Genomic DNA, 65,865 nt, shown 5'->3' on the forward strand with positions numbered 1-65,865 from the left:
TAGGGGATGTTAGGTGATCTAGTGTAAAAAACACCAAGCCTGGAGTCAGTAAGACCTGAATTCAAATGTAACTTCAGACACTTACTAGCTGTGCAATCTTAAGCAGGTCACTTAATCCAGTTTGCCTCGGTTTCCTCATTTGTAAAATGAGTTGGAAAAGAAAATGGCAAACTACTCTAGTATCACTGTCAAAAAAAAAAAAAAAAAAAAAAAAAAAAAAAAAAAAAACAGAACCCAACCCTAAAGAGATCACTGAAGAGGAGAAAACAATAATATTACAGGTGTCAATGACTGCTAGCAGCATTATATAACATCCTCCCCTCCCCCCCTTCTCTCTCCCTTCCTTCCCTCTATCATGCCCACGGCCTAATTTGAACAAACTCAGTTCAATAGAGTTTCAGAACTATAAAGCAATGCTAGAAGGGACTTCAAAAACTGCCTAGTCCAGGTCTGTCATTTTCCTAAGGAGGAAAAAAACTTGAAAGGGACACATGGAAACCTATAGTCGGCTGCTAATGGCAAAGTCAAGGCTAGAAGATAAATCGGGCCCCAAGTCATCCATTGCCTGAACACCGGTGCCATCCATAGTCATTCTGCTGCCCAGCTAGTGGGTGGCCCTGAGGGCTAGGCTGCTTTAAGAGTCCTTATGGAAGAGGGCACCTGGGGACTCCAAGTGAAAATCAGAGTAAAAACTCAGGACCCGAATTTCTCTCCTCCGATAGGAAAACCAGTGTTGTATCTAGCAGTGATTCCCCAAAGGACCTTTCTAAGAAAAATGAAACCTTTTCTGCCCCGAAAACCCACCCCTTATTCTATAGGATCTCTCTACAAGTCCTTGAAACGTTTTACTTGGCTTCTAAAATGTTCATTTCAACTGGGACATTGATTCATTGTTGGTGTAGTTGTGAACGAATCCAACCATTTTGGAGAGTAGTTTGGAACTATGCTCAAAAAGTTATCAAACTGTGCATACCCTTTGATCCAGCAGTGTTACTACTGGGATTATATCCCAAAGAGATTATAAAGAAGGGAAAGGGACCTGTATGTGCACGAATGTTTGTGGCAGCCCTTTTTGTAGTGGCTAGAAACTGGAAACTGAATGGATGTCCATCAGTTGGAGAATGGCTGAATAAATTGTGGTATATGAAAATTATGGAATATTACTGTTCTGTAAGAAATGACCAACAGGATGATTTCAGAAAGGCCTGGAGAGACTTACACGAACTGATGCTGAGTGAAATGAGCAGGACCAGGAGATCATTATATACTTCAACAACAATACTAGATGATGACCAGTTCTGATGGATCAGGCCATCCTCAGCAACGAGATCAACCAAATCATTTCTAATGGAGCAGTAATGAACTGAACTAGCTATACCCAGAAAAAGAACTCTGGGAGATGACTAAAAACCATTACATTGAATTCCCAATCCCTATATTTATGCACACCTGCATCTTTGATTTCCTTCACAAGCTAATTGTACAATAATTCAGAGTCTGATTCTTTTTGTACAGCAAAATAATGTTTTGGTCATGTATACTTATTGTGTATCTAAGTTATATTTTAATATATTTAACATCTACTGGTCATCCTGCCATCTAGGGGAGGGGGTGGGGGGGGGGGTAAGAGGTGAAAAATTGGAACAAGAAGGTTTGGCAATTGTTAATGCTGTAAAGTTACCCATGTATATATCCTGTAAATAAAAGGCTATTAAATAAAATAAAAAAAAAAAAAGAAAAAAAAAAAGAAAATGTTCATTTCAGCATGTGCTGTCCAGGGAAGGAGGGGGGGAGGGAGGAAAAATGCAGCACAAAGGTTACAAGGGTGAATGTTGTGAATTTTCTTTGCGTGCATTTCGAAAAATAAAAGCTATTATAAAATTTTTTAAGCCACATCTGCATTTACTGGCTGGTCCTGTTGCTATTGCCGGCCGTTCCACAAATCACTGATATCGTGAACAGATCTTCGTGCGCGGAAACAAAGCTATGGCTGGCGATGACTAATCGCGAATTATTCGGATAAAGGGCCCTGTCTTCAGTCCCAGGCCGCCGGAGCCGGGCAACATTCGCCAGCCTCGCTTTCGGGGGCAACCCAGCGGGCCAGAAAAGGCAAAGGAACCGGGCCTCCTGGCCCAAAGCCCTGGGCTTTCTCTGGGGCTCTCCAAGGTGTCTTGACCACCGCCCCGACTAACGCTTCATTTGACAGAGGAGGACGGAAGCGGCCGCCTCAAAGCCATAACGCGGCGTTTTTTCCCGTGGCCGCAGGGTCTCACCAGCCCCATCCTCCACGGAAGCCCCCAGTCTGAGCCCATCCCAGGCTGCTCCGGGCCCCAGAAGCCGCCCTCTCGCTCTCTCCAGCGGCCCGCTCGGTTCCCATGGCAACCCCGCCGCCTACCGCGTCGCTCTTCCGGGGGGTGGCGCGGCGCGAAGCAGTGACGTCCGACGGACTCGTTTCCGGCCGGTGGCTGAGGGGCTGGGCTGGACCCCGGGCAGTATCTGGGAGAGCGGCTGGCTTGGCGGCGGCGGCCCGGCCGGGCGCGGGAAGGAGGGACGATGGGGGCCACTCGGGATCCGGAGCAGCCGCGGGGTCCCAGTGGAGCGGAGCGGGGCGCTCCCGAGCCGGGGGACGAGGGCTCGGCGGGGCAGCTGGTGGTCACGGTGAGAATGGGACTCCTGGGAAGGGGGGCACTGCCCCTCGGGCTGGGCCAGAGCGGGGGGGCCGGGACCGAGAAGAGACCCTTGCCCGGCCCCACCCTCTGCTCTGTCGCCTGGGATCGGGGGCTCAAGGGGCTCACCAGCGCCTTGGTCCCCGCAGAACCCCTGGAACATCATGATCAAACACCGGCAGGTACAGCGCAGGGGCCGCCGCTCCCAGATGACTACAAGGTGAGCCTGCCGGGCCCGGGGCCTCCTGCTGGGGTGAGGGGAGAGGAGTGGGGGTCTGGAGAGTGACCCTCGAAGAAGTCCGGAGGGCGGACCCGAGTCCTTGTATCGCGTCAAAAAAAAGAGCGCTGGTTTAGAATGAGAAGATCCAGAAAACAAACTGCCTCCGTTTCTAAAAATGTAAAATAGAAGGGATTCCCCTCCCCCGGCGTAACCCCCGAAAATCCTTCTGACGCTAAATTATATAACGCTGTCTGTGTCGTCGGACAAGTCACTTATATTCTCTGCACCTCGGGGCTTTTCCTCTGTAAAATGGAATATTTGGAATAAGGTACATATCAGTTCTACAGCCCCTGACTTTAGGCAAGTCAGTTCCCTTACCTAGACCTCTATGTCTTCCTGTGTGAATTGAGAATGACATCTAGGGGCGTTAGATGGATTCTAAGGACATTTTCTACTCTAACAAGTCCGTCTGTCCCCTTTCCCCTACCCCCCAAGCAATGTTCCAAGAATGGAAGATTATAAGGGCAGCAAGGGTTAGTTGTTGGCTTGCTGGTGAGTTAGCCAGGTTAGTCTTGGTCTTCCCCATAAACCTCCCGGATGCTTCTGAGCTGTTTGTGGTCATGATTGACTAGTCTTAGAACTTCACTTGTATATTTGAGGAGTTTGGGAGAAATCAGAGCCGAACTAGGCTGTAAGGCATAGTTTATTTATATTTTAATATCACTTCCCTTCCAAGATAGATTCCAGTAACGCTAATGAGTTGATAGTTGGATATAAACCCTAGACTAATATAATACATCTGTTTTTTATCTCATGAACCAGATTTTAATTTATTTCAGAGCAAGCACTGTGTCTTAAACTAAAAGTGCCTTGAATGTTCTCTAAATGTTTCTTGATTGAGTTTTTAAATGACAGTTTTGGAAGTGTGAAAGGACCTGCTTCCTTTAAGGTTAGGTACTTATTTAAGGAATATTTAATGTAAGGAAAGCCACGACAAGAGTCATTGACCCTGTTAAGACAAAGATGAATCAAGCATTTGGAATCGGGGTTACATTTTCCCCTTTTAAAAATTCAGCTTCACAGACCCTGCCATCTCTATGGACCTGCTTCGAGCTGTCCTACAACCTAGCATCAATGAGGAGATTCAGACAGTCTTCAACAAGTACATGAAAGTAAGTGGTGTTGGAGGGAAAACAGGCCGAGAAATCCTAACAGATTTACCCTGTTTGTTTGGATCTAGTCTTCTACATTACAATTATGGAATCTTGGTACCCCCAAATCCGTCTAATCCAATCCATATAGGTAAAAAAAATTTCTCTACCAACAATCCCAGTAAGTGATTATCAGAAAACATGTGCTGAGGATATTAAACACTCTCTCACTGGATTAGATTCAAAGTCTGATCCTGCTATTACACTATTATACTATATCCTACTATTCTGTTCCTAAAAGCCTTAATGTTCCATGGGAAGCTTTGGTTGCCTTCTCTGACAACAATCTTAAAGAGTATCAAATAAAGGTGATGGACCATACCCTTCTTAGACGATATGTGGAGTACCTCATTCAGTTCTAAGTGGGTCACATTTGAAGAAGGATATCAACAAATTGGACCACATTCAAATGAGAACAGTCAATGTGATAAAAGGACTGGGATTGTTATTCATTCATTTCAGTCTTCCCTGACTCTTCGTGTCCCTGTTGATGTTTTCTTGGCAAAGATACTGGAGTGGTTTCCCATTTTCTGCTCCAAAGGGACTGGGGACTATGCCATAAAAGAAAAGATTAAAAATCCTGCAATTTTTAGCTTGAAGAAAAGAACACTTTAAAAAAAAAAATTTAATAGCTTTTTATTTACAAGTTATATGCATGGGTAATTTTACAGCATTGACAATTGCCAAACCTTTTGTTCCAATTTTTCCCCTCCTTCCCTCCATCCCCTCCCCTAGATAGCAGGATGACCAATACTTGTTAAATATATTAGAGTATAAATTAAATACAAAATAAGTATACATGTCCAAACTGTTTTTTTGCTATACTAAAAGAATCAGACTCCAAAGTATTGTACAGTTAGCCTGTGAAGGAAATCAAAAATGCAGGCGGGCAAGAATATAGGGATTGGGAATTCTATGTAATGGTTCTTAGTCATCTCCCAGAGTTCTTTTGCTGGGTCCTAGCTGGTTCAGTTCATTACTGCTGCATTAGAACTGATTTGGTTCATCTTACTGCTGAGGATGGCCACGTCCATCAGAATTGATCATCATATAATATTGTTGTTGAAGTATGTAATGATCTCCTGGTCCTGCTCATTTCACTAAGCGTCAGTTCGTGTAAGTCTCTCCAGGCCTTTCTGAAATCATCCTGTTGGTCATTTCTTACTGAACAATAATATTCCATATTATTCATACACCACAATTTATTCGGCCATTCTCCAATTGATGGGCATCTACTCAGTTTCCAGTTTCTCGCCACTACAAAGAGGGCTGCCGCAAACATGAAGAAAACTCTTTTGAGTTGATAGATAGATAGATAAATAGATGTCTTTAATTGTTTGAAGAGTAATTATGTAGAAAAGTTACATGTTTGATTAACCCCAGATGGCAGAACTAGTAACATCATAGAAACTGTAAAAGCAAATTTGGGCTTAATATAAGGGAAAAGTTCATAACAATTAGAGCATTCCAGATATACAGTAGACTTCATTAGAAGGTATATAGTGAAATTCGTGTCACTGGAAATCTTGGGGCTATCATAGTGAAGATTCTTATTCAGGAAGAGGTTATTGTGTGAAATGGGATTTAGGATTAGAGAATCTCAGATTTTAGAAATTACTGAATCTCAGAATTGAAAGAGACTCAAACTGTCTAGTCTATCTCTGAGAAAGAATTTACTCCCTAGCTCTCATTTAAGATCTCCATGAAAGAGGAAGCCAATCCCTCCAAGACAGCCATCTTCATTTTTTTTTTTTTTTTTTTTTTTTTGAGAACTTGAAGACCACTATCACAGCTACCTAAATCTTGGCTTTTTCAAACTATCCCCAGTTCCCTCAATGAGTCTTCATGTGGCATGAACTTGAGGTTTTTCACTGTTCTGGTTGCCCTTCTTTGGCAATATCTAGCTAATTAAATGTCTTTTCTAAAATACAGTACTCAGAATTATACATAGTATTCCAAATAATATCTGACAAGGATATAGTACGTATATATATAAACTCTCTCTTCCTTTGTTCTTTGCCTTTGCCCTTTATCTTTCCATCTGGTGTCACCCCCTTGCCCAATGCATAAGTTCCTTCTATGATATCTCTAACCATTCAGTCTCAGCCTGAAGACTTCCAATTTGCTTTATCATTATTCCATATTCATGCCATTTCTAACTTAAAGAGGGCTCCAAAATGACATAACTTCTCATACCTTCTGACATGTTTCTCTATGTCAAAACAATTTGAAATTACATTTCTAGGAATCTTGAACAAGGAAAAGATTAAAGTATGATTTGGAGTTAACCTTCCAAAATAGTCAACACTCAGTTCCTTTTTTGATCATTGCCCTTAAATACTAAAAGGACTTCCTTCCTAGGATCAGTATCTTAATTCCTGAATGAAAAAAATTATCACAGCTTTTAAGTGATTATAAGATTAGCTTTCCACCTTGAAATAATTGCTAGAACCTTTCCCTGCTTTCTTTACCTGTTTTTCTAAAGGGAAAGTCTGGAAAGGGTTTTTGGCTGAAAAAAATATTATTTCTTAATATTTTCAGTTGAAATATAAAAAAAAAATTTTAATATGTGTCCACACTAATAAGGCAACTGGTTCTACTGTTAGCTCATTATCTGAGGGTTATTCAACAAATATTTATAAAGCATCTGATTTGTTCTAGGCTCTGTGCTAAAAACTAGAAATATAATGATAAATCTGGTTTAATTATGGTGACAGTCTGGGCCCTGAAGGAGCTTGCAGTCTAGCTGTGAGACGCAACATGCACATTAATAAATTACAAAATAATTTGAGGGACAGAAAATAGCAGCTAGAGATTTCAGGGAAGGCCTCCTTTAGGAGGTAGTGTATGGACAGAACTTTGAAAGAAACTAAGGATTCTGAGAAGTAAAGCTAGGAAGAGGGCATATTCTAAACTTGGGGAATAGTTTATGCAAATGCATAAAAAGATTTGGGAGTGTTATGTGTGAAAAACAACAAAACTAGTCTGGCTGGATTGTGGAGTCTGAGGTGGAATAACATGTGCTAGGCCTGGAAAAATTCATTGGGAATTGGTTGTGAGGGCTTTAACAAAATTACTAAGAAGTTTGTATTTGGTCATAGTTGGAAGTAGCTAGAATTTACGTGTTCAGGTCTGTGCTTTAGGAAAAAATCCCTTTCGTAGCTCCATGGATGATGGATTCAAAAGGAGAGAGACTGAAGTAGGGAGAATAAGTAGGCTATTGCAAGAGGCCAGGTGATGGCCTTGAGTAGTGAGACTCAACTTGAGTCTTGAACTAGGGTGATAGCCATAAGAGTAGTGAGAAGGGAATGGATGCAAGAGATGATACAGAGCAAGAGATGATACAAGGTTTGGCAACCGATTAGATATGTGAGGTGAAGAAGAGTGAGAAGCCAAGGAGGACTCCAAGGTTTCAAATCCAGGTGACTAGAAGTATAGTGCAACCCTCAACGGTAATAGGGAAATTTGAAAGAGAGGTAAGTTTGAGAGGAAAGATAATGACTTGTATTTTAGATATACTGAGTTTCAGGACTACCCTACATCTGGCCAAAACCCCACCTTATTAATATTTCCAGGCACTGGTTCTAGTTGCACATTTAGAGCTGTACAGAATGGCAGTTTCCTTTTCCCCTTGATAGCCTATTAGGTATTTGAAAAGTTGTCATATACCATCTCACACCTTTCCCTCCCTATGCTTTTTTTTTTTAATATTCAGTTCCAAATTCTCTCCCTCCATCAAATTGAGAAGGCAAGAAATATGTCCATTATACATATGAAGTCATGCAAAATATATTTCCACATTAGCCACATTGTAGGGGGCGAAACGTAAGAAAAATAAACAGAGCAAAATATATATTTCAGTTTCTATCCAGAGTCCACTGGAGTTGGATGTGCACTTTTCATTATGAGTCCTTTGGAATCGTCATGAATGATTGTTGATCAGAATGGCTAAATCTTTCATAGTTGATTATTGTTATAATATTGCTCTTACTATGTCCATGTTCCTGTTTTACTCATTTTACTTTGCATCCCTAATTCTAAAACTTCACAAATCTTTCTGAAATCATCAGCAAAATAGTATTCCATCATAATCACATACCACAACTTGTTCAGTCATTCCCCAATTAGTGGATATCTCTTCCATTTCCAGTTCTTTGCCACAACAAAAAAAAAGCTGCTATATATATATATATATATATAGCAACCCTGGAAAGGGTTTTTGGCTGAAAAAAATATTATTTCTTAATATTTTCAGTTGAAATATAAAAAAAAATTTTTTTACCTCCTTTAGGAGGTAGTGTATGGACAGAACTTTGAAAGAAACTAAGGATTCTGAGAAGTAAAGATAGGAAGAGGGCATATTCTAAACTTGGGGAATAGTTTATGCAAATGCATAAAAAGATTTGGGAGTGTTATGTGTGAAAAACAACAAAACTAGTCTGGCTGGATTGTGGAGTCTGAGGTGGAATAACATGTGCTAGGCCTGGAAAAATTCATTGGGAATTGGTTGTGAGGGCTTTAACAAAATTACTAAGAAGTTTGTATTTGGTCATAGTTGGAAGTAGCTAGAATTTACGTGTTCAGGTCTGTGCTTTAGGAAAAAATCCCTTTCGTAGCTCCATGGATAGATATATATATATATATATATATATATATATATATATATATATATATATATATGTACAAATAGATCTTTATCTCTCCCCCTCCCCCCTTTTTTAAAATCTCTTTGGGACACAGATCTGGTAGTGGTATTGCTGGATCAAAAGATAATACATAGTTTTATAGGCCTGTCAGCCTAGTTACAAATCGATTTCCAGAATGATTGGGCCACTTCAAAGCTCTGTCAATAGTGCATTAGTGTCCCTGTTTTTCCATACCTTTTCCAACATTTGTATTGCCAATATCAAAAATGAAAAAAGAGAATTTGCTTTAAATGAACAGGAAATAAAATTATTTAAAAGTTTTTAACAAAAAAAAATTTAATCATTTAAATAGCTCAATCTCAGATAATGAAATTGAACAATTCATAAAGGAACTCCTAAAAGAAAAAAACCCAAAGTCTACTCCACTGTATCTCTCACAATCTCTGCCTTCTGTCTTCTCATTTTGCTACCAATTTTGGTTCAAGATCTCATCATTTCTTATTAATTGTAATCTCCTGGCTCATCTTTCTGCCTCCAGTGTCTCCCTTCTCCTTCATCCTCCATGTAGATGCCAAAATCATCTAGTCTGACTGTATCATTTCTCTACTCAGGAATCTTCGTTCAACATTGAGTATGAAATACCAGTTCCCTTCACACTTTGACCCCAACATCATTCTGTAGTCTTTCTCAGAACTGGATGTGTCATTTTCCACTTCCTAGCATTCAGCCAGATCAGTCAGTCAATAGACATTTGTTAAACGTTTACAGTGTGTTAGGTAGTATGCTGGAAATTAGGGACAAAAAAGACAAAAGATAACCCCAGTTCTCAAGGAGCTTACAATATAATGAGGGAGAAAACATGTAAACAAAGCTATGTAAAAGATAAATAGGTAATTAATAGAAAGAGAGAAGGCTCTGCAATTAAGAGTGGTTGGGAAAGCTTCCCGTAGAAGTCAATGAAGGCAATAAGTAGAAATGAGGAAGTGTATTTTAAGCAAGGGGGACAGCCAGAGAAAGTGCCCTGAGCTCTTTTCAGAAGAGCCAAGAGGTCAGTATGGAAGAGTATGTGGGAAGTAAAATATAACAACACTGGTAAAGTAGGAGGAGGTTCGGTTATGAAAATCTCTGAATGCCAAATAGCACTTGTATTTGCTCCTGGGTGCAGTTTATTGAGTAGGGCAGTGCTTCAGGTAAATCACTTTTTTTTTTTTTTTTTTTTTTTGGCTGAGGCAATTGGAGTTAAGTGACTTGCCCAGAGTCACACAGCTAGGAAATATTAAGTGTCTGAGACCAGATTTGAACTTGGGTCCTCCTGATTTCAGGGCTGGTACTGTATCCACTGCAGCCCTCGGTAAATCATTTTTGTGGTTGAACCAACCAATATCGCACATCTTTGTTTGAACAACTTTAAGGCTGATTACAAATAAACTTATTTTTACCAAAATTCCCAGTAAATCAGAAAAACCCAAAATCACAAATAAAATTATAAGTTTGAATAAGTAGTTTAGGAAGATTTTGATAACATTGGTTAGTCTAAGTACCAGCTGACCATCTATCTCTCCTTTATGCCTGTATCCTTTTCTTTTTTTGTGTTATGCTGTAACTCAGTTTTCTTTTCTTTTTTTTTTTTTTAAATAACTTTTTATTGACAGAACCCATGCCAGGGTAATTTTTTACAGCATTATCCCTTGCACTCACTTCTGTTCCGATTTTTCCCCTTCCTCCCTCCACCCCCTCCCCCAGATGGCAAGCAGTCCTATACATGTTAAATAGGCTACAGTATATCCTAGATACAATATATGTGTGCAGAACCAAACACTTCTCTTGTTGCACAGGGAGAATTGGATTCAGAAGGTAGAAATAACCCGGGAAGAAAAACAAAAATGCAAACAATTTACATTCATTTCCCAGTGTTCTTTCTTTGGGTGTAGCTGCTTCTGTCCATCCTTGATCAATTGAAACTGAGTTAGATCTTCTCTTTGTTGAAGAAATCCACTTCCATCAGAATACATCCTCATACAGTATCGTTGTTGAGGTGTATAATGATCTCCTGGTTCTGCTCATTTCACTTAGCAATAGTTCATGTAAGTCTCTCTAATCCTCTCTGTATTCATCCTGCTGATCATTTCTTACAGAACAATAATATTCCATAACATTCATATACTACAATTTACTCAACCATTCTCCAATTGATGGGCATCCATTTATTTTCTAGCGTCTAGCCACTACAAACAGGACTGCCATAACATTTTAGCACATACAGGTCCCTTTCCCCTCTTTAGTATCTCTTTGGGATATAAGCCCAGTAGAAACACTGCTGGATCAAAGGGTATGCACAGTTTGATAACTTTTTGAGCATAGTTCCAAATTGCTCTCCAGAATGGCTGGATGTGTTCACAATTCCACCAACAATATATCAGTGTCCCTGTTGTCCCACATCCCCTCCAACATTCCGCATTATCTTTCCCTGTCATTCTAGCCAATCTGACAGGTGTGTAGTGGTATCTCAGAGTTGTCTTAATTTGCATTTCTCTGATTAATAATGATTTGGAGCATATTTTCATATGGCTAGAAATAGTATAACTCAGTTTTCAAGGGTGTTAGTGGACATCACAGATAAAGTTTATTTAAATCTTACTATAGAACATCATCATCATATTTATAATCACATTTGGAATTTCATACTAATGGAATCATGTTCTCCCTTTTACTGAAATATTCATGTTCTCTTTACATATGAAAATGGATATAAACAGATTCTTATCCCACCTTTTACTTTATAGTAGAAGCTGCTTTTGGCAGCACAAACATTAAAACTGGAAGTATAGAAAATGATTAAATTTGTCTGGAATGCCCACATCACAATAGGTCACAATTCAATGTTGTGCAAGGTCTCATCTTGTTAGTAAATATGAAGAAGATAATGAAAAGTCTAAGATGACCCCCAGGTTGTAAGTATTAATAGGAAAGCTAGGAGTTAGGGGAAAGATAATGACTTGTATTTTGAATAAACTGAATTTAAGATTTCCAGTGGACATTCATTTCAGATGTCTGAAAGCAGTAGGAGATGTGAGATTGAAGCTCAGCAAAGAGTTTGGGACAGAAAAGGTAAATTTAATAATCATCAGTATAGAGGTGGTAATTAAATCCATGGGAGCGAATAATAATACAGAAGGGAAATTGAAAAAAAGGCCCATGACAGAATCCTGAGGGACATCCACAGTTAGAAAGTATGATCCGGAAGAGGATGCAGTAGAGGAGTCTGAGAAAAGTAATCAGATAGAAGGAAAATGACCAGGAGAGAAAGCAGTGTCCTGAAAAGCTAGAGATCTAGGAGATCAACCACTGAGAGTTTAAGGAGAATGAGGATTGAGAAAATGTCATTGGATTTGGCTACTATAGAAGATCATTAATAACTTTGGAGGGAGCAATTTCAGTGGAATGATGAAGTTAGAAGGCATATTGTAAAGGATTAAGAAGACATTGAGAGAAGAGAAAGTGGAGGCACCCACTGTAGAGGGTCTTTTTGAGGAATTTAACCACAAAGAGCAGGAGAGATAAAAGACTGATAGCAGGAATGGAAGGATCAAAGGAGGGATTTTTGAGAATGGGGGAGACTTGTGTGTGTATGTAAGCAGTAGGGAATGAGCCAGTATGAGAGGGAGAGATTGAAAATAAGTGAAAGATTGGGTATAACAGAAGGAGGCAATCTGTTGGAGTATATGGGTTGGAATGGGATCGCTTGAACCAGCAGAAAGGTTGTGTTTGGTTAAGGAGTAAGGCCATTTCATCATGTGAAACAGGTAAAGGAAAAGAAAGTGGCAGAAGTCATCTGAATGATGGAAAATGACAAAGAGTGGAGAATAGGGAATTCACTGCGAGGCTTCAATGTTTTCTGTAAAATATAGAAGGCAAGATTCTCAGCTGAAAGAATGGTGAGAAGAGGTGCCATAGAAGCCCCAAGGAGAGATAAAAAGATTTGGGAGAGCCACTGTAGAGATAATGAGTTGATAAAGTGAGGTGTGTAGTAGGATTGCCTAGCAGTACTGAGGGCCCAGTTGATTTTGTGTAACATAAATTTGTAGTGAATCCAGACAGAATGGTTGCATGATTTTCTCTACCTTCATTCAACAGCATGTGTGTAGAAGTGAAGGCAACAAGTGGTAGGAGTGGTCTAAGGCTAGGGCTTTGCTGTGCTAAATAATTAGTCTTAAGATCAGGGGACTACAGAAACTTTATGAGCAAAATTACAGACCATTTTTCACACAAATTAAGTCTGATCTAACCAATTGGAAAAATATTAAATGCTCTTGGATAGGGCGAGAAAATATAATAAAGATGACAATATTACCTAAACTAATCTATTTATTTAGCGCTATACCAATCAGAGTCCCAAAAAACTATTTTAATGACCTAGAAAAAATAACAACAAAGTTCATATGGAAAAACAAAAGGTCAAGAATTTCAAGGGAATTAATGAAAAAAAAATCAAATGAAGGTGGCTTAGCTGTACCAGATCTAAAATTATATTATAGAGCAGCAGTTACCAAAACTATTTGGTATTGGCTAAGGAATAGATTAGTTGATCAGTGGAATAGATTAGGTTCAAGGGATAAAACAGAACAAATATAGCAACCTAGTCTTTGACAAACCCAAAGATCCCAGCTTTTGGGATAAGAACTTACTGTTTGATAAAAATTGCTGGGAAAATTGGAAACTAATATGGCAGAAACTAGGCATTGATCCATACTTAACGCCGTACACCAAGATAAGGTCAAAATGGGTTCATGACCTAGGCATAAAGAATGAAATTATTAATAAATTAGAGGAACATAGGATAGTTTACCTCTCAGACCTGTGGAAGGGGAAGGTCTTTATGACCAAAGCAGAACTAGAGATCATTACTGATCACAAAATAGAAAATTTCGATTATACCAAACTGAAAAGTTTTTGTACAAACAAAACTAATGCAGACAAGATTAGAAGGGAAGCAATAAACTGGGAAAATATTTTTACAGTCAAAGGTTCTGATAAAGGCCTCATTTCCAAAATATATAGAGAATTAACTCTAATTTATAAAAAATCAAGCCATTCTCCAATTGAAAAATGGTCAAAGGATATGAACAGACAATTCTCAGATGAAGAAATTGAAACTATTTCTAGTCATATGAAAAGATGCTCCAAGTCATTATTAATCAGAGAAATGCAAATTAAGACAACTCTAAGATACCACTACACACCTGTCAGATTGGCTAAGATGACAGGAAAAAATAATGATGATTGTTGGAGGGGATGCGGGAAAACTGGGACATTGATGCATTGTTGGTGGAGTTGTGAACGAATCCAACCATTTTGGAGAGTAGTTTGGAACTATGCTCAAAAAGTTATCAAACTGTGCATACCCTTTGATCCAGCAGTGTTACTACTGGGATTATATCCCAAAGAGATTATAAAGAAGGGAAAGGGACCTGTATGTGCACGAATGTTTGTGGCAGCCCTTTTTGTAGTGGCTAAAAACTGGAAACTGAATGGATGTCCATCAGTTGGAGAATGGCTGAATAAATTGTGGTATATGAATATTATGGAATATTACTGTTCTGTAAGAAATGACCAACAGGATGATTTCAGAAAGGCCTGGAGAGACTTACACGAACTGATGCTGAGTGAAATGAGCAGGACCAGGAGATCATTATATACTTCAACAACAATACTAGATGATGACCAGTTCTGATGGATCAGGCCATCCTCAGCAACGAGATCAACCAAATCATTTCTAATGGAGCAGTAATGAACTGAACTAGCTATGCCCAGAAAAAGAACTCTGGGAGATGACTAAAAACCATTACATTGAATTCCCAATCCCTATATTTATGCACCACCTGCATTTTTGATTTCCTTCACAAGCTAATTGTACAATATTTCAGAGTCTGATTCTTTTTGTACAGCAAAATAACGTTTTGGTCATGTATACTTATTGTGTATCTAAGTTATATTTTAATATATTTAACATCTACTGGTCATCCTGCCATCTAGGGGAGGGGCTGGGGGGGTAAGAGGTGAAAAATTGGAACAAGAGGTTTGGCAATTGTTAATGCTGTAAAGTTACCCATGTATATATCCTGTAAATAAAAGGCTATTAAATAAAAAAAAAAGAAAAAAAAAGATCAGGGGACTAGAGAGTCAAAAAAGGAAGCTTGTGCATTGTGCAGAGTTGAATTGGTTCACCCAAATGTCAAGAAAGAGTGGCTAATGTAGGGGAAAAGGCTTAGGAGAAAATTGAGGAGTAAAAGGATTCTAGGTCACAGTACAGACAAAGAATAGGATTTTTTTAAGGAAAGGCAGATTATTTCACAGTTCATTAGCATAGTGGCAGTACATTTGTAGATGATGACAAGCCCGAGGATATGACTATCTTTGTATATGATTGAAGTTGTGTGGAGGAGTAGCTCCTGGGAGATGAGCAAGTTGAAGAACTAAGTATTTAGGATATTTTAGGGAAAATCAGTATGTATGTTGAAGTCCCTTGTATGAAGACAGGAGTTGGGAGAAGAGAAAATTTATAAGGTTAGGTCAAACTCATAGAGGAAAGAAAGGCAAGGGGGTGTATGTCTGTAAGATGGTAGCTACCAGAATTTTGATTGGGTGGATGGAAGGATGAACCTCAAAGGAAAAGAGATTACAGAGTGATGGAAATGTCTGGGGGGGAGGAGGGACCTGAAAATGGTAGGGAGAACAAGGAGAATTCCAATGCCCCTTCCTCTATTAGTGAGACAGAGAGAATGAGTGAAGGTTCAGTTAGTATTGGAAAGAATGTGTCATCTGGGAAAAGTTAGCTTTCAGTAAGAACTAGTAGTTAGAGTGAGAGAAGAAAAGATTTAAGATGAAGAAAAGATTGTTGCTTAAGGAAAGGCCATTCCTGAGGGAATAGGGGAAGAATTGAATGGAGTTAGGATGATAGTTGGGAGTAAAAGTGTTGAGAGAAATGAGAATGATGAATCAAGAGGTGTGAAATGGGGTTTGGGTAATAATCTACAGGAATTCAAAGTCACTGAGATGTGAAGAATGTGACCAAGTATGAAAATATTCAAAGGACAATTGAATTAGGAGATGGGAAGGCTGCTTTTCCCTGCAATAGATTCTTCATATTCCTCTTGGAATATTGGGATATTGATTACCCCTTATGCCTTTAATGTGCTACTTGATTTTATAATCTTTCTCTTACTTAAGGGCCAGGTCAGGTGCCACTTCTTCCATAAAGCCTTCTTTGATTCCTGAAGCTAAAAGTTCCTTCTAAGATTTTCTTAGTTTAGATTTTTCCTTTATCTCCATTATATTCCACCTAGTATTAAATTAAAATCTCTCTGTGTGTGTCACATCTGTATCACTATTTCTATAATCACAATGTGTAATACTATAACTTGATTATAATAATCACTTTAGGGGCAGCTAGGTGGGACAGTGGATAGAACACCAGCTCTGAAGTCAGGAGGACCTGAGTTCAAATATGGCCTCAGACACTTGACACCTCTTAGCTGTGTGATCCTGGGCAAGTCACTTAACCCCAATTGCCTCAGCAAAAAAAAAAAAAAAAAAAAAAAAAATTCAGAGAATATTCACTTTAAAAATGTCTTTTGAAATTTGAAGAATCCCAATTTCAATTTGACTTTATAGAAAACCAAACTTCTTCTGATGTCATATCACCATTCATGACCTTGTTATGTTCTTGAAATAGTTGAACAGAACTGCTCCATCATTTACTGTTGTTAATAACTGATGCTAGGCAACAAGGTACATAGGCATGGCCTTTGACCTTTACTTCGGTATTCTCCCTAGTTCTTTCAGAAAGCAGCATTTAATGTCAGAGACAATGTCGGGGAAGATGTTGATGCAGAGCAACTGATCCAGGAAGCCTGCCGAAGTTGTCTGGAACAGGTAAGAGCCTAAGGAGGCAGTGGCTATATGGTCTGAAACCAAAGCTGTCTAGAGACTTTCTGAGTATTGAAATTTCATCTGAGAACTTTGTTAATACCTACCAAAACTTTAATCCAATTAAGAGTTTAAATATTCTGAAACAGCCATCAAAGTACTAAACTTCAACTCAGAATAGCTGAAATCTCTATCATCTTTGCTATCGCTTAGTGAATAATATTGAGATGGTCACCTACCCTGTCATTGCCTCAATTTCTGCCATGCTTTCATAAAACATTGAGTTAAGACCCCTTGGAAATCATAAGCCAAAATTTTGAAACTAATGTGGGCACCACTAATGTGGAATTGAAAATGTTGAAAAACCAATTTGGGCATGCTAGAGGTGTAGAATACTCCTGAAATAAAATTAAGCCAAACTTCATACTGAGAAATTGCCATACAGAATAAATACTTTTGATTTGTAAATAATTTAATTTTAATATATTAAAGAAGAAAATAGTGTCATAAAATTTTCAGTAAAGCACTTGTTCAGTGTTCTTTTTCTTTCATTTAAATTTAGTTGTTTTTGTTTTTGTTTTGTTTTTCAACTTAATAGCATTTGTTGTTCTTTCCTTCTTCTTTAACTGGAAGAGAAAAATAAAACCCATGTAACAAATATACGGTCAAACATAACAAATGTTTACACTGGCCATCTACAAAAAAATGTATGTTTCATTTTGTATTTTGAGTTGGGAGGAGAGAAGAGCATGCTTTCTCATCAATTCTCATTGGAATTGTGATTGTTTACTACATTGATCGGTTTTTTTTAAATAACAATAGCTTTTATTTTTTTAAAATACATGAAAAGATATTTTGCAAAACCTTGTGTTCCAAATTTTTCTCCCTAGATGGCAAGTAATCCAGTACAAGTTAAACATGTGCAAGTCTTCTAAACATATTTCCACAATTATCATGCTGCAAAAGAAAAATCAGATCAAAAGGAGGAAAAAGTAAGGGGGGTGGGGGGTGGGAAGCAAGCAAACAATAGCAACAACAAAAGGAGAAAATACTATACTATGTTGTGCTCCTCATTCTGTCCCCATCGTCCTCACTCTGGATTCAGGCAGCTCTGTCCATCACAAATCTATTGGAATTATCCTGAATCACCTCATTGTTGAAAAAAGCCCAGTCTATCACAATTATTGATCAGGGTTCTTAGTTCTTAAATGTTTGTTTGATTTTCTAGTGTGATGAAGGTGATGATGATGTAAGTTTTTCTTCTGGTTCTATTCACTTTATTTTGTATGATTTTATACAAGTCAATCTAGCTTTTTCTGAAATTGTTCCTTTCATTTCTTATGGTGAGATAGTATTCCATTACAATCATAAATCATAATTTTTTCATCATTTCCCAATTATTGAGTACTCTTTTAGTTTCTAGTTCTCTGTCAGAACAAAAAGCTGATATAAATATTTTTGTATATATCAGTGCTTTTCCTGTTTTTGATTTCTTTGAGACAGTGCCCTAATATATTGCAAAGAGAGAATGCATAATAGTTACTTTCCAGAATGGCTGGATCATTTTCATAGCTACACAGTGTACTAATGTTCCTTTTTTCTTGTAGTCCTTCCAACAGCTGTTATTTCTCTAATGTTGGTGATTTTAGAACACTTTTTAATATGGTTGTTGATAGGTTGGAATTTTTTCCTTTGAAAATTGCCTATTTGTATTCTCTGACCATTCATTTATTGAGGAATGGCTTTTGTTCCTATAAATTTGAATCCATTCTTTATGTATGCTGGAAATGAAAATCATTGCCCTTTAGAAGAACCCTTTAATACACAGTTTAAAAAATACTGAAATGGGCCAGTCTGTTTATTTTACAGATGGAGAAACTGAGGCACAGATAAAGAAAATGGTTTTCACAAGCCACACAGGTCATGAAACGCAGTATAAGGAAGAAGCTAGATTTAGAATCAGGAATTTGATTAAAGGATTTTAGTCCTGATTTTTTTCCCCACTCACTATTTCACATTAGGCAAATTATTTAATCTCATTGAGTTTTTTTATCTGTAAAATAGAATGATAATACTTGAACTACCTACCTACTTCACACGGTTGTTATGGAGAAAATATCTTCAAAATAGTAAGTTGCTATAAAATATGGAATGTTCACAGCAACAAGATTATGTGATAATCAACTGTTAGGATTTAGCTCTTTTCAACAATGAGATGATTCGGGACAATTCCAATAGTTTTGTGATGAAGTGAGCCAGCCATCTATCTACATTCAGAGAGAGGGCTATGGGGACTGAGTGTGGATCACAACATAATATTTCACCTTTGTTGTTGTTGTTTGCTTGCTTGTTTTTTTTTCTTTCTCATTTTTTCCCCTTTTGATCTGATTTTTCTTGTGTGACATGACAAATGTGGGAATCTGTTTAAAAGAATTGCACATCTGGGGCAGCTAGGTGGCACAGTGGATAGAGTACCAGCTCTGATATCAGAAGGACCTGAGTTCAAATCTGGCCTTAGACACTTAACACTTCCTAGCTGTGTGACCTGGATAAGTCACTTAACCCCAATTGCTTCAGCAAAAAAAAAAAAAAAAAAAAGAATAATTGCACGTCCTATATTGGATTATTTGCTGTGTAGGGGAAGGGAGAAAAATTTGGAATGCAAATCTTTTTTGCAAGGGTGAATGTTGAAAACTATCTTTTCATGTATTTTGAAAAACAAAAAGATATTTTTTAAAAACCTACAAAAGCAAAACAAAGAACAACAAAAATGCAAAGACCTCAAACACGTCCTTTTTATTCGACTGTGGTATGAAAATCTTTCAGAGATTTTACACTAACTGTACTATTTGGATACTATTTGGCATAAGGTAACAAGTACAGTCATAATGAATCATGGCAGGAGGAAGAATATGTATTGTTGTTATTAATAACAGAATTGAAACTAGAACTATAGGTCTCCTAATTCTAGTCCAAGAACCTGTTATGCTGAATTTCTTAAGGCCTTGTAGTTCCCTCCCTTTTCCTCTCTTTGGAGTAAAAGATGACATCATGTCTACAAATCCTTTCATGTTCTTCAGAGAATATTTAATCCTGGTATTGTTATTAATAGTAATCAAAGCATCACCTATTTTAAGACATTAACAGTCAAAAGTAGAGAGTTCCAAAGAGATGAATGTTAACACCCAAATGCTACAGCATTAGTATAAATCAGACAAGGAGCCAGCTTCCCCCTACCACTTATCTGCTAGATTTTTTTTTTTTTTTAACTTTTGCCATCTCCCTCTTAGGCTAAGCTGCTGTTTTCAGATGGTGAGAAAGTGATACCCAGACTGACTCATGAACTTCCTGGGATGAAGGTCAGAGCTGTTTTATCCTAGGAGCATAAATGGGTTAGGGTGGTCTAATTTGAGGCATAGTTAAGTATCTGGGAATTCAATCTGACCACTCTTTAGAAGCTCTGAAGCTGAGTAGCATAAGATAGACGAGTGAGTGGGTCTCTTTCTGGGGCCTAAGAAAGATGCCATCCTACTCCTAAAAGAGAAGATCTTGATCATTGATCTATCCTTATGAGATAAATCCTCTGCAACATTATCCAAAATTCTAGTGGTGTCCTCTGAGACTTCATGCCTCCCTGACTTTTCTCTCTTTTTTCCCAGCGTGGTCGACAAGCAGATGAGGAATGTGCTCATCGTGGAAGCCCTATCCCAAAAAAGGTGAAAAAGAAAATACATACATACACACACATATATTCATAGATTGTGTATATCTCTATTCTGGTGGCCAGGAAGAAATCAGTTAGGCCTAAATGGGAGGTACTAGGCTTCCCAGAAAATCTGGATCTCCTCCCTTTGCTCCACCCTTTTCCCAGTCCTAATAATGTAGTCAGACCTTTAGAGATATGACTTCTACCCAACTCATCACAAACGCCATCTAGTTTTTGAAGTTTTAGTTTCTTTTAAAAACAAAACAAATAAATAACTCTAGTATTAGTAGATGGCTCAGAGTATGATACTGGGCAAAGGAAATCCCAACTGGCTCAAACTTTAGAGCCAACATCCCCTTCTGACAAGCCATTTTCTCTGCAGAGGAAAGGACGGCCTCCAGGACACATCCTTTCAAATGACAGATCAACCTCAGGCATGGTGTAAGTAGTGACTGGGGTCTGGGGCTTTTGGAGATGAGATTAGTGAACAAGAAGGAGCTTACTGCATAAATGAAGGAGAAGGAAACTGTTGTATTCTTAAAAGAGCAGTGGATTTGTTTGTGTTTAGGTTCCACCTTTGTCATATACTAGCTGTGTGACCTTGGGCAGATCATTTTATCTGAACTTCAGCTTTCTCTGTTTTCTTTGCCTCACAACATAACTTTGGTGATCGATTCAGATTATGGATATAAGCCACCTTGCAAATATGAGTGCCTTAAAAATATTAATCATCAATAGTAATCACAATCTGAAGCAAATGAGGGAGATGAGGTGAAAGTTTTTACACAATCGAATTGGATTCGAGGGGCAGTACTGGTGAGAATCCCAAATGTTTTAATTAGCTGGGGAGGAGAGATAGTCAAGAAAATTGATATTCACCTTTGACTTTGTGTGATACATTATTTCAAATAACAAAAAAAAAAATGCAGTATACAAAAACCACTAAACAGAATTAACCTTTGATCCCCCAGTCCCTGAAAAGTTATGAAAAACATAATTAAAAAAGAGAGAGAGATTATTAGTAGTGGTACAAATTATGTTACACTTGAATAATCTTCTGTTTGTTAAAAGAAAGGAAAAATAAATACTTAACTTGAAAAGATTAATAGCAACATTGTCAATTATGTTAGGTGTACATTTTGTACTGGGATTATACCTCATTTTAAAGATGGGGAAACTGATTGTATACAGCAGTTCAGCCAAGGCAACATGGCTAGATAAGTGACATTGTAACCAGTGGCAGCTAATCTAATTGCTCTGAGCAAAAATGAAGTCTTGACCACTATCTTGCAACTTCTCTGAACAGTCACTTCTATCTATTCTCTATCAGGTGGAAACCAAAATCCTGTGAACCAATTCGGAGGGAGGGTCCTAAGGTATAGTATTTGACTATGACAGTGATGGTTGACCCCCAACGACTCTGAAGAGTTACTTTCTGTCTGCTATACATTAGGAAAAGGGAAGGATCTTGTCTTCCTCTGTGGGTATCCCAATTTCTGAGGTGAATCAACAGTTTGTGTTTTTATTACAAATTGCTTTTTCAGAAGAAATTTGAGGTATAGGGAGCAGGGGTATTGGTGTAATCATTTTGTAAGTTAGATAGTAAAATCATGAAAGGAGAAGTCAGTTGACTTTCTGTGATTTATTTCAATTCTCATTGATATTCTTTACTTCTGAAGAGGAATATTATCTCTTACCTTTATCTATAAACTAGGAGTCTTTACATTTAGCTACAAGCTGCCTGCTATTGTTCATCTTTTGTCCACAGAAACTAAATTCCTTGAGGACAAGAAACCTCATCAACAAAATGTGGACAGTGAACCCTTATACCTTCCTGCTTCACAAACATGTGATAAAAGCAGGGGGTGTTGTAATTAATTAATTAGAGGTCAAGGTGGCATTTGTCCTGCCCAGACTGTTTACCTTCTACTTCTCTGCTCTTTACACAGTGGGACCCAGCTCGCCTGAATGAATCCACTACCTTTGTGCTGGGCTCTAGGGCCAACAAGTAAGAAGTTGGACCTTGACACTCATGGGAGGCGGGGCAGCACAAGGGTCCCATGACTGTCATCCTACTGGGAAAACCTGACTCGGTCCTCTATTGATTATTGTTTCAGGGCCCTTGGCATGGGAGGCACCAGAGGGAGGATCTATATCAAGCACCCACATCTTTTTAAGGTAAGTGGCATAACTGCCCCGGAACATTCCCTTCTGGAGTAGCAGGGAACAGCTGTCAGGAAAGGTAGCCTAAAGGAGCTGCCCATGGAATGACTGTCCTGTCCTGGTTGTGCAGGGGAGAGAAAACTGAGGTCTCAGCATGGGATCTTGGGCAAGCTGCTTCATACTCTGGGCCTCTTGTTTCCTTATTTGTGAAATTCAGCATTGGACCTCCAAGGTCTTAGCTCAGATATGCTAGGATTTCTATGAAAATGTGAAGAGTCAGAGCCAACTTTTTCAGTCCACCACGTGCCACAGTGGGACACATAGTGCATGCACTTCTCTACTACATTTCTGCCTAGCCTCCCTTCATTAAAAGTTCATTCTCAGCCAGATCTCATTGTTATCATCTGTTCTCCTCTTTTCCTCCTTTCCTTCCCTCCATCCTCCCAATCCTATCTACAATCTAGAAAACTAGAATTCAGGTGAGAATCTGATGCCATCAGAAATATGGGACAAAGGAAGAACTTAATTGTTTAGAAAATCTTTATTATTTTGCTTTACTCTAATTGGGTTTTGTTTTGTTGTGAGTGGGATTATAAAAGGCTGAGGGGATCCTAGGGAAAAAATGAAAAAGATCAAGAGCTACAGGGTTGGCACTAGCATCACCTCATAGGAGATACACTCACCAATACATGGTAAGTTCATGCTCCCATAGAAACCTAGCAAAAATGGATGAAAAGGCAGCCTAGCCTGATGGTGTAAAAAGAAAAATGTGGAATTAAGAGATGAGTTCAGATCCTACTTCCCACCTTAGCCATGTGGCTCTTTTATTTTTGAACATCAGTTTCCTTATCACTAAAAATAGATTAATCATACCTACTCCAGCCATGTCATAGAGTTGTAAGCTTTTTATGAAACTTAATACTATGGAAATAAGAATTTTTAAAAGCTAAGCATATTCCCCTTTTTAACCCTCTCTCCCAAACTATTTTTCCTCTAAATTTATTTCAAAGTTTCCTGTTTGGCCAAATGACTTTAGAAGAACACTTTACAAAGATAACAGTAAGGATTTGTTTGGACTTGGCATTGCTTAAGCATGGCAATCCAACCAACCTAGCCCTGACCACACCCTCAAACAGACAAAGCCCATGATTTACCCTACTCCAGAGGGTAGCCTGGTGTTGAGACCCTGTGCTTTAAAAAGTTAGGAGGGCTGAGGTAATGATGTAGCCTTGCCCCTGGGAGATTCTCTGCTTAAGAGGAGTTGATGGGAACTATTGATGTAAAAGACCCAAGGATTGCCTGTGGCTACCTGAGACCAGGACAAGACTATCTTTCTCCATGTGATCTGCCAGAGAAAAAATGGCTTGGGGACATGGATCAGGAAAAGGGAAGACCAGGCTGATCTCTCTATCCTGTGGTTCCCTTCCCTACAGTATGCCGCTGACCCACAGGACAAGCACTGGCTAGCAGAACAGCATCACATGAGGGCCACTGGTGGCAAAATGGTGAGTATCCTCTCCATGGGCAGCTGAGAAAAAGGGTCCCTTGTGATCAGGGGTCAGGCTTTGGGGTGTTGAAAGAAAAGCTCATTTGTCAGGTATGGTATGGAGGATGGCAGGGAAGGGCTTCTGACCCTGACAAAGAAATATACATGTCTTCAGCTTCCATACTGTAAGTCTGCAGGTCATCAATCTAGTACTAAAATAAGACCTAAGAAGTGATCTTATCTCATCCCCTCCTTTTACAGTTTATTAAAGCACAAAATAATCAGAAGTGGGATTGGAACCCAGATCTTTTGTCTCTAGAGTTAGTGTTCTTTTAACTATTGCATAAATGGTTTAAATCCACTCTTAAATTGTGGCTCTTTGTTGCTGGGAAATTTTGGACCAGGTCACTTAACTACCTAGAACCTCAGTTTCTTCAACTATTAAATATACTTCCTATTTCATAAAACTATTAGAAGGAAAGCTCGTTAAACATCTTAAAATACTAAAGACCTACTTCATACTATCTGTTTCATAAGGTTGTTAGGAAGAAAGCTCTTTGAAAACCTCAAAATACTAAAGAAATGAGAGCAGGAACACCTGCTATTTTCCTGATATTGTGTTCAAGATTGAGACAGAAAATGAAAGTACCTTTGCCATTGAGGAATTTAAATTCTTTTGAGGAAAATATCCTTATATAAGAGAATAGCAATAAAAATAATGATAGTACCAGGCACTGTGCTGAGTGTTTTACCAATATAATCTCATTTGGTCTTCACAACAATCCTTCTAAGATGCTATTATTACCTCCATTTTACAATTAAGGAAATCAAGTCAGAAGGTAAATGAGCTGTCCAAGATCATTCAGCTAGTAAGTTATCTGAGGCTAGATTTGAACTCAGGTCTTTCTGACTATAGATTCATTGTCCTATTTCCCACACCTAGCTGCCCTTAATACAGAAAATGCAGGTTGTATACCCGAAATATCAGAAGAGAATTCACGTAGGAATAGTAGCACATGACATTCATGTTGAAGGGTGCTAGGAATTCTAAGGGACTCATAGGAGGGGGAATGTTTTAGCCATTGGTACCTAGCTACTTGTGTAAAGACATAGAGACTGGAGATAGAATGTTATGTGGAGCATAACAAGCAAGTCAATTTGGTTGAAGTTTCAGGTGTGTCAGCACAAACCCAGAAACAGTAAAATCAGACCGTAAAAGGGTCTGAATGCTGGATGGAGGGGTTTGTGTTTGATCCTAGGGATAAGGAGGAATCACTAGTGCATGTTCAACAAAAATCTGTGCTTTGGCACCCGTAAGAAAGGAATAATTTTAGATGAGAGGTAATGGAGATCCAAAATAGGGTAATAGAGATAAGAGAATGAGTGTGCAAGACTTGGAACGAAAATTAAGACTACTAACTGGATATGGGGTCTAAAGAAAAGTGAACTGTCAAGGGTGATTCTAAAGTTGTGAGTCCAGGAGATTAGAAGAATGACACTACTCTTTTGGAAAATTGAAAAGTGAGAAAGAGGCGGTTTGGGATGGGGAAAATACTGAGTTTTCTTTTATATCTGTTGAATTTAAAATGCTTATAACCAGGGCAAATAGTCAGGACTAGAATTCAAGAAAGATACTAGGGCTAGATATTTCCATCTGGGAGTCATCTGCATCACAATAATATTGGAAACCAGAGAAGCTGTTAAGATCACTTAGAGAGCAGGGAGCATAGAGAGACTAAGAAAAGGCCTAGCTTGTGATGGAGAAAGCTGTCTGCACTCAGAGAGAGGACTATGGGGACTGAATGTGGATCACAACATTGTATTTTCACCTTTATTGTTGTTTGCTTGCTTGTTTTTTTCTTTCTCAATTTTTTTCCTTTTTGATTTGATTTTTCTTTTGTAGCATGATTTATGTGGAGATATGTATAGAATAATCACACATATTAAACCTATATTGGATTACTTATTGTCTTAGGGGAAGGAGAGAGAAAAATATGGAGGTTTGGCAAAGGTATATGTTGAAAACTATTTTTGCGTGTGTTTTGAAAAATAAAAATCTAAGGGGAGGAGGGGAAGGTCAAGGACTGAGTGTTGAGCTACACATACTGTTAAGGGGTGAGATATGGGTGATGATCCAATAAAGGAGACTGAGAAGAGGTAACTGAGAAGTGTCAAGAAAATTCAGAAATGGGGCAGCTGGGTGGTGCAGTGGATAGAGCACCAGCCCTAAAGTCAGAAGGACCTGAGTTCAAATCTGGCCTCAGACACTTAACACTTCCTAGTTGTGTGACCCTGGGCAAGTCACTTAATCCCAATTGCCTCAGCAAAAAACCCAAAAAAAAAACTCAGGAAGGAGGGAAGAGTGGTCAGTGTTACATTTTCAAAGAGATCAAGTTGGATGAATACTGAGGAAAGACCATCAGATTGCTGGTGAAGAGATATTTTGTAAGTTTGGAGAGAGTAGTTTCAGTTGGTTGATGTCATAAGCCAGATTGCAAATAGTTAAGTGAATGAGGAGAGGAAATGAAGTTAGCAAGTATAACTAACTTGATCTAGGAGTTAAGCTGTGGGAGAATGGAGAAAAATAAGATCATAGCTTGAGCAGGTGGCAGAGTCAGGTAAGGACATGTTATAGTTTGGAGAGAAGAATTTGATAAATAGGGAAAGACTTGAAAATTAGAGAAAGGGGGATACCCTAGTTCTCTTAGTTTTTCCTAATTCTTCCAGACTCTTAGGTTAGAAGGGATCTTAGAATTCCAGCCCCTCTCTGAAGCACATCCTGAACAAATAATAGCTTAAAATCCCTCTAATTGCAGGAAAGTTGCTACCTTCGGGAGAAACACATTTCACTTTCAAATAGCTACAGTATGTTAGAAAATATTCTTTATATTGAACCAACATGGACCTCTAATACCCCACATTGATATTATTGTTCCTTCTGGGGTCAAGAAGAATAAATCTAATTCCTCTTCCATGTAACAGCTCATGTGATCTTTCTGTCCCCCAGTCTACCTGCTTTTGAGATTGGGCACATCACTGGACTAAAGTTTCTCCCAAGCCTCCCTCACCCATTCTGGAAGCACTGAAGGAAGCCCAAGACCCCTGGTAGCTTTGACCATTCTCCTTTCTTCTGTATCTATAGGCCTATCTCCTCATTGAAGAGGACATTCGAGACCTAGCTGCTAGTGATGACTACAGGTGAGAAACCCCTAGTTCCAGCCACAGAATCTCTTGTGTTGTTCCCAGTGGCAAATCCCCTCTAAGCATGGTCCCTCATCTTTATTATCCTGTTCTTTTATCCCTTTCCCTCTCACTCCCAACCCTTTCTTCCCCAGGGGCTGCCTGGATCTGAAAATGGAAGAATTAAAGCCCTTTGTCCCTCCTTCCTGGATGGCAGAAAAGATGAGGAAATACATGGAAACACTCAGGACTGAGAATGAACAGCGTCCTAATGAAGTGCCTCCTGAGACATGATGCCTAGCTCCTTGGTTGTCCCTGAAACCTTCAAGTGTCCCTCAGACAGGACTCAAGGCCAGGTGCCCCCTCTTCTGACTTTTGGCACCTGTCTGGGGGAAGCTACACTGCTGCTCCTAAGCCTGTTCTCCAAGAACATCTTTTACACAGGGCCCAAACTGGTTTGCAGCTGGTCACTGTTCAGCGCCCCTTAAGAGGCATACTTGGTTTTGTGTTTTTGTGAATTTATTGGGTTGGAAAGCAGTTTAATGCTTTGTAATAAATACAGATGGTAGAACCTGCTGTGGAGACTAGTATGTCTAAATGAGAGCAGCCAGATGCTCTGGAGAAAAGGTGGGTGTTGAAAGGAAGGCTGGTGGAGGCCCTAAGCTCTTGAGACTGATACTAGTAACAATAATAATAACAACTTACATTTCTATATTGCTTTACATTCACTCAAATATATTTGCAGAGCACTGTGTAAGAGCTAGGGAAGATATATTTTTAAAATGCTCATTCTTTATAATCTTTATCTTACTTATCACCTTATCCATAGAGCCTTCCTTGATCCCCACCCTAAATCCCCCAGTTAATTTAGTGTTTTTTCCCTCCTCAAATTATATGCTTTTCTATATAGGTAACATGATACAATGAAGTGACTACTGGATTTGGAATCAAGAACTAGGACTTAATACTTTACTAAATCATAGATAGGTCTCAGCACTCACCCACACTGTATTGATATCAAAGATCCATCATTATTCATGTGTATCTCCCCGTAGAGTGTATAAAATCCATTAAGGCAGGGGTTTGGGTTTTTTGGTCTTTGTACCCCAGCATATTTCCTCAACCATAATTGTTTAATTAATACACAGATAAAATCAAATCAAATTAAGACATAGAAAAGTCAAGAGCTGTGTCAGGTTGAATATCCTTTGTGCAGTAGATAGTACAAGTAGCATGTATTTCCATTTTACAGATGAGGAAACAGGCTTGGAAAAACAACTTGAAAGTGCTAAATGGGGCTCACACATCCTGGCTCAGATATCTTATGCTTTTTGCACTGTTCCAAACTGCAATAAGGCATGGCCTACTTTGTCTCTTCTCACTTCTATAAGAATTCAGGCTCAAGAGGGAGGGCAAATGGTGTGCTTTCTTACCTCGGCAACCCTTTGTAACCTATATACCCCAGACATTGGACAAACAGTTGATTTCTAAATCTTCCAATAGAGGACAGACATAGGACATCCAGATGCAGGAACTTGATGGGCTGCCCCACATTCTAACAAGAGGGAGATTCTGTGTTTTAGAAGTGGTAAATGAAGATGAGATGTTCCCTTTATAAAGAGGTATGAGCCCCTTTTCTATCACCATCCTTTTTCCTTCCTCACTCTGTGGCCTAGACAGTGCAGTGATGGAGGCAGCCAAGGAGGCCATGGACATGACTGTGCCAAGAGATGTTCTCCCAAATGGCCACATGGCTAACAGCCACCAGTGAAGACACAAAACTTTTGGGAAATATGAACAATCTAACACCTGAAATATCTAGAACTGAAAGATATTGCATTAGACATAAGTAGAAACCTAAAGGACTTAAACCAGAAATAGCACTTCAGCCTGATCAGCAGATCACTTTGAGGAGTAAGCAGCCTACAAATTGGATGCATGTTAAAAAAAAATTAGCAAAGTACAAGAAATTAGAGGCAATGAATTCTTTAGCACAGACTTAACTACAAGAATATTTCATAAGAGGTGAAATGCATGGGATGGAATTTATCAAACTCTATGCAGTCCTAAAAGGATGTGCCACTAATCTAAGGGGAATCCCAGCCCCCAACTTTGGTTGGATGTGTAACTTGGGTCACCTCATGATGCTTTGCTAAAACTATCTCCTGTAACTTCATTTTAGTATGTGTCTTGAACCAAGGCTCAGAAAACAAGATCAACCCTGTCTAGAGCAGACACAGGTGACAGGCTCTGTTCTTCCTGCCTCCCCCAGGGCTCCATCTTTGACTCTCTGTTCTAAATGTGCCTCACCCCCTTCATAACCTCTTCTTGAACTTGTGTAATAAAGGCTGGTTTGTGCCCAAAAAGAAGCTCTGAAAAAGAGTCCGGGAACTAGAAAGACAAAACCTGATCTTATCCTTATTTCTGGAAACCTAGTTCAAAGTAAATTTTCTGTTTACTAAATCAGCTTCAGAGAATCACCACAGAAGGACACCCAGATTCCATTCTTGGCAGTTTATTGTGTATGTGTGTCATTTGACAAGTCACTTGTTCCCATCTATATGCGATTAGTTTGGATGATAAGTCCCTTTTAAGTATGATGTTCAGTGCTTCTACAGGATGACCCTAAATATACTGAATATAGATAGTAGATGAGAAACAGTTTACTCCTGCCATTAACTGACTATATAACTGGATAAGTTATCTTCCTTTTGGACTTCATTTAGTGTTCTCATCTGTAAGATGAGTTACCTACCTATCACTAGAATTCTTCAAAAGGAATTCAAATGAGCAAAAGATAGTTTTGTTTTTTTGTTTTGTTTTGTTTTGTTTTTGGCTACGCAGTGAGTTGATGAGTGGTCCCTTACAACTACCCTTCTGCAATGGTCGGGGATCCGTAAAATCTCAATGCGTATTTACATAATTCTTTTTTAAGATTTGTAAGGCACTTTTCTCACAACTCCTGTGAAGTAGTGTGATTGACAGTTTACAGATGAGAAAAATTCAGACATATCACGGATTACATAGCTTGTGAGTAAATAAGGCAGAATAGGAAGCCGAGTCTTCCGACTCCAGTTTCAGCATTATCCAGTATCATGCAGTGCTCTCCAGCGTAAACTCTAGGAATCACAACTCTGGCAAATGGAAGTGTTGGGACTTTTCCAAATGTTAAGAATGCCACTCGATCTAAAGGGAGAGACCCCTTGCAAACAGCTATGTGCAAATAAACTATAAGTACCGGATAAAGTGTAGGTAATCAGAGAGAAGGCACTACTACAGAGGGATTTGGAAACGCCTCCCGTAGAAGGTGAGACTTAAAGGAAGCCTGGGGGCCTTGACGAGGAGGGAGAGAGAATTTCACGAATAACGGGACAGCCAAAAAAAAAAAAATCCGGAGCCGACATGGACCGCCTTCTCCGGAGAACAGCAAGGAGGCCAGTGTCTCCCATGGAACAGGTGGGACATGATACAAGACGCCCCGTTCTGTTGGGAGTTCCAGGCTCTGGCGCTGCCGAGTGAGCATACCTAGAACGGGGAGGGCTGAGCCGGGCTTTCTTCCTCCCCCACCCCCGCAACCCCCCGGGGGCCCCGGCCCTCTCCAGAATTAGTAGCGATTTCGGGTGGACGGTGGTCTGCGCCCGCTGAGCACGCAGCCTTGGATGACCACTTAGGCCTTGGAACGGATCTTCCCAGTTCCTTTACTCCAGCTTCTCGCGGTAGACTTGGGAGCCCAACCCCAGGAAGCGTCCCGGCTGGACTTGTTTGAATTCACAGCTTTCCCACGTGTACTTTTCAGTAGCCCTTTAAGGATCGCGTTCCCCGAAGGCCACCAATCATCTACAAATTCGTTACTTAATGGGCAGTTCCAGCAACCAATCGTCTTCTCAGGAACGAGCCTCTGCCGGCCAGTCCTGTTGTTCTAGTTGGGTGGGTTTACGAGTTTCTAGGTTACGAGGCCCGTCGGCGTGATCCATTGGCTGGATCAAACCCAAGCGTGCCCCCGATTGGTTGATACCGCGGGAGGGTTACAATTCAAACGCGGGCGGCGGGCCTGGAGCCCCGCAGTTGCCGCCCGGGAGTTTCTTCCTTTATCTCCGGTCCCCCATGGCTTCTCAGAACCGCGACCCCGCCGCTGCCAGCGCCGCCGCCGCCTCCCGTAAGGGGACCGAGCCCGGGGCGGGCGCGGCTCGCGGGTCTGTGGGCAAGAGGTGAGAGCGCCCGGAGCTCGGGGCCGGGGAGCCGGGGGAGCCGGGGAAGCCGGGGGGCCGGGGAGCCCTGCGGCGGGAGGGGGGCAGCTGGGGACGGAGTCGGGGGAGGGGCGGGGGGAGGGCCGGCTGCCCCTAACCCGCAGTAACCGACCCCCCCGCCCCTTCTCTGCAGGCTACAGCAGGAGCTGATGACCCTGATGGTGAGTAGGCGCTCGGGTCTCACGGGGTCAGCCCCGGCCGCCGGCCCCCCGCCGGCAGCTCAGCCCTTCTCCCTCCCTCGAGGCAGGGACTGGGCGGAAAAGCCAGCTCGGGTCCCAGAGCCCCGCGTTGTGCCTCTTACAGAGGGCGCCCGGAAAGAGTGGGAGTTCTACTGCTCCGCCTCCAACCATTAGCCTCCCCCAGAGCACCGGTTGCCGGACCTCGCCCCCCCAGCGCCGCGTCCCCTCTCCCTCCCCCAGAAAGCCAAACCCGAATGGCCAGGTTGTGTTTTATTGGGGTCGGTTATAATCAAAACAGTACGGCCTTGGGCTGCGGCCCTCTTCCCCCGCGTATTCCCCCTCCCGGGCAGAGATGCAAGGTCAGGGAGCTTAGGGGTCACCTAAGGCCACACACTCGGCCCCCACCCCAGAAAACGCTCATTCTTCCTCTGCAGATGTCGGGGGACAAAGGAATCTCTGCCTTCCCAGAGTCGGACAATCTCTTCAAATGGGTCGGGACTATCCATGGGGCGGCTGGGACGGTGAGCATCTAGGATGGAAATGGGTGCGACCTGCGGGGTCTGCTTTGTACAGCTGAACTAAGGGATTGGGGAGAGGAAAACCTTAAGGGGCAGAGGGAAAAACCCCACTCCCCAAAATCGATGATCTTATATTGGCAATTCTAGGCTTTCACATCTTTTGACTAGATTGATCATCTCTAACGTCCAGTGAACCAGGTAGGGCAAATGGTGATAACACTACGTTGTGTAGATAAAGAACTGAAGTACAGACTTGCCTGTATACCAGGGCAAAAGAGAGACTAAAATTCAGGCACTTTGACTCTTCTCTTTTTTCCCTTTGAACCAAAGTGCCTTATGTAGCTTAGATGTCCCCTCAAGCTCAATCGTGTTCCACTCACTGATTTATTCGGGGGTTTCTTCCTCAGGTATATGAAGACCTAAGGTACAAGCTGTCCTTGGAGTTTCCCAGCGGTTACCCATATAATGCTCCCACTGTGAAATTTGTCACACCTTGTTACCATCCTAATGTGGACACCCAAGGCAATATCTGTTTGGACATCCTCAAGGACAAGTGGTCAGCTCTGTATGATGTCAGGACGATCCTGCTATCCATCCAGAGCCTGCTGGGAGGTAATGCCTATTGTCTCTTTAGGATTTCTTCTCTTTCCCAGTTCACCCCTCATCTTCCCTCTGAGGTTTAAGATTATTACCCTTTACTCTCCTTTCACCCTCTTTTAACTTGCAGAATGTCGAGTCCAGAAAGGACTGTAGCACGCAGATTGTAGGAAGCCATCTAGCTTAACCATTACTACACTTCTGAACTTGATTTTTACAGAGCTTCAATTTCCTAGACAGTTGTTTTTCTGGACTTCCTTCCTAACATGTTGTCTCCACCTACAGAACCCAACATTGATAGCCCGTTGAACACACATGCTGCTGAACTTTGGACAAACCCCACAGGTAAATCCTCTGCTAAAACAAGAACAACAAATTTTTCCTTAGATGATTTAAAATGAAAAATTCTGTCCTGTACAGATTAAACTCTTTGTCCTTGAGAACATTTAGGCAAATAGTGCCTTGGGTAAAATGATAAATCTCACCATAGTGATATTCAAAGAGTAGTTATTGTAAAAGTCCCAAGAGAGCTTTTAACTAAAATATGTTCTTAAGTGAATGGAATAGAAGGAACCTTAGCAGAGGGAGCTTTCTGTGTATGGGAACAAATATTGGAGTTTAGTTAGGAAGAGAATGAATTCTGCTAGCTTCTATTTTGCCAGATTTGGAGCAAAAGCACTTCCCCTAGAGATGATTAGAGGGAAAAGGGGTGATCTAGGATCAAAGAAGAAATGGGAGAAAAAAAGTTAAAGGCAGGCTATCTCATTTTCTAAAATTATTAGACTTAATGTTAACCCTTTGGGGTTTTGCCAAAACACTGGCATGTCCCTGGAAACCCCCAGGCCAGTTGCTTACCTATTTATCTTCTCTTCCCAGCCTTTAAAAAGTACCTGCTGGAAACCTACATGAAGCAGGTGACTAGCCAAGAGCCCTGACCCTGGCTGCCCAGTCTGCCTTCCCTTCTTCTTGTGTGTATGTGTGTGTGTGTATATCTTTTTCCTTTCCTCTTAATGTCTTCTATCTCTTTTCTTCTGTACAGGACTCTGTATCATAGACTCTTCTTTTTTTTCCTCTTAAAACTCTAAACTAGCCCTCAACATTAATGTATAAATAAATTTTGGGTTGTTGTTGTTGGTTTTTTTTTTTTTTTTTAAAGCTGTTGCTGTGTTGTTTGGCTCTCTGGAGGAAGGATGGGGAACTGATGAGCTGTAAGCTGAGCCTCATTCTAGCGGAAACAATTCCCTGGGGTCTGAGCTAGTCTCTCTAGCAAGCATTGTACAATGTTAGAGCTAGATAGGACATTAGAACATAGGCCATGGAATGTTTTGAATTAGAAGCAATCCTGGAACTGGATCCAAACCACTCTTCTGTCACAGATGGGAAAATGGAGAGCTAGACATAGCTAAATCAGTAGGCCCAGAAATTGGGCCTTTTTCAATGTAGTTTTGTTTCTTCATTATTATCCTACCTTCCAGCTGTTTTATATTTGTAGTTGCACTTGAGCCTTATTTTGAGACTTAGTTCTCTCTTATAATGTCCCCTGCTTTGCCTTCCTGGAATTTGAACTGGGAAAGAACATGACTTAGGTTACATTGAAGTGGTTCCCTGGTGTAGAAGACTGACATCTGCTGACCTCTCAAGGGGAAAGGGGAGAGATGTCCCTGTAGTAGGCCTACATTCAGCTTCATGCTACTATACAGTGAGATTGAAGCCTGTCGGGACCCCGGGCACAGCATCCCCGAGGACTCCTCCCAGCTGAGCTCTCAGGGCTGTGCTCTAATGCTTCAGGATCTCCCACTGTGGCCTCCACACTCCACACAGGTACATTGACCTTGGTCTCCATCTCCAAAAGCATCTCTTCCAGGCGTTGTCCCCATTGGGCCAGTTCTTCAGGTAGCTCCCCAGCTCTTTCAGAGGTCTTCCCACTGGGCCGTCTCAGACTCCAGCCCTTGGGCCCAAAGGATATAACCCCAGTATTGACCAACTGGGTCCCTGAGGTTGGAGATGGCAGGGGAAAAATCCTGCTGAGGTCATGGGCCCGACCCAGATCCTGCAGGAAAATTTCCAGGGCAGATAAACAGAGCACCCAGATCCGCTCCAGCTCCATCTTCACCTCTTCCTCCTGTCTGCCCCCTGGTTCTGTGAGTTCAGCCAAAAGCTGGTTCCGAAGGCCTATTGGGGGTAGGGAAAGAAGGCAAAGAACAGGGGCAGCCACAGGGGAGAACAAACGGGGCATTAGATCTCAGTGGCTACAGTGAGAACTAAGAGCTCCGGGCCCCACTTTGATAGGTTGAAATAATTCCTTAGGTCCTGGAATCTAGAGCAAATGTGACCAGATAGCCTCAGAGGGCCACTTGCCCACCTCCCTTTACAGAAAGGAATGCCGGGCAATAAAGCAGAAGCGGAATTCGAACTCGGTGTCTGCTCCAAACGCAGTGCTCTTCCCACTCTGCGGCTTGGAAGCCCCCGGCCTTCCCCCGCCTAGCGGACTCCTGCCCCTTCCATAAGCACCGCCTCCGGTCCCCGGCCCCCCTCTCCCCTCCCCTCCACTCGGTACCCTGTCTGCTCACCCAGACTCAACTCGAAGCCCCGGCGGCCGCTCTCCTCCAGAGCCCGGCGCAGCCTCCTCCCGTCGGCCGAGCTGCCCACTCCAAGCACCAACTGCCTGTAGCTGGCAGTGAACCTGTTGAGCGCTTCGTACGCCGCCCGGCACTCAGCCACAGCCTCCCGGGCTTCCCGGGCCCTCTCCCCCGGCCCCGCGCCCCGCATGCCTCCCTCGGTTTGGGCGATCTCGGCCCTGGCCGCAGCCTGGAGTAGCAGAGCTCCGGCTCTTTCTCTTCCAGCCTCCGCCCTTGCCAGCGGCCACCCCCCTCCCCACCCCTCCGGGACCCGGAGAAGGCGGAGACAGCCCGAAAGCTCCGGCCCACCAGCTCCCTCTACGCTAGCTGCGTGGTCTGACTAGCCAGCTTTGCCCTTTTTCCACCTTCCCGCTACCCCAGCCCTCTTGGGTTTGATCCTCGCCTCTCACACCAACTGTATGACCACCAGAGAAGCACAGACATAACCCTCGCTGTATGAGCAATCCGCCCCCCTTCCCCAATCGGAACTAGACTGCCCTCCACAAGCTCCTACAGATAAGATTATCTCGGTCTTATATGAAGACTTTAAAGAAGAGAACCCCTGATCTCCTGAAATGGCCCTTCCACTTTGGAATGCCCAAGGTCAGACTTTGAGATGGCTTAAATCACTAAGGTTTTTTTCCTTCGCACCAAACCTAAGTTGCAGTACTATTTAGAAACAAAGCTTTTAGGGTTTGCAAAGGACTTTACATTATCCTCACAACAACCTTTCAAGACTAAAGATTGTCATATAAGCCCAGTGCTCTACATCTAGATGATCGAGCAGCCCAGACACTGAGGCCCAGTTCATTTGAGTTTTTTTTTTTTTCCTTTATTAGTGACATTTACACATTCCTGGCCCAGGAAAAGGAGAGAGGGGGAGGGAGAAGAGGGGTAATATTACAATTAGGGAGGGATGGGGCAGCAGAGGGCAGAACAGGGTGACAATCCTGGATGGTTTCAGGGGGACAGAAGCCAGTTGAATTTCAAAGTGAACCCTTGGGTGTGAAGAGTAGGGTGGGGCAATACAAGACTGAGCTGTGCTGGATTCTTACTGCACACCCTCCATCATCTTCAGGAACTCTGCAAGGATAAAGGGAGGAGAGGAATCAGAAAAGAGATAGGGAGATGGGGACCACATCTGGACCCCACGTCCCACACAGGCCTGGCTTATTCAGGCTTATTGATCCATGGAATTAAGACCTGGAAAGGAATTCCGAGACCGAGGTCCTTCAATTGATAGAAAAATTAAGTTATTTGCTAACTTAGGGTGCTTAGCTAGTAAGTGGCAGTGACCAGCTCAAGGCTCACATTAGCTTCAGATACCTTGACACAACACCCTCTGGCACCCATTTCTACACTGGAAGCTCCTTGGAACAGGAACAAGATTATTTACATTTTTGCATCTCTACATCAGGACAAAGTGCCACCTCTGCTTTAGTGCTTAGTGAAAAAGTTTGTTTATATATGTTACAGTATATCACATCTGGAAGGGACCTTAGAAATAAAGTCAAACTTCTCACTTTGCAAAAAAAGAAAAGGACTCATCCAACGCCATATAGCAAGTTGGGAGGCTGGACTAGGATCGGTAGCAGGGTCTCGGAGCTCCCCATCCCTTGCCAAGGCTCCTCCAAAAGCCCCTTCCCACAGAGCGTGCCTATTCATGCCCCCCTCCCCAACTTCTCCTCTCCCCAAGGCCCACCCACTCTTCCAGCAGCATCTTCCGCACTCACCGTCAAAGTCAATTCGTCCATCATTGTTTTTGTCTCCATCCTTCATTAAGGACTCAATCTCTTCGTCAGTCACGTGCTCTCCTGAAGCCCGGAAGATCTCCACTAGCTCTTCAGCATCAATATAGCCATCAGCATTCCTGGGGAGAGGGGAAGGGAAGAGACTAGGCACTTTTCAGGTAGCCCCTCAAGAAAAGACTGCCCCACATAGGCGCTGCAATGAGCCTAAGGAACCAGTGTGGAAAGGGTCCTTACAGATCCTTTAGCTCACATCCCCCAAGACCGGAGAACAGGGGCCGATCACGGGGCCCAGTCGGGATTACTTCCTCTCCAACCCTTCTCCCCAGCCCCTCGCCACACCCACACACGCAAAGCTTCCCAGCCCCCCTGGGGCCGAGTCCGAACTCCGAGATTGCTGGAGCAGCTCATCGCCGCCCCCCACACACACACTTTCCCGGGAATCAGCCCCGCGGGCACCAGGACTGACTTGTCAAAGATACGGAAACACTCGGCCAGCTCCTCCTCACTCTTTCCCTTCGCATCCTCCTTCATCTGCCGCACCATCATGACCAAGAACTCTTCAAAGTCGATGGTGCCGCTGCCTGGGTGGGGAGAGGGAGCCTTAGAGGCCCTGCCCAGAAGCGGCCGCCCTCCCCTCCCAGCTGGCCGCAACTCCCAGCTCACCATCTTCATCCACCTCCTCTATGATGGCGTCCAACTCCTCCTTGGTGGGGGTCTGGCCCAGCATCCGCATCACTGTGCCCAGCTCCTTGGTGCTGATGTCACCGCCACCATCAGCATCAAACATGTCGAAGGCGGCTTTGAACTCTGAGAGGGAGAGGCAGAGGAATGACAAGGATGACTTGCCAAGAGCCCTAAGTCCACTCCCCTGCCCCTGCCCACAAAAATACATACTCACCAGCGATCATTTCCTCGCTGAGGAAGGACCGGGCTTCTGCCTGCTGGTCCGTCTGCAACACATAAGAGAAGTCAGGTACGGTACCAGGTCTCAGGGAAGGGAAAGGGAAAGAGAAGAGGGGAAAGGGGACCCCCAGGAGGGGGCTAAGCTTGGAGAGAGCCAAGCGCTCCCCCGCTGTTAAACAGCGGTTGGGTTCCTATTTTACTATTCACATAATCTTGGACAGGTCGTTCACTTTCAGGGTCCCTAATGAGGAGACTGGTCCAGATAGTCTCTGAGGTTCCTTCTAAATCTAAGCTCTAGGACTCTCTCTCTGTCTCTCTCTCTTGTCTCTGTCTCTCTCTCTGTCTCTGTCTCTGTCTGTCTGTCTGTCTCTCTCCCTCACACACACACACACACACACACACACATCACATCACATCACACACTCCCCAAAGCACCATCTGGTGGCCAATCTTTTGATGATAAATTTCTTCTTAGTAGTTAGACCAAGTCTTTGGACAACAGGTATACAATCTCTCTCTATGCTCAAACTCTTCTTGATTAGGTAGCATTTGACATGCTGTTCTGCCATGTCTTTGAAGTTCAAGGAGTAGAGAATCTGTATAAAAATTCACCACCACTACTATTTCCCCATGACTAATGCCATTTAAAAACTAAGACGACTTAGTTGAAGAAAGGGTACATAGGGTATTATCATGGGGCCATCCTTATTCCTTAACATAGCAAACAATAGAAAGGGAACTAACTGATGTTCTCATCCCTACCATTCCTCCTTCATCAGGCTGAGGGCCCCAATATAGATTAGAACTGATAGTGAAGATAAGAGACCTCAGCCACCAACTGTTGGACAAAATATTAGAGATGAAAGGAGCCTTAGAGATCATTTGATCCAACTCCCTTATTTTATTGAAAAGGAAACTGAGGACCTGAAGGATTAAGTGATTTGAACAAAGCCATAGAGAAGCGTATGGAAGAGTTGGAATTTGAGCCCAGGACTTTGGACTGCAGTACACCATCAACTACCCCATCTTGCCTTAGTGGAATATATGAAACTGCTTACAATGCTTAACATTTCTGAACCTCAGACAATTCCTCTGCCAAATGAGGGTGATCCCATATCCCTGCCAGGTTTTTGTGAGGTAGTGTAATCCAGTGGGGAAAGTCCCAGGTTAGCTGTGTCCAGACTTCTCCAGTCCCACAGTCTGGAATCTGGAGTCCAGTCTGGAGAAGTCTGGAGACAGATGACCCAGGACTTTCCACACTGGACTATCCTGCCATTGACTTTATGTGGTACTGTAGGCAAATTACTTCCCTTCTCTGACCTCAGTTCCTTCATCTGTAAAAATGAAGGAAATGAACTAGATGATCTTCAAAGTCCTTTCTGGCTCTAGGAATTTTTAAATATATTCCTCTTGCTTATGAAAGGGATTTGAAAAGTCCAACCTTATGGCCCAAACCCAGAATCTCCACGGGCTCCTTTCCAGCATGAGAGAACATAGGACCTCTTCCCATCTCTCCACATCCCCTCCCCCCTGCCATGTCCCACCTCAGGCCAGAGGACTTGGCTATTCTTAGGCCGAGGCTGTGAGAACAGCTGGACCCAGGCTCTAGTTACTCCTCAAAGAAGGGATAGCGGAACAAGAAGGGAGGGGCTGGGAGTAGTGATGGGGGTGGAGATACTGAAAACTAAAGAATGCCTCTTTCACAGGCTTGTAGAGTGTAAAACTGAACATAACCTTAAAGACTAACTGAGTCCACTACTTTAGTCCCCTGTTTTGTAGATTAGGGAAATAGAATAATAAGAATAAGCAGCGATGAAATTTGATCCTAGTGCCCTTCATCCAAGTCTTCCCTCTCTAGCAAAAACCCCAGAACCCTCGTCCAAAGGTCAGAGAAGGTGCTCTGGCTCTGGCTCCTTCTTCCTATTCCTTGGCAGTCTCTCTGCTCTCTAGCTTCAGTTGTAAGATGACCCAAAGTCTTTGGGATTCCTTGAATAAAAATAGTAAAAGCTAAAAGGGAGGCAATTGGGACAGAGAGATCCATGCTGCCTGATGCCCCAAAAAGGTAGAAGATGGGAGGTGGCAGATGCTCCAGGATCCTCTCTTTTCTGTGGTCAAAGGAGACCACTAACCCCTCATTCCAAGAAAACTTCCAGAGAAAGAAGGAAGAAAGGAAGGAAGTCACTCATGTTGTAGATGCCAAAGCTGAAGGATGAACTTATATCCCTCATTTCCAATTCCAACACTTCTCATGACTTGGGTTGGGGAAGAAGAGGTAGAGGCAAAGTAAGTTGGTGGCTGAGTCAAGACTTGTACCGAGGATTCTAAATCTGTGCTTTCCTCTACCTCATATTGCCTCTCATATCTGGGCCAGCAGCCTTGGGTTGCCTGGGCTTCCTGGCCTCTTGTGGGGACATGTTTTCTCAAAGTCCAAGGAGAAGGGGATGAGGGTTGGTTCTCCCTTCAGGAGGGTGATAGGGGATGGGGAAGAGAGGCCTACTTACCATGGTGACTGGTCACGCACACTGCCCTACTGCTGCTCAGTCCAAATTCCTCTGCACTCCACACCCAAAGGCTCACCACAACCCCAGTCCCCAATATTTGTAGGGGCTCCTGCTTTTCCTCCCTCCCCCACTCCCTGGGATTGGACAACCTTGTACCCCAGCCTTCCCAAATCCAATTAGCTTCCAGAGTTTAGTTACACCCGCTCCTCCCCAAGTCTGATCCCATTACCTAATTTAGCCAAGGCGCCCTGGGTAAACTTAAACCTTCAAGCAGGTGCCTGCCTTGATGTTCCAAGACCCTTATGGGGAGGTCCCACCCCTCCTCCCATTCCAAGAGCTTTACACTGGACCCTTGATCTGTCCCAAGCTGGGCCATAACAAGCAATGAGAAGAATAACTGTGGCTAGACAGGAATAAAGCAATGACAAAAAGAACTTTGTCCTAGAGAGAGAAAGAAGAAGACACTAGAAGTAAGGGATCCCTCTCTTTTGCCTGAATAGAAGTCTGTTGTTGGCTTCCCGGACACTAGTAATGGCTGGTAGTTTTTAAGGAGGAGTTAGGGAGGGAGAATGATAGAGATAAAAGTGAACTTCAGCACATCAGAAATGGAAAGCACTACAAAGAACAGAGCAAAGAATGTGAGAGTTGAGAGGGATTTTAGAGATCATTTGGTTCAACCCTCCTTATTCTATAGTAGAGAAAATGAAAACCCCAAGAGGGGTTTTCTTCTCCCAGATCACACTGGAGCTATGGGGTATCAGAAATCAGTCCTCCCCTAGGCTGAGAGCCAGAGAGCAGCCCTAACAATTTCACGATCATCCCTACACCGCCATAGGAGACTGGAACATGACAAGCCTCTGATTTGAGAAAACGTGTCCCCACCCAAGCTGGGAACAAGACAGTTGGAAAGAAAAATGAAGAGGGTTAAGAGAGCCCCTTACAGCAGCTGATCGGAGGGTAAGGGGAGATGGGGGTGGGGAAGGGACCAGGGGATTCAAATGCCAAGGAGAGGGCAGGATGGACAGCAGCAAATGGCACCAGCTTCTTCCCCTATATATAGACATTCCCAAGAAAAGCATGAGCAGTCCAGCCAGACTAAATAAGGTATCAGCCAGGCTGGAGCATAGGAAAGGGGCCTGGATAAGTTCTCTTGGAACTATTTACACCTTGGAAAAGCCAAGGCCCAGAAAAGATTTTAAAATTACCTACAAGGACAAGGGCAGTGGTCCTGAGGCACAAAGACAATCATCTCATTTTTGCATTTTTACAATATTCCCTAGCTTATGTTGGGCTTTTCTCATAACAACCATATGAAACAGGTTAAGTATATAATATCCCCATTTTGTAGATGAGGAAACAGGCTCAGAGATAGAAACAGCTTGCCTCTGGTCCCATAGCAGTTTTTGGTCATGTCCCACTCTGTGACCCCATTTGGTGTTATCTTGGCAAAAATACTAGAGTGGTCCTCCATTTCCTTCTCCAGACCATTTTACAGATGAGGAAACTGAGGCAAACAGGATTGACTTGCCCAAAATCACACAGCTAGGAAGTGTCTGAGGCCAGACTCCAATTCTTCCTGATTTCAGGACTAGTGCTCTATCCACTGTGCACATAGCTACCCAAGGAACTGGATTCCAAGGCCAGTCTTCATTTATTCATTCAATAGGTTATTTCTTGGATACTATTATATGCTCAGCCCAGTCTTGAATGCTCAACTGTTCTACAGTAACAGGGGATGACAAAGTATAAGATATGGTACCCTTCCCCTTCAGGGAGCTCACATTCTAGATTGAAAGAAAACCATATTAATGAGGATGAGGATGAAGATGACATCTTAGTATCCTTGTAAAGACTGATATTTATGTGTTTTTTAATGAATAACAAAGCATTTAAAAATTTAATAATAGCTTTTTATTTTCAAAATGCATGCAAAGATAGTTTTCAACATTTACACCTGTAAAACCTCACATTACAAATTCCTCTCCTTCCTTTTCCCCTTTCCCCTCCCATAAACGTCAAATAATCCAATATATGTTAAACATGTGAAATTCCTCCATATATATTTCCACATTTATCATGCTGCACAAGAAAAATCAGAACAAAAAGGGGGGAAAAGAAAAAAGAAAGCAAACAACAAAAAAGGTGAAAATACTATGTGGTGATCCATGTTCTATCCCCATAGCCCTCTCTTTGAATACAGATGGCTTTCTCCATCACAAGTCTATTGGAATTGGCCTGAACTACCTCATAATTCATCATCTTATTTGATAACAAGGCATTTCATTTTTATTTAAGAAATGAGAAAACTAAGACCCAGAGAGATAAGTACTAATCCGTGGCATTAATATCACTCTTTACAAGCATCACATCTGATTCTTACCTATGACATAGCTACTACAGATTTTGTAACCTTCAATGTACAGATAAAGAAACACACAAATGGAGAGGTAAAATGACTTGCCCATGGTCATAAAGCAAAGATGTGTTAAGGGTCAGATTTAAATACAGGTCTTCCAGATTCCAAGTTTAGTATTCCAAATCCCACAAGGAGAAGGGCAATGATCCTGAGATACAAAGACAATCATTATCAGTCTCCCATGAAATGACTTGTTACAAGTCACAAAACACTCATATTAAAAGATAATTTGATGGTGGAGTTGTGAACTGATCCAACCATTCTGGAAAGCATTTTGGAACTATTCCCAAAGGACAAGTTAATCATGAATGTCCTTGGATTCAGCAATCTCACTACTGTATCTGTATTTCAAAGAGATTGCAAAAGACAGAAAAGGATTCAAATGTGCAAAAATGTTTGCAGCAGCCCTTTTTATAGTGGCAAGGAACTAGAAATTGAGGGGATGACCATCAATTGGGGAATGGCTGAATAAATTAAGGTATATGAAAGTAATGGAACATTATTATTCGATAAGAAATGAAGAGTAAGCTGATTTCAGAATAGCCTGTTTTGAACCAATGTTGAATGAAGTGACCAGAACCAGGAGAACATTGTACACAGTAACAAAAAGGTTATGTAACAATCAATTGTGAAGGATTTGGCTCTTTTCAGCAATACAGTGATTAAAGATGATTCCAATAGACTTGGGATAGAAAATGCCAGTTATAACTAGAGAGAGAACTGTGGAGTATGAGGGCAGATTGAAGCATTCTATTTTCACCTTTTAAAAAAAAAAAACTTGTTTTTTTCTTTCTCATTGTTTTCCCTTTAATTCTGATTCTTCCACAACACAAATATGTTTAATATCCATGTATACCTCATATGAGATTGCTTGCTGTCTTGGGGATAGAGGAGGGAAGAAAGGAAGAGAAAAAAATTAGAATTCAAAATCTCACAAAAATGAATGTTGAAAAATATCTTTACATGTAATTGGAAAAAAATACTACTAAGTACAAAAAATAATAATTCGACACCTTTGAGCTTTCTGTCCCTTTTTAAATCATCTCATACTTACGCTGCCTTCTTTTAGCCTACAGAATATATATACATATATGTACATACATATGTATATATGTGGCGTTATATTATTTAGTGTGTAATATGTTTGAATTGTCCACTAGATGGTGCTTTTCTGAATCAACAACCAAAGTTTCTCATCAGGTTCTCTAGTGAAAGAAAGCCTCATAAAAGGTTTCAGCCTCCTCACTGGCCATAAGGGGGCACTCAGTCTACAAAAACTTAGATTATTACCCTTCCTTACCCTGGTGCCATTGGCAAAATTCAATATTGATCTAAAGGAGGGTTTATTAATCTTTTTTTTAATGGATGTCTTCTACAATACTTTGAAGTCTATAGACCCCCTTCTAAGGATAATATTCTTAAATATATAAAATAATATTAACAGCTTACATGGTGCTTTAAAGTTCTTTTGATCCTCACTACAATCTTAGGAAGTAAGCTAGATCACATAGCTAGTCTGAAATCACATTTGATCTCAGGTCTTCCTGACTTTTTAAGTCCATTATGCAACATTCATGCAAATTCAATCATAATGAAATATATATATATATTTCATTAACTCCAGACTAAGAGTTCTTGATCTAGGACATAATATGAAATATTGGTTTAAAAAATGTAATCCTTTAATATATTTAACATGTATTGATCATCCTGCCATCTAGGGGAGGGGATGGGGGTGTTGAGGTCTAGATTTGGGGTACCTAAATAAAATTAGGGTTTAGTTGAGGTCTAGTGGCAGGTTTAGGGTACAGAAAGTCAAGCAAAGCTCCCCTGCAACTCCCTTGGATTCGGCGCAAGGATACGCCAGTAAATGAGGTCTACTAGCGCACCAGTCCCCACTAAAGGCATTTATTGTGTGGAGAGCTAGATTGATAAAAGAGGTTTATTACTGGTTTTGGAAGTAAGGAGATAGGTGAAGGTAGAGATAAGGAGGGCACCAGACAGAGGGTTCAGTGGACAGAGGGTCCTCACATGGCGACCATGTTGGAATCTCTACAAAGAGGGGCTCCCGGAGTGGCCCTTTTATAATGGGAGATTTAGCTCAAGGAGCTTTTGGGTGTAGCCCCAAAGTTGGCTCAGATCCGGATGGGGCTGAGACAGGTGCAGATCTTCTATTGGAATACAAAGGGACCAGGATTTGTGAGTTAAAGGGTAATTACATTCACTAGGAGGGGGTAGGAATCTAGAAAGGGATCTTTCCCACATCTGGGGGAAGGAGAGGAAAAATTGGAACAAAAGGTTGGCAATTGTCAATGCTGTAAAATTACCCAGGCATATAACTTGTAAATAAAAAGCTATTAAAAATTTTTAAAAGAATGTATTTAAAAGACCAAGAAATCAATTTATCCTATTCTACTCCATATCTGAATCCAATCAATGATCCCCACATTTGTTGGACATAGACAATCAACATATATTGACCATTCTATTAATTCATCATAGCAAAAATATAATGAAAATTGTTTAAAAGCCCGGAGTTCTCTGCCCAATGATCTCCTCAAACTTGTTCTGACTGTCCTCTGCTTTATGGCCATGGAAATTTCAGAGTCACACACCACAGCAGACTATGGAGAGGAACTAAGTAAGGATGTATATGTGTCTAAAATTCTAGCTCTGGATCTCAAGAGTATAAACCTACCTCAGAATATAAGAAAGGCAGGGCAAAGCATGAGGACTGGTCTTCCTGTTGAGGTGTAGACCAAATGTTGAGGTCTAGATTTGAGGTACCTAAATGAAATCAAGGTTTAGTTAGGTCTAGTGGCAGGTTTGGGGTATAGGGAGTCAAACAGCGATCCCCTGCAACCCCCTTGGATTCGGCGCAAGGATACGGGGGTATATGAGGTCTAGTAGCAGCGGGAATTCCCCCAGCGAGCTAGATTGATAAAAGAGGTTTATTATTGAGTTTAGAAGTAGGAGATAGGTGAAGGTAGAGATAAGGAGGACACTGGACAGAGGGTCCAGTGGACAGAGGGTCCTCACATGGCTACCATGTTTGGAATCTCTGCAAAGAGGGGTTCCCAGCGTGGCCCTTTTAAGTAGGAGACTTAGCTAGAGGGGCTTTGGGGTGTAGCCCCAAAGTTGGCTCAGATCCGGGTGGGGCTGGGACAGGTCCGGATCTTCTATTGGAATTCAAAGGGACCAGGATTTGTGAGTCAAAGTTAATTTACATTAACTAGGGGGTTGGGAATCAAAGATTGGAATCTTTCCCGCATCGTTTCTATCCCCTAGCTCACCCATTCACAAGACTTTGTAATAGCTGGTAATTTCTGGTCTTGGTCACAGTTCTAAGCAGGTGGTATTATGCTCAAATTCTATTGATGGTCTTTTTTTTTTAATCTCATCTTTTTTCTCTCCCTTTCTCCATCCCCCTAGTCTCACAACACAGTCTTTCCTTATAACAAATAAATATAGTTAAGTAAAATGAAGTAGAACAGGAGATTGAGAGAGCATAGTTATTTTGTAGAAAAGCATACTTTTATACTTAGAGAGTAATAGTTTGAAACATGAAGAAATCATGACAGACATCTATCGAGCTCACAGGTTCAACTAAATAGAATTAAGCAAGGCAGAAGCATAGATGATTAAACACTATGATTTCATATTAGGGGACCTTTTAAAGCCTCAGGAAGAGGAGGAACAAGGACAGTGTCTGGGGAGAAAGGGAAGGAATAGGGAGGAGTTGGGGAAGAGTCCAGGGAGGGATCAAGGAAGAGCCAGGCTATGCTAATCAAGATGAAGACAGGATGGATGGATTAGTGGTCTTGACAACGGAGGCAAGATGAGCTGATTAAGAGTTCTGGCTTCACTTGATAAAATACTTTGGATATATTGGGAAAATGTATCTTTTATTTCATACTTCTAATACATCATTCTCAGTTAAGTGGTTAAGTGTCATCATCAGTGCTCTGAAATCCTGACTGATGACTGCCTTAATCAGAGTTATGAAGTTCTTCTGTTCTGATTAGGGGTGTTGGACTCTAAAAGTATACTGGGGTTGTGGGGCAGTGGCTGAAGTTTCTCCAAAGAATTTGTAGGCTTAGCAAAACAAGCAGAACCAGGAATACATTGCCCAAAATAACAGCAAGAATGTGCAATGATCAACTACGAAAGACTTGGTTCTTTTCAGTGGCTTAAGTAATCCAAAGCAATCCCAATACACAGAAAATGCTATCTGCATCCAGAAAAAAGAACTATGGAGATTGAATGTAAATCAAAACATGCTATGTTCACATCATTTTTCTGTATGTTTCCTTTCCCATGGTTTTTCCCCTTTTGTTCTGATTTTTCTCTCCCAACATAATTCATAAAGCAATGTGGATTAAAAATTAATAAATTATTTTTAAAAAATAATTTTTAGTCTCAGACCTCCAAATCAAAAGGCAAAAAATTTATTACACTACTAACAATGGGCTAACTCCTTAAGTGTTTTAGCAAAGAATAGGAGTTTTAGTAATTAACAAGTGGAAAGATAAGTTCCCTACTAGAACTCATAATTAACCTAAGGAAGATGCCATCAAGGAGAAAGACACCAAAGGTGTGGTCTGGACTCCATAAAGTGGGCTAATTCTAAAAAGGATTAAGGAAGTTAGCCATTATGATACTTAGCAAACAGACTAACTCTAAAAAAGGAGTTATCTCAAGCTAGTGATATTCAGATAGGTTCTTTTATAGAGGAAATAATATTGACAAGGAACAGATGGCCTACTTAAGAACAAAAGATTCACTTATGGGCTCAGTTGATCTTATCTGTACTCCTCCCCTTTTGCCTTGGAGAGTAGCTAAACTTCTAGATTATTTACTGTATTTCAGGCTGTCTCGGGATGCTACATCCTGTTACCTTGCTCCTATCAAAGATCTGAGCTTTCACCTTCATCTTTTTTCCTTCACAAAAGTATACAAATGGTTCTCCTGCTTCTCTTTATGTTAATTAGTATGACTTCATATAAATCTTCCAAAGTTTTCTGGCTCCCAAAACTGTGTGGTTCAGAAATGGTGAGGGGTCACCATTTAATAAAAAAGCTGGAGAAACTGTAGAAGCAAAGGAAAGTTTATTATACATTCTCAAGAGAAGCGAGTCCCACCCATCGAACACTTTTAATTCCTAAGACAAATACTCCCTCCCGCTACTGATCTTTATCCTCATTGGCTGAGGATCTGACATTCTAAACTCGGGAACTACCCAAGAAATTTAACTTGACCAATAAGTACATAGTTGCCCATATTTGACTAAAATAGGGAGAAAATGATGTCATGGAAGGATAGCAGGAAGGGGACTTAGCTATTGTTATGCCAAAGTCCCCTTTTAATGGGGTGACCCAGTTCCTCCAATTGTCCTAGTTTGTTACTCTGCCTTAGGTTATAACCGTCCCCTCTTAATGTTTGAGATAAAGGTTTTATTAAGGACATTCCTTAATGTTTGACAAGATAAAGGTTTATCCATTTCAGATGTCATTAGAATATCAGTAATGTCATTGTTCTTGTTATTCTATAAAAAGCTCCCTGCCCAGGTACTGGGGCTAGACTCTTTGAGATGATAGTCTCCTCTATCCCTGGGATCAACATGGATCCATTGGTCCCAGTATTTCTCTCCATTTAATGAATTATTGAATTGGACTCTAACCTCTGTCTTGCTCAGTTTCTTTGGCTTTACATTATGCCCTTGGATCAATACTCAAAGCCCTTCAGGCCTACTCAAACTCTGAAGGAGATGAAGCCTTACTCGATTTTTACAGCTGTCTTGAAAGATCTCACCTCATCTCGTTCACTCATCTCATTTCTTCCCGTATAGTAATAGGAGACTTCCTAGAGGGAGTGTCTCTTTAAGAAAGCTGAACAGCCCCCCCCCCACCAAGGAGACACATGGCCATTTTGGGGACCCCTCTCGGGGGTCCAAGGCCAGCACTCTCTTTAATCTGTCCTGGGGAGATAAATGGAGAAACTTAAACCATGCTTGAGGCCTCCTCCCATTCCACTATTACATACAGCCTTTAAATCGGGCTATAGCCACAAGGAGAAAGGGGACTGAATTAAAGTGAGCTTTGGAGACATCTCTTTACCCTTGGCTGCTACTCTCGGGGACTATAGGGGTTGAGCTTGGTCAGCTCCCCCTCCCTCAAATTCCATCATGGAATCCACAGCGGAGCCCTCGTTATTCGGGAAGCAGCCGGGTAAGAACATTGCATTTCTTTCTCCCTCACTCTCGATGTACACCTCTGGTCTTTCCTCCCCCTCCCCCATAGACTGGGGAAACGCAGAGGAACCCAAGGCCTGTTTCAGACCTCTCCCATGTGGCTTGGTTAATGTGCCATTTAAATGCTCCTCTCCTGTCTCCTAATTGGGGTACTGTACAGTGGGAGATTGGGGACTCAATTTTCTCAAATCTCAGGAAAAGTTTTCCACCAACTTTTAAATTAACAGAAGGTTACCTGCAATCTGGACAAAGCGGGCCATACCCCTCCCAGACCCTTTGCCTGGCTCTTGAACGAGCTGCAGCTTTCAGCCCTCTCAGGAAGCATGCTTGTTCATACATTTTAAAATTGGACTTGGTTTCCCTGATTTGGTCGTCCTGCCTTAGAGCAGTGCCTCCGTCACAGCCTTTTAACTGAAGAAACCTCAAAACTATGCTTTTGCCTGCTCACAGGGCTGTCTACGAAGACAGCAGATTCCAAACTGCTCTGGGTTTTATTTTTTCCCCCTAGCCTCAGAGCACTTGCTTAAAGTGCCATTTCCTCAGCTCCTTGTGGAGAGATGAATAGCCTAGCTTTCAAAATGAACACACTTGGGGAAAGCAGCCTATGTCCGTTCTCTCACTCTCCTACCCAACTTTACAGGTGGGAACTTTTCGCTCCTAACTCCTAATTTTCTCAGTACCAAGAACTTTAGCTCTTAGCATATTCTCTCCTATTTTTCTGGATAGGCATTCTATACCCCTGCCAGCAATTAAAGATTTCTTTCCTGTAGGCTCCAACCCTGGCTAGGTTGCAGCTTTAGGAAAGTCCTTTGGAATGATGGTTGGGGAATAAAATTCCAAAGCAATTTAATTAAATTGTTAAGAGAATGAAGATAGCTTCTTTCTTTCTTTTCTCTTCTCATTCCCTGACTGCAGCAGAAAAATGAGGAGTTAGAGGGAGAGACTGAAACTATTTGAAAACACCTTTAGGCTGCCTCTTTGAAAAAAAAAAAAAAAGCCTTTCCTGTTGCCTTTTCTTTAGCTTTAAGAATTCCCTTGTGGGGATTCTTGTGGTATCTCTCTCTAGACTTGCTCTCTATTCCATAGCTAGTCTCTGACAAATTCTCCCTTGCTCAGGGAGCATTTTGTTGCTCTCATTTTCTAGGGAAGGGCGGGGGCTATAGTATCAGGGACACTGTCTAGGGTGAGATGAAGGGCTATTAAATCGAGAACACTAAAGCTTTTTTTTTCCCTAGAAGTCAAGAATTTCAGACTTTCTAGTGATGACTGATTTCCCATTTGGTGACTGTTCGCAAGGTTTTTTCCGATAAGCCACCCCCCCCCCCCTTTCTATAGCAAGGAGGGACAGCTCTACACCCTGAGACTTGGTCTGGACCTTCTATGATCAGCAGCTTGGAAATGCTCATGGCATACACTCCTGCAAATTGACAAGAATTAAAGGTTTTTGTCATATCATTCTCTGAGGGACACCTATAGAGAATGAAAAAATTATAGAGTTTGGAAAGCTTGGGGCCTGTTCCTATCTGTAGGCTGTCTCTTAATGCAGAGACATTTGGCTTAAAAAATACCTCAACCTCAAAATTCAAAAACTTGAATTCTGATTAAATTAGCTGAATTGGGATTCAGTCTCCCTCCACCCATCAATATGTCAGTGCACTTTTTTTTTCTTTCAAATCCTGGGACTGATTCTGACTTCTGCCCTCAGGAAGAAGCAGCTGTGGGAGTGTCTCCTTCAAAGCTGAAACCCTGCCTAGTCTAAGGAGAAATCTGGCTACTCTGGGGACCCACCCCCCAACTTTTTCAGGAATCCAACACCTATATACTAAGGCCAAAACTGGAGGAGCTTATTTTGAGCCCTCGATATTTCTCCCACTCTGCTGTTACAAACAGCTGTGTGGTTTTGTTTTTTTTTTTAACTCTCTCTCACCTGAACTAAAACCTGAGACTCCCAGCTCTTCTCCTTAGGGCCCTCATGTGATGTATAATGCAATAGGGATAAAGATGATGGAGAAATAATCTAGTTTAAAGCTTATTGTTAGGTTGAATGAGTTTATTGAGAATCACTGTCAGTTTGTAATTGTGGCTTCCCAGGAGAAGAGGGCCTCCTGGGAAGATACTTAGAGCAGCAGCACCTTTTTAATGCTAATCCCTCCAGACTTAGGCCTGGAACCCCAGAGGTTTATGCTGTAGGTATCACAGAAACTGTCCGAGGAGACCCTAGTCCCTTTCCTGAGTTTGAGCAGGAGGAGCACTAGAGGAACTGCCTTTCCACCACAACAGTAAACACCACAGGGGTTGAACTCCACCCCGCAATGTCCTGCTCTCTGGTAGGAATTTGGGGTTTGGCCCAGTGCCCCTTCCACCGGATAGCTGAACACTTTGCAGCCGATAAGCTGCGTAGGAATGCTATTTGCTCTTGCTCTGGCCCTCTGGTCTCTTCCACCCTTCCCCCATAAAGAGTGGGGATAGTAGCGGGGAGGCTCAGGCTCTTTGCCTAAATCATCTTGGTGATTTTATGGTGAGATTAAAGAACCAACTCTTTCTTCTCAAACCCCCAAAAGGATTTTTTTAAAAAGCACAAACCTTTGGCACAGATAGTTAAGAGATTTGGAAAAGCTTAAACTGCATTCTTATCTTGATCTACAGCCCTGACAGACAGGGATATGCCCATCCCTAGACCCTGCCTCACAAAAAGATCAGTTTTTTAATTCAAAAGCCTCTTAACTGAAGAGGTCTAAAAATTAACCCTGGGATAGTCATTAACCCCAGAGATTTAGAGCATTAAAAAAAAGAAAAAAAGCCAATAGGGATAGAATGACAGGGAAAGATAATGCAGAATGTTGGAGGGGATGTGGGAAAACAGAGACACTGATACATTATTGGTGGAACTGTGAATGGATCCAGCCATTCTAGAGAGCAATTTTGGAACTATGCTCAAAAAGTTATCAAGCTGTGCATACCCTTTGATCCAGAAGTGTTACTACTGGGCTTATATCCCAAAGAGATCTTAAAGAAGGGAAAGGGACCTGTATGTGCAAGAATGTTTGTGGCAGCCCTCTTTGTAGTGGCCAGAAACTGGAAACTAAGGATGCCCATCAGTTGGAGAATGGCTGAATAAATTGTGGTATATGAATATTATGGAATATTATTGTTTTTGTAAGTAATGACCAGCAGGATGATTTCAGAAAAGCCTGGAGAGATTTACACAAACTGATGCTGAGTGAAGTGAGCAGGACCAGGAGATCATTATATACTTCAACAACAATACTAGATGATGATCAATTCTGATGGATGCAGCCCTCTTCAACAATGAGATGAACCATATCAGTACCAATAAAGCAGTAATGAATTGAACCAGCTACACCCAGCAAAAGACTTTGGGAGATGACTATGAACCACTGCATAGAATTTCCAATCCCTCTGTTTTTGTCTGCCTGCATTTTTGATTTCCTTCACAGGTTACTTGTACACTATTTCAAAGTCCAATTCTTCTTGTGCAGCAAAATAACTGTTTGGACATGTATACTTATATTGCATTTAACATATACATTAACATATTTAACATGTATTAGTCTACCTGCTATCTGGGGGAGGGCGTGAGGGGAAGGAGGGGAAACATTGGAACAAAAGGTTTTGCAATTATTGATGCTGAAAAATTACCCATGCATATATCTTGTAAATAAAAAGCTATAATTAAAAAAAAAAAAATTGCCTTTCAACTCAAAAAAAAAAAAAAAAAAAGCCAATGGACATCAGTGGCTTACTAAACCTAAACCTATCAAGGCCTGAGTCACATCCTTAATCCTTGCCACCCTGACCCCATCCCAGGAGAAATTAGCTTTCCTGGAAATTGGGGTGAAAGGGCTAAACTCTAGGTTACTTAACACTCTTACTATAGACAAAGAATCTTTTGGTCCTAGCATTTTCTCTCCTACTTTTCTTTGGCATTCAGTATTGTTAGATGGCCCATCAGCATTCTTAAAGTCAGCCCACAGAACGGACCTGATGCATTTCCTGCAAAAAGGCCCCATTCCTAAAGGTCGTCATTTCCACCCTGGAGGGACCCCACTTTAAATCTGCTCCTGAGAGCAGATTTTTTTTTTCTCTAGCTCTTTTTATTTTCTCTAGGCTTTAAACTTTGGATTTTCAACTGCCCTTCAGCTGGGAGAACATGGGATGACTGACTGGGGACAACGGACCGGGACAAACACCCCTTAGATGCCCTGCTGCTGTTTTCAGACCCCACACCTCATGCCTCACCTCCTGGCATGAACCCCCCCAAAATCTCTATGACCCTTGCCAGCTGGAAGCAGTTACATGAAGAAGAGATCTTCACCCCTTTATCCCAAATGCATTTGGAGGTAACTGCTTGAGGGGAAAATGAAGTAAGGATCCTGAAACCCTAAAAATATTTGAAGGAGAAAATCTCCTTCAACTCTGCCTCAGTGAGGGACCCCACCCAAAGGAAAGCAAACAAAACAGTTTCATTCTGTTATCTAGATGGGATCAGTTCAATCCTGAAACTCATTGAGTTTTATTCAAATTCCAGCCCAAGCTGAAATCCAGCTTGTAGAACTCCACCCACTAGCCCCCTTCAGCTTGTAGCCAAAGTTCCTATTATAAAAGAGCCAATCTAAAATCCTCTCTTTGCAGAGGTTCCAAACCTGCCCTGCTATGCCATGGTATACCAAGGAGCCTCTTTCCACTGGAATATTTTTTCCAGTGCCATCCTCTCTTTACCCTTCCCTATTTCCCTAAAGAGACTTTATGCCTCTCTGTCAGGATTTCTAATCTTACTTCCAGTACTTATAAATAAGCCTCTTTTATCAATCTAGGTTTTCGGGTTTGTAAATTCCTTTACAGAGAATATCTGTGCCACTAGAAGGGAGTCCCCAAAACTCCCTATCCTTGGGGTACAGAGGAGCCAAACCTCTCTATTTGGTTCCCTGAATCCCAAACCTGCCACTAGACCTTATCATTTAACTCCCTGACCATCAAAAACCCTAATCTCATTTTGGTTCCCTAAATCTAGACCCTATCATTTGGTTTCCTACTAAAGGGAACCCCAAAATCTAAACCTCATCAAGACTTCTTTCTAAAAAGATTAGCCATGAATCTAATCTTCAGATAGTAATACTAATCTAAGGGCTGATAACTCTCCCTTGTACACAATGATGTTTTTGTCAGGAATTCAAAAATGGTTAATGAAGTTAAATGAATTTTAATAAATTGGGAAATAATGAAATAAATCAAGAATATTTCTAAGACATTTATTTAGCTGTCCCCCAATCGATGGGTATCCAATTGATTTCTCATTCTTTGATATCACTGTAAGTGTTTCTGGCACTTAATGCCTGATCACATAATAAAATTTGTTATATGTTTTCATTCAGTCAGTCTATAAATATTTTTGTACATAGATCTTTTCAGGTGTCTGGTTTTATTGGATAAAATCATTTTATAGAGGACAATATAAGATTAAAAATAACTTGTCCAAAATCACAGAGTGAATTTATGTTAGAGCAGGAACACAAGGTGCTCCTCTTGCCTTCTGTCACCCAGGCCTGAGCTCTTTCCACTACGTCAGCTGCCTCATGAAAGCAATGCTGGCAATCGTGTGTGCCGAGAGTACAGAACAGACTGAAAAGAATCGTTGCCAATCTAGGCTGTCCTCTCCTGTAAAAGGAATTGGGATTAAAGCCCTTCCAGCTCCATGGTTATATGACACTCCACAGATAGCCACCTCTTCCAGAATTAGTTCCTAAGAACAGACTCCGCCCCACCCAATCCAAGAGAATGCAGAGCAGATACCATCAGAGCCTTCTATAAAGGAAACTTCATAACCAGCTCCTTTCTACCTTTCCAGTCTTCTCACACTTTACTGTAAGTTCCAGCAAGATGTACATTCTTGCAGTTCAGTGATCTTAATACTGTTTCTCTGACTTTATACTGACTGTCCCACATTCCTGGTTCTTTGATTTTCCCAGTTTCCTTCAAAACCCAACTCGCATCCCTGCTTCTTCAGGTCTCTGTCCCCTCACCTGCTGAGGTCTCCCTCTCAGATTGACTTCTGCTTCTTCTGCACATGCTGTTACCTACCTAATGCTCTGTATGTTGTCTTCTCCCTTGAGAATACACAGTGGTTCTGGTGTCTTTTGCCTTTCTTTGTATCTTCAAGGCTTAGGACAGTGTTTGGTACATAGCAAGAAGCTTAACAATTATTTGTTATGAAGTGCCAGGAACTGTGCTAAGGATATAAGAATATGAAACAGTGAACAAGGATCTTACATTCAAATAGGAGAAAACGTAAGGACATGCAAACTGTATACAACACAAATACAGTCAGGCAATTAATGAACATTTATTGTGAGCATTTACTACCCAGCAAGGCATTGTGAGAACTACATGCAATGAAACAATAGACAGAATAGATTGGAGATAATTATAATGCTTATTAGCATTAAGGGAGATTGGGAAAGGCTTCTTCTAGAAAGTAGAATTTTAACTGAGATTTGAAAAAAGCCTGAGAAGCCAAGAGGCTGAGATGAGAAGAGAGCTCCAGATATGGGGAACAGTCAGTGAAAAATATCTTGAGTATGGAATTGAAAGTTGAGTATGAGTAGTAAGAAGGCCAATGTTAGTAGACCTCAAGAGTAGGGAGGGGCAGATTGGCTAAGATGACAGGAAAAGATAATGACAAATGTTGGAGGGGATGTGGGAAAACTGGGACACTGATGCATTGTTGGTGGAGTTGTGAATGAATCCAAAAAATTCTGGAGAGCAATTTGGAATTAGGCTCAAAAAGTTATCAAACTGCATACCCTTTGACCCAGTAGTGTTTCTTCTGGGCTTATATCCCAAAGAGATCTTAAAGGAGGGAAAGGACCCACATGTACAAAAATGTTTGTGGCAGCCCTTTTAGAAGTGGCAAGAAACTGGAAACTAAATGGATGTCCATCAGTTGGAGAATGGCTGAATAAATTGTGAAAAAAATGTATATGAATGTTATGGAATATTATTGTTCTGTAAGAAATGACCAACAGGATGATTTCAGAAAGGCCTGGAGAGACTTACATAAACTGATGCTAAGTGAAATAAACAGAACCAGGAGATCATTGTTCACGGCAACAACAAGACTATATGATGATAAATTCTGCCAGACATGACTCTCTTCAACAATGAGATGATTCACACCAGTTCCAATTGTTCAGTAATGAAGAGAGCCATTTATACCCAGAAAAAGTATCATGGGAAATGAGTGTGGACCACAACATAGCATTTGCACTCTTTCTGTTATTGTCTGCTTACATTTTTGTTTTCCTTTTCAGGTTTTTTCTTTCTAGATCCGATTTTTCTTGTGCAACAAGATAAATATATAAATATGTATACATATATTGGATTTAACATACACTTTAACATATGTTTGACTATCTGCTATCTAGGGGAGGAAATGGAGGGAAGGAGGGGAAAAGTTGGAATAGAAGATTTTGCAAAGATCAATTGTTGAAAAATTACCCATGCATATGTTTTGTAAATAAAAAGCTATAATAATAATAATTTTAAAAAAGAGTAGCGAGGGGGTTTGCTGAAGCTAAAACAATCTACTCCCCTCATTTTCTGATGGAGTTGTTGAAGAGAAAGATCTCAACAAAATTAGGGTCAGTGTGGTGGGTTTGGCAAAAGAATTCACACACTCAGTTTCCAAGTTAAGGGGCAAAGATTTATATGCTGTGGGCTAAAGTTCCAAAAGAGAAGGAATCAGGGAGATAATTGTGCCACCAAATAAAGTGGGCTAAATATCCAAGGGAATCTAGCAAAGATGCAGAAGCAAGAAGATAACTATGGGAAAGAGAAATAAAGATTAGGTTGATTTGCTAATATTGTGGTTTAGAAATACAATTGCAGAGTGATAGGGGTGGAGTAGTTCCCATCTTTGAGTTACTGACCAACAGAATCAGTATTGAATTATTGCAAGCATTAGCCAGCATTGTTTGCACTCCCAAGGCCCACCAGCCTTAGGGTTTCTCAGGCCTTGCCACTTTCTCATACCTCATCATTCCCCCCTCAAGCAATCCAAACCCAAATTATTTTTGGGCAAAGGGACAGACAGCTCATCTTCTGGAGCTGCTTCAGGCTGATAAGGGGTATAGAGCTGGCTCTGCCCAGCTGAATCCAGATTGAGGAGGGGAGGCTACATGGTAGCACCAGCATCAAAGACTATTGAGTTTTTATTTCTAGTCATATGAAAAGATGCTCCAAGTCATTATTAATCAGAGAAATGCAAATTAAGACAACTCTAAGATACCACTACACACCTGTCAGATTGGCTAAGATGACAGGAAAAAATAATGATGATTGTTGGAGGGGATGTGGGAAAACTGGGACATTGATGCATTGTTGGTGATGTTGCGAACGAATCCAACCATTTTGGAGAGTAGTTTGGAACTATGCTCAAAAAGTTATCAAACTGTGCATACCCTGTGATCCAGCAGTGTTACTACTGGGTTTATATCCCAAAGAGATACTAAAGAAGGGAAAGGGACCTGTATGTGCACGAATGTTTGTGGCAGCCCTTTTTGTAGTGGCTAGAAACTGGAAACTGAGTGGATGCCCATCAATTGGAGAATGGCTGAATAAATTGCGGTATATGAATATTATGGAATATTACTGTTCTGTAAGAAATGACCAACAGGATGATTTCAGAAAGGCCTGGAGAGACTTACACGAACTGATGCTGAGTGAAATGAGCAGGACCAGGAGATCATTATATACTTCAACAACAATACTATATGATGACCAGTTCTGATGGACCTGGCCATCCTCAGCAAGGAGATCAACCAAATCAGTTCCAATGGAGCAGTAATGAATTGAACCAGCTACGCCCAGAGAAAGAACTCTGGGAGATGACTAAAAACCATTACATTGAACTCCCAATCCCTATATTTATGCACACCTGCATTTTTGATTTCCTTCATAAGCTAATTGTACAATATTTCAGAGTCTGATTCTTTTTGTACAGCAAAATAACAGTTTGGTCATGTATACTTATTGTGTATCTAATTTATATTTTAATGTATTTAACATCTGCTGGTCATCCTGTCATTTGGGGGAGGGGTTGGGGGTGTAAGAGGTGAAAAATTGGAACAAGAGGTTTGGCAATTGTTAATGCTGTAAAGTTACCCATGCATATAACCTGTAAATAAAAGGCTATTTAAAAAAAAAAAAAAAAGACTATTGAGTTTTAACATTAGGAAACCAGTGGTAATTCAGGTTAGGAAGTTCATGGCCTGGAGTCTGGAAGACACAAAGCTCACCAGTGGTAGGGAAGAAAATAATCTCGGAAAAAGTGGAGGATAACGTCAAACAACACAAAGAAAGCTGGGATGAGGCAGATATGTCTAATTGTTTGACCAATGAAGATAAGATGTTCTTTCCCAAGTGAGTAGTTTAATGTAGACCAGAGAGAAATTTCCACTGTCTGGCCTCTGGGATTAGAAACTGTCCTGAGGGTGTTTGAGACCACCCAGAAGGGGAAAGGGTATATCTTCTTTCTTTAGAACAATGGCTTATTCCTGAGAGCTTTGAGGAAGTATAGGAGTTGGGGAACCAAAGGTGCCATGGCCAGGGGCACTTGGGAAGCAGCAAGAGTAGCTGAATCTGCAAGCCTGTCTCCCTTGGAATGAAGTGATTCCCCTTTTTGGTGCCCTTTACTGGAGAGGGCCAGTATTGAATAAGTCTATGTACAGGAAGAGTCCAGTTCAGGTATTCCTTGAGAACTGTTCTCTGTAAGGGCAAACAATTCAAAACATTGGCTCACCACCTCCCTTAATGATGAATGAAAGATGTACTTGAGATAAATTATGGATAATCTTTTTTTTTTTTTTTTTTTTTGGTGATGCCATTGGGGTTAAGTGACTTGCCCAGGGTCCCACAGCTAGAAAGTGTTAAGTGACTTGAGGCCATATTGAATTCAGGTCCTCCTGACTTCAGGGCTGGTGTTCTAACCACAAATTTAGGAGAATCTTGATGGAGAATTCGGATGACAGGAACAAAAGAAGTATCACAACTATGCTATTTTACAACTCTGTTTTGACAAATACCTTGTTATTCTTAGTTACTGTTATTTATGACCCTGTTAACAATGGATATCTTGTTATTGCTAGTTAAAATAGAACTAAACTGTCAAAGTATAATGGTTTATGCATTTATCCTGGACTGTTTATGGTGTTACCTGGAAGTAGCTGCTGTTAAAGCAATACTAGCTTTAAGAGTATATAAACCCTGACTCTCAGATTAATAAACAAAGATTGCAAATCATATCTTCCGCCTGGCCTCAGATACTTAACTCAAATTCACACTCTCAGTATTTATTGGAGCTGGACAAAACATAACGGAAATCTGTCTAGGTCCATGGACAGCTTGCAGTAATTGTTTCCCTGCATACTTAATGGGGGAAATGTTTGTCAAAAATTCCCTTTCTTTCCATTACTTCATTTGGCGTCAGTACAGATGTTCACTCTCATTCCTTTCCCCAGTTCTAAAGCTCTGGTGAGCAGAGGTCCCAGGGAGGAGTGGCTTGGCCACCACAAAATTATCTGTTTTATTTTCCCTGTTTAAATCAGGTAGGGCCAATCCTGGGGCAGAGATCCGTTTAGGTTTCTTTGAGGTAAGTTCAGGGAGTGACAAGATCACCTGCTTCCTCTCTGAGAGTGAAAGGAAAGTGGGAATTAATTAATGGCCCTAATACTTAACAGACTAACAGGCAATGTGGGCCTTAGACAAACTTTATAGCCTCCGCAGGCTAGAAAGTTAAGGGTTTTATTACATTGAATTCCCAATCCCTATATTTATGCACACCTGCATTTTTGATTTCCTTCACAAGCTAATTGTACAATAATTCAGAGTCTGATTCTTTTTGTACAGCAAAATAATGTTTTGGTCATGTATACTTATTATGTATCTAAGTTATATTTTAATATATTTAACATCTACTGGTCATCCTGCCATTTAGGGGAGGGGGTGGGGGGGGGGGTAAGAGGTGAAAAATTGGAACAAGAGGTTTGGCAATTGTTAATGCTGTAAAGTTACCCATGTATATATCCTGTAAATAAAAGGCTATTAAATTTAAAAAAAAAAAAAAAAAAAGAAAGAAAGTTAAGGGTTTTTATAGCAGTATAGTGTAGCCTCTCAGATTGGGCCACAGATAATGAGGCTGCAATTAAGGAGCTCTAGGTTTCTTAAATCATTAGCCAATACTAGTCCAAATATACCTGGAGGTCTGAGAAGAGAAAGCTGGGTTCCCAATTTCACCATTGAATCACGTCCCTAACAAGGAAACAGGACAAGATAAGAAAAGAATGTTTGAATAACAGGCCATCAAATTGACTAGCAGAGAGGTCTAAAAATAGTTCCCTTCAATTCCCATCACCTTAAGCAAGAAGGGGTGGGTGGAGCTAGAATATAAGGACAGGACAGAAAACCAGGTTCCCATAAAGTCAAAGAGAAATTCAAGAGACTTATCTGCCACATCCAACATTACTTTGGGTTCAGCCATCTTGATAAAGTAAGGAGGAGCCTGGTCAGACCTGGGGCACCATTGCTCCTGGTCCTGAGTAGACCAGAGAACTGGGAAGAGATGGCTTGACCCCACTATGAGCAATCTTTCTTCCTCTGCATTTAGGGTATGGGTCTGGGGTTTTTCCCCCAAGAACAATCATGAGACCAATGACTCTGGCCATGGCATCTGAGACATGATCCCCCAAGATTCCCAGATATGGCAGCAGCCACAATTTGATGCTACTTTCTGATCCTCACCTTGGCTCTGCCTTTGTTCTTTGCCTCAGTTTGTATCCGATTACTGAAACTGCAAAAGTTATATCTGGGGAGTTTGAGTATCCAGAGCTAACTCGCAAACAGTTTTCTCTGAATGGCTAGGGCAGACTGACTAATAAAATACATGCTGAGGACAGTGGTACTCTTTGGAGAAGTGAGGTCCAGGTTGGTGTATTAGAGCCTCTACAAGGCACCCCTGAAAGAGTATTTTCCTCAGTTTTTTGGGCAAACTTCTTTAAGTTTTTCATAATTAACCTGCTTCTTAATTCCCCTCTTCAAGCCTTCAGTGAGGCAGATTAGAAAATGATCTCTCTGTTTCTGCTTCCTTCCTAATAATCCCATCCTGGAGTCTGAGACTGTGACAACAATAGCCCCGGTAGGTATTTATCAGAGTAGGAGGATTTAGCTATATTGTCCCCAAACTTCTGGGCTAGATCCCAGATTCTCTTTCTCCTCTATGGTGCACCATAACAAGATACACCTGGAGGTAATGATGTTAGCATCTCCCTAGATTAGATCAAATTGGAGGGAAATGAAGCCCTCAATACATCTATAAGGTCATCAAGAGTAAAAGCCAAGTTTTTCCTTAATTTGGGAAAGGTCTGACACTGAAAAAGGCACATGCAAGCTGACTGTCCCACCCCAGGAATTTGTTAACAATAAAAAGAAAGCTACTTTTTTCAATGGATAGTTTAGAAGGGGTGGCTGAATCAGGATCCTTAGGGACAGAAAAAGAGATACCGTTTTCTTAGTATGGGAGGGACTGAGAAGCTAGGGAAAGGTGGTTTCAAACTCCAGCTGAAAGAGTGAGGGTTCAGGGGAAGGGTACTGAGTTGAAACATTGCTGAACATAGGGACTAGATCTTGATAAGGGGGTAGTCCCAGAAGGGACTCTTGGACTTCTGATTTCAACTGCCCTTCAGTATGTGTGGGACTGTGACTCTTATCCAAATTAAAATCAGAGATTCTCAAGGCAAAAAATTTAAAAAAGGTTTTATTTCTATCTCATTAGAAAGGGCAACTCCCAACAGACAAGGTGTCAGGAGAGGAGTGAGTGAAATGGGAAATTGACGACTTCTCAGAATATTCACTTGATAATTCCAGATCCATTTTCAAAGGTCTGTTAGTCATTAAGGCTCTGGGAAAGAGAACAAAACGCTTGCTCTTCTAGTAGAAATATCAGAGGTGATCTCCTGGACCTTTACTTAATTGCTTAGAAAAGAATCTAACTATTTAATGGCCAGGAGATATTCTGAGAAGTCCATAAACTGGCTAATCTCTATTTGTTGATTGAGGAAGCCTGAGGTAAACTAAATGTTCTTGGTTATTCTAGTTTAATGGACTACTTACCTCTAAACAAACCTCCTTAAGGGAGGAGTGGGGGAGAAGGATTATATGGGCTTTTTAATAAAATTATTAACTAAAGTGTTATGCCACAGTTCTCTTTTATTATCCTGACTCAGTTTCCCTAAATTGTTCTGCCTCAGTTTATAATTGTTCTGGTCAATCCTGCTCAACCACCCCTCCCTGCTAATCATGATGATATACATAAGGAGAAAGACCTTCTATTTTAGGCATCATCAGAATGTTAGGCGCCTCTCCCCATTCTGTAATCCCAATTAATCAGATATCCCCCTGCCTCCCCTCACCCTGTCAGAACTGGATTGTTAGTCCGGTATCTGCCCCTGCCTCCATTTACCCCATCTGAGCCCCATGTATATAAGTCATTGAGAACTCACATTGTTTGCTGAATTCTTGGAGAAGATAGTCTCATTCAGCCCTGGGACCAAACCATGGATCCATTTGGTCCCAGCAAATCTCTCCCTTTTAATAAATTATTAAATACTCTCTAATCTCTATCTTACCTCAGTTTTTCCAGCATTACAAAAGTAGATTGAATTTATAACTTAGATTCAGTATCTGGGGAGTTTGGGAATATGAAATAGGGTGCTCATACTGGCTCAAGCAAACAGTTGTAAACCTTGTAAAACTGACCACCATAAATCCATAAATTTAGGAAAACACATCTGCAAACAGTAAGACTGACCATATGGGCCTGACCAGAATTTGGCAAATTTGTGCCACTAAGTGGGGAAGTGAGAATTGGTCCATAAGGGGAAAAGGGGTGTCATGGATTCTTGTGGTCATGACTATATAACTCATTTCAATCTCTGTGGAAATTAACCTCTCTCCACTGGTGGAACTCCAGTGGAGTGATGTCACTTCTTGCAAGATTCTAAAATAAACACTTCTATTCTTCACTTGAGATATTTCTGAGTATTTGTAAATTGGATTTGCCATACCACACAGGAGTGCCAAGCACAAGCTGGGAACACAGGATTATATAGACCCTAACACAGAAGCTCCCACCCTGCCTTCTTTTTCTCCCATTGATTAATGAGTTCTAGTTTACCCAGAGACTAAATATGGACCCCAGAACATACTTTACCTATTAGATACTTAAATGCTAATGAAAAGGGGTGAGGGGAAGGAGGAAAATGTTTATCTAAAATAATTGAACACCTGTAACTTTCAGTTATAGCTCAACTTGTTATTGCAAAGTCTTAAGTCACAGGGCATAATGGGTCAAGGCCACATTCTTATGAGAAGTTTCATTCTGTTTATCCCATCCAAGTAGATTTAGGAATAGAAGTGAATTGTCCTGTCTTTGCCACAAGCCTTATAATTCCAGGCCTATAGCCTTCCTCACCTCTGTGGCATCCCAGAGAGGGTGAAAAAAGGTGGCAAAGTTTTCTTAGGCAAGAAGGAACTTTGCTGAGAAATGGCAAGAGATTCCAAATCTCCCTGGCAAGGAGAATTTGCAGAGCTCAGATGACCTAGGCAAACTTCCTAGAAACTTGGGGTATTCCTTCAGCTATAGGATTGGTGTGAAAGGGTTTACCATAACAAAGAGGGCATAAAATTTTGGGGACTGGGGTTCCACATTGGGTGCCAAAATGTTAAAGATACCCCTAAAAGGTTGGAGTTCTCCCTGGTTGGTGTCATGAGTTTGGAGAAACAATTCACAGGTTCAGTCTCCAAGTTGAGGGGCACAGATTTATTATTCTGCTTAACAGTGGGGTAAAGTTCCTAGGGAATCTAGCAAAGAGACAAAAGCAAGAAGATAACTTTATGGGAAAGAGAAACAAAGACTTGGTTGATTTGCTAATATTATGGTTTAGAGATACAATTGCAGAGAGATAGGGGTGGAGTAGTTTCCATCTTTGAGTTATCAACAGAATTAGTATTGAATTATTGCTATTGGCCAGCATTGTTTGTGCCACTTCCAAGGCATAAGCCTTAGGGTTTCTCAGGCCTTGCCACATTTTCACACCTCTTCAGGGTGACATTTTCCATTCTTAACCAATCTAGGCTTTAGCTGAATATGGGCAAAGTGTGCCTGAATTACTGTAATGATATGCTGAAGCGGGGAAAGAGGGAGAAGGATAGTCCTGCCTTAAGTCTCTCCCAACTTCAATCCATCTTCAATTACTAAAGTGATGTCCCTAAAGTCTAGTTCTGATCAAGTTACCCCTCCCACTCAATAAGCTCCAGAGGCTTCCTATTTTTTTCTGGAGCGAACCAAAAATGCTTTGGCATTCAAAGCCATATTTAGCCCCTCTTACCTTTCCAGTTTTCTAACACCTCACTCCTTAATATATATTCTTTGATCCAGTGACCCTGAGCAATTTTGCCCAAGAATAAGGCAATCCATCTCCTATTTCTAGGCATTTGATCCGACTGTCCCCTATGCCTAGAATATTTTATCTCCTCTGCTGTGACTGACAGCTCCCTTCCCCATTCCATCTTAATTCTAATCTTTTCTGTTAATTATTTCATATTTATCCTATTTATTCCTATTTCTGTTCATTATTTCCCATTTATCCCATATATAGTTTGCTGTATTTGTTTTTATGTTGTCTCCCCAATTAGATTGTAAATTCCTTGAGGGCAGGGACTGCTTTTGCCTCTTTTTGTATACTCAGTGCTTACTTCAGTGCCTAGTATATAACAGACACTTAATAAGTGTTGATTGATAGGTACTGGGGATTCAAAGATGAAAATAAGACAGCCCCTGTCTTATAATAGTAATATTTACTATGATCCTGTAGTGTAAAAAAAAAAAAAAAATCAACCTCTTTGTATATACAAAGTAAATACTAAGTAATTGATGCAGTTAGGGGAAAGAGTAACCAAGAGGATCAGTAATGATTTCATCATGTTAGAAACAAGTTGACACTGAAAGTCAGGTATCAAGGAAAATTTATTGAGAAAGTCCAGAGGAATTAGAAGCAGGTTCTGCCTTTCTAACAGAAAGAGGGAGCCCTAGGCAAAAAAAGCAGAGAACCTTTATGCTGTTAGTTGCCTCCCTCCAGAGAATGGATTACTTGGTTACCTTTAGGGTTACCTCACATTACATGCTTCCCCTAAGCAAGTTGCCCCTTCCCCATAGTACATCCCATGTTCGTTAATGAGGTTCTAATTCTGAGGGGTGTGTCAGCTTATATGCATGAGGCTTATTAAACAAGTGCAATAAGACAAGCCTTTTCCAGGTCATTGACTCTGGTCAGTTTAAACTACTTTCTAGACTAGACACCTTTATCAAAAATTTGGAGCCAAATGAGTTTCTTCTTCTGAAAGTTCATTGATCAGTGATACTATCTTACATTACCTTGAGGTTCTCAGGATTCTGTGGAAACTTAACTTTTCAATATTCTCATTGTCTGCTCAAGGTTTCAGAGGAATCAACTATTCTGTGGAAACTTGTCTTTAGGTTGTCTCTCACAATCAGAAACCATTTCACCTGGGCAGAGCCTTCAAAAAAGTTAAGGACTGATTCCAAGAGGAG

General features: G+C 41.2%; 4 protein-coding genes across 4 annotated transcripts; 2 read left to right on the forward strand and 2 right to left on the reverse strand.

Moving 5' to 3' along the window:
- The first annotated feature begins 2,458 nt into the window (after positions 1-2,458).
- Positions 2,459-27,780, forward strand: DNTTIP1 (deoxynucleotidyltransferase terminal interacting protein 1). Its single transcript, XM_031954571.1, has 13 exons — positions 2,459-2,658; positions 2,816-2,886; positions 3,962-4,058; positions 16,577-16,675; positions 19,960-20,028; positions 20,329-20,385; positions 20,758-20,816; positions 21,706-21,751; positions 22,325-22,383; positions 22,493-22,553; positions 23,972-24,043; positions 27,167-27,222; positions 27,360-27,780. The coding sequence occupies exons 1-13, from the start codon at positions 2,554-2,556 to the stop codon at positions 27,496-27,498; spliced, it is 990 nt and encodes a 329-aa protein (XP_031810431.1). The 5' UTR covers positions 2,459-2,553; the 3' UTR covers positions 27,499-27,780.
- Positions 27,781-31,226: 3,446 nt separating this feature from the next.
- Positions 31,227-33,876, forward strand: UBE2C (ubiquitin conjugating enzyme E2 C). Its single transcript, XM_031954572.1, has 6 exons — positions 31,227-31,412; positions 31,585-31,612; positions 32,065-32,151; positions 32,556-32,760; positions 33,031-33,090; positions 33,622-33,876. Exons 1-6 carry the CDS (start codon positions 31,309-31,311, stop codon positions 33,678-33,680), a joined length of 543 nt encoding a protein of 180 aa, XP_031810432.1. The 5' UTR covers positions 31,227-31,308; the 3' UTR covers positions 33,681-33,876.
- LOC100915128 (regulator of G-protein signaling 9-binding protein-like) lies at positions 33,871-35,600 on the reverse strand. Its single transcript, XM_003759009.3, has 2 exons — positions 35,316-35,600; positions 33,871-34,917 (listed from the first exon to the last, which is right to left on the reverse strand). Exons 1-2 carry the CDS (start codon positions 35,512-35,514, stop codon positions 34,430-34,432), a joined length of 687 nt encoding a protein of 228 aa, XP_003759057.1. The 5' UTR covers positions 35,515-35,600; the 3' UTR covers positions 33,871-34,429.
- Positions 35,601-36,179: 579 nt separating this feature from the next.
- On the reverse strand, positions 36,180-40,577 carry TNNC2 (troponin C2, fast skeletal type). The gene is made up of 6 exons (XM_003759008.3): positions 40,519-40,577; positions 38,013-38,064; positions 37,778-37,921; positions 37,581-37,695; positions 37,097-37,233; positions 36,180-36,446 (listed from the first exon to the last, which is right to left on the reverse strand). The coding sequence occupies exons 1-6, from the start codon at positions 40,519-40,521 to the stop codon at positions 36,415-36,417; spliced, it is 483 nt and encodes a 160-aa protein (XP_003759056.2). The 5' UTR covers positions 40,522-40,577; the 3' UTR covers positions 36,180-36,414.
- Positions 40,578-65,865: the final 25,288 nt, after the last annotated feature.

This window comes from Sarcophilus harrisii, chromosome 2, assembly GCF_902635505.1.
Source record: "Sarcophilus harrisii chromosome 2, mSarHar1.11, whole genome shotgun sequence".
NCBI lineage: Eukaryota > Metazoa > Chordata > Mammalia > Dasyuromorphia > Dasyuridae > Sarcophilus > Sarcophilus harrisii.

Bases quoted from the DNA above. Each gene is read 5' to 3' on its own strand.
- UBE2C (XM_031954572.1), top strand. From the start codon at position 31,309: ATGGCTTCTCAGAACCGCGACCCCGCCGCTGCCAGCGCCGCCGCCGCC. The intron at 31,413-31,584 runs GTGAGAGCGCCC...CCTTCTCTGCAG, and splicing joins CGCGGGTCTGTGGGCAAGAG to GCTACAGCAGGAGCTGATGA. The intron at 32,761-33,030 runs GTAATGCCTATT...CTCCACCTACAG, and splicing joins CATCCAGAGCCTGCTGGGAG to AACCCAACATTGATAGCCCG.
- LOC100915128 (XM_003759009.3), bottom strand. From the start codon at position 35,514: ATGCGGGGCGCGGGGCCGGGGGAGAGGGCCCGGGAAGCCCGGGAGGCT. The intron at 34,918-35,315 runs GTGAGCAGACAG...TACCCCCAATAG, and splicing joins GGGCTTCGAGTTGAGTCTGG to GCCTTCGGAACCAGCTTTTG.
- TNNC2 (XM_003759008.3), bottom strand. The intron at 37,922-38,012 runs GTGAGTATGTAT...TCTCCCTCTCAG, and splicing joins CAGCGAGGAAATGATCGCTG to AGTTCAAAGCCGCCTTCGAC. The intron at 37,234-37,580 runs GTCAGTCCTGGT...CCCTCTCCCCAG, and splicing joins TGTTTCCGTATCTTTGACAA to GAATGCTGATGGCTATATTG.
- DNTTIP1 (XM_031954571.1), top strand. From the start codon at position 2,554: ATGGGGGCCACTCGGGATCCGGAGCAGCCGCGGGGTCCCAGTGGAGCG. The intron at 2,887-3,961 runs GTGAGCCTGCCG...TTAAAAATTCAG, and splicing joins CGCTCCCAGATGACTACAAG to CTTCACAGACCCTGCCATCT. The intron at 4,059-16,576 runs GTAAGTGGTGTT...TATTCTCCCTAG, and splicing joins TCTTCAACAAGTACATGAAA to TTCTTTCAGAAAGCAGCATT.